This window comes from Tinamus guttatus, unplaced genomic scaffold (assembly GCF_059628265.1).
Source record: "Tinamus guttatus ecotype Peru unplaced genomic scaffold, ASM5962826v1 Tinamus_guttatus_pri_ptg000079l, whole genome shotgun sequence".
NCBI lineage: Eukaryota > Metazoa > Chordata > Aves > Tinamiformes > Tinamidae > Tinamus > Tinamus guttatus.
Window position 1 is genome coordinate 5,490,501 of NW_028288613.1, and position 72,089 is coordinate 5,562,589.

General features: G+C 37.2%; 1 protein-coding gene across 1 annotated transcript; it reads left to right on the forward strand.

Moving 5' to 3' along the window:
- The first annotated feature begins 24,992 nt into the window (after positions 1–24,992).
- RAB11FIP2 (RAB11 family interacting protein 2) lies at positions 24,993–52,580 on the forward strand. Its single transcript, XM_088520093.1, has 5 exons — positions 24,993–25,357; positions 36,572–37,014; positions 37,744–38,206; positions 47,830–47,875; positions 51,342–52,580. The coding sequence occupies exons 1-5, from the start codon at positions 25,005–25,007 to the stop codon at positions 51,567–51,569; spliced, it is 1,533 nt and encodes a 510-aa protein (XP_088376219.1). The 5' UTR covers positions 24,993–25,004; the 3' UTR covers positions 51,570–52,580.
- Positions 52,581–72,089: the final 19,509 nt, after the last annotated feature.

Sequence of the window (72,089 nt, forward strand, 5' to 3'; positions counted from 1 at the left end):
CCACAAGTTCCTGAGAGAGTATAATTTCAATTTGTTTCTTAATTAACGTGACTGCATAAATAAAAAGTATCCTGTTTTAGCCCTTATCAGACATGTTTTCCTGGGTGCCCATAAAGACAAAAATAGTGTAAGCCAATTCATATTGTTAATGGTTTGAGAACTAGCCAGGCTTGATAACTGGCTATAGGAGCCAATCAATAAAATGTGTGCTAGTAAACTTATATCAGGAAAGAATCAAAACTCTCTGTGAAAAGTAATTTCAGTATTTCTAGTCTTGCAAAGCAATGGCAATTTAAGTAAGTATGACAGGTCACTGTCCATTCCGGGCCTGGCTTGCTCAACATGACGGCCTAGGCAACAAAAAGGGACTCAGAGCAAGACCCGGTGTGCACTAAGGAAAGAATAAACAAACTTGTGTCATAAATCAGGTTTATTTTTGCGGAAAGAACCCTCAAAAAATGCTTTGCAAGCTCTTGAAGTAAAGTCAAGGCAGTCAAACTCATCTATAAGGACATCTCAAGTCCTGTACAATGTGTTTTCACCCACAGTGACGACTTGTTGGGATTTCTGGATATTCACAGCTCAATCACAGCTATTGCTTCAAGCATCATCCATGTACCAGAGATCCAGAAATCCCAGACAAATGACTGAAGTCTCTGTATCCTGGTAACACTTCCACAAAGAAAAAGTAGGCTATATTGTAGGAACCTCTGTGGGATTTTTTTTTCTTTTTTTTTCTTTTATTTGTTGTTTTTCAGTAATAGACATTCTTATTCTAAAATTCAAGGTCACATCATTACCAGGTATAATTTATGCCAACTGTCTGGATTAGTAAATCAAAATAATGAAATTGTGAAAGATCTTCTTACAATGAAAAACAGGAAATAAAAAAAAGAGAGACTCTTCGGGCTTTCCTTTTCCATTTGCAGTGATGAGCTTGCCAATAGATTCTTGCTGTGTAGTGAATAGAAAAGAACCAATTATGTGACTTAGAATTATTTTTCCTTTTAAATTTCAGAACAAAGAAAATATAATAATTGTTGCTCCTGAGAACTTAAATATGGAACATCCTATAATTCAGAGTTCATTATGACTTCCGGGACTGGTAATAATAAGGCATTATGCAGTCCCAAAGAACTTCATATGTAGAAGGTAAATACTTAAAAGCCGTGGTACGCCAACAAATCCAGCAGTAGGAACAGAGATTATTATGGTTTTAAGTGTGGGAACATTATTACTCTTTTTTAAATCAACTCTAAATCTGATTGCTGAACTTGATTTCAAAAGGGAGATTTGGTGTTCAGTAACAGGGGAAGGACTTGCATTTTAGATACTTTCTGCTACTTCTTGGTATTCCACAGTACAAACAATCTGAAATTCATTTAAGATCACACAAAATAAAGATAAAAGCTTTGGTTGTGTAGCAGAAATAGGAAACTGGTGCTTTTCCTTTATTGCTTTGCCCTCAGACCAAAACCACTGAAATTTTTAGTCATTGCTTTGTGCCATTTTTTTTTATTTTGTTTGTTTACACCGTGGACAGTGTTCTGATTATCTGAGTTCAGATCTTGAACACAGAAGGGCCCTCACTGAAAAGAGAAACCTCACAACTACTCTTGTTTTGGTTTTGAAAGGTTAAAGATACTGCATTAACCCCTGATCCTTAAAGCAATGAATAGTGTTTGAGGCTGGGGACAGCCTTGGCCGCAGTGATGATGGAGTTCAGAATCCTGCAAGGAGGAAGCAAGGGAATAAGTAAAATCATAACCCTGGACTTAAGGAGAGCAAACTTTGGTCCACAGACCTCGCCACAAACATAAGGAGAGGCAATTCCACCCAAATATGAGGAAAAACTTCTTTATTGTGAGGGTGCCAGAGCCCTGGAACAGACTGCCCGGGAAGGTTGTGGAGTCTCCTTCTCTGGAGATCTTCCAAACCCGCCTGGATGCCACCCTGTGCCCCGTGCTCTGGGTGTCCCTGCTGGAGCAGGGGGTTGGACTAGTTGTTCTCTAGAGGTTCCTTCCAACCTCAACCATTCTGGGATTCTATGAGGCAGCACATAGGAACAGCCAGCCAGAGCTTTCAAGGGAAAGCCCAAAGTTTGGGACATTACCCTTATTCAATCAAATTATATCTTTACCAAATATAATACTACTAGTGGTTGTAATGAAGCATTCTGTTTCCTGAAGGACTTAAGTTGCCTGAAGATAATGACCCTGTATTTTGATTTGAACCTGAACCTCACACAAGTGAGGCCTTGTGGAGGAAGAGGCTGGATTTCCTTATAGGCTCCTTACACATTGTCCTTGGAAGTGTCAATGGTTTAATGTTCCTGCTCCAAATAACATCCTCTTGTTAAGATTCTGGTTCTCTGCGAAACACAGGAGTCACGAAACGCATTAGTTAGCACAAATATTCTACTTTTATAATGTTTCTCTTTGGTTGTAAGTGGCTTTCTAGATTTATCATTGATGAGTGACAAAGAGTGACAAAGCTCAGACTGTCCTGTCTTACTACAGAAAACAAGCTTGCTTGTGCAGTGAGGGACTCTCAGGTAATGTTCTCTAAAAAACTAAGGGTGGAAAAGACAAGACCGTAAAAGCATGCCAAGAAATCGCTGAATTGAGGGAAAGGTAACAGCTGGATTAATGTTCAACTGCTGCATTTTGGGGTTTGCCATGAATAATTAAGTGCAATTAATAAATGGTGCCCTGAAGACAGGATCAAATAGTCTTTGGGTGTGGTGCTTAATCCTTCCTGAGTTGGGGAGCAAGGCCAGCAGCCTATAATGGATTTAACTAATTCTCTTAATTGCAGCTTCATTTGCCTGATCTTTCTAAATGATATTAATCTAATAATTTGCAGAATAAGCACTTGGAAAAGACTTACCGAGATCACATTAGAATCTCAAAGATATATTTTTGTTCTTAGACTTTTTTAGTAGTAGAAGAGGTTTCCTCAACAATGCACGTTCTATAAGTGTGATTAAGCATGCACAGGTTTTGTAAAAAGAATTTGAAGCGTTATTAACAAATTCAACCTTCAGAATTGATTTTGTAACAACAAGTTCAGTAGGGCTCCTTTATTTATTACTATATGTATTAGGACTCATTTACTTATTTATAGATTAAATGTGTTGTAGAGGACTCAGAATGTCAACATTTCACTCTTTTTCCTGCTCTGGGTAGTGATGCAATATGTAGATCTTTGTGTTTTGCAAAAGAAACATTTTCTACCTATTGGTGAAAAAACAAGAGCCTTAAATGAAGACGACTGCCAACAACTTCATTCTTGGGCACAACAGAAAAATGTCCTCTGACAGCAAAGCTTGTCCGAGATAAACTTAACAGTTTGTGTGGAAAGAAGTGAAGCTAAATTAATGCTATTAAGTTGCCACAGGGGACTATGTCTGACAATTCGGAGGTTTTTCAGCCACTTTGGTTTTGATCCTGTTTGGATTATTTGGATTTTTCAATGAATCAAATAGATGGAAAAAAGTCAGTATTCCTAGACTTAGACCCCAAAATTAACGTGTCAGTGCTCAGTACGTATCCTGAATGTGTCTTCAAGAGTTTTAATACTGTACCATAAGTGTAAACATATACACACCTGTGCTGGCTTAATGTATGTTCACACTGCTTTTCCTTTTCCTTCCTATGATTTGCTGTCTCCACTGTTATGTTTTGCCTTTATTAGGGTTATTACGAAAGGCTATTTTTTATCCAGTATTTATACAGTCTTAAGCACAGGGACTCTAAAGAAACCTCACACTAGCGTACTATATAATTAATAACACTAATACTGCAGTTAATAACTGAGAACAATTATTATTTTATTCCATCATCAAATCAAAGAAAGAACGCTGCTTTGAAGCAAATAACACATGCTGTCAGAAGTAGCAAAATACTTGCGATGCCCATAGCCCTTTTGCTGCTCTTAGATAGCCACTAACTCACTTAATTTTGTGTAGTTTAGCACATTACAAGATTGTTCAAGAGTGCCATAAATGATGTCAGGCACCATCAGAAACCACTTCAGAAAATCATTGCCTGTAGCCAGATCAAAAGGTGAACACCTGGAAACTTGCAGTGCTGGGAAAGCAGAATAAATCTTTTTTTTTTTTTTTCTTTCTCTTCCTCTTGGAGATTTGTTTCTTTTTGCCTTAAAGAATTTGAAAGGTTTATTTACAGCTTTTCAAATGACCCCTAATCTATTTAGAAAAACATAGCATAGCAAATTCATCTCGGGTGTAACTCCATTTGTTGACTTAAGCAGACTTGTACCAAAGGAAGCCTGGCCCAGGAGCTCCTCGGTGGAAAAAACCAAAGCATTTGAACATAACAGTTAATTGAATTGTTGAATGCCATCAGAGACTGTCCTGGAATATATTTATTAAAGGCAATTCTTTTATTTTGGTAAGATTTTATCAGCCACTGAAACTCACTTATGGCATAGCTTTAAAACTTCTGATCTACAGGCTTCTCTGCTTGAGGCTGATAATTTTCACAGCACCTGACAACATTTAGAGACATTGTATTATGTAGTTTAGTGAAAACCAAGATCATAAATAATGTGGAAAATTGCTTATTCTGTCAGATATCAGCCTGATAATTAATTAAATAATCCATCAGGGTCAACTTTTAGGAAGTAATATAAAAAGTTATTTATTGTGGTAATGCAGAATTTAGAGACATGCTGGGATTTTGTCACAAAGAGTACATAAATAATATTAAAATGATGTCTGGTATAGATAATTTAGTCAAAATACAATGTTTGTTTAAACTTACAAATTGCTGTCTTTTTTTTTTTTCTTAGTCAGGTATATATTGATTTATTATTTTTCTCAAAGATGGGTCCAAACCCTGAGTCCAGAAATATGAATATTTTTATGAGCTCACAAGCCCTCAGAAAAAGGACCTGGGGTTAAGACAACCCTCAGAACTGGTAGTTGTTACTTTTGATGTACTACTTAGACAGCATAGATCTGCCATATGGTGTATATGGGAGCAGGTACACAAGCTGGAAAGAAATTGCATGAAAAGACTGGCAAAAAAAAAATAAATAAAAAGGAGACACGGAAAAAGGAAGGGAGAAAATTAGCGAGGGAAAGAAGAAAGAGCTACTTTGGAAAGAGGAAGGCAGCAAGAATAACTGGGAGGAAGAAATGAGGGCAAAGCGTCCGTGGGCACCACTCCTTCTACACGCCTGCTGATGGATAAACAGTTTATGTTCTGCACCATGAACAAGCCCCAATTTACAAAAGGTGATGAAGTCAATAAAACACTGGTGAGTAACTTGTGTCAGAGCATGCATTTTCCATTTTGCTTTGAAGAATCAGTTGCCGTGGTTTAATTTAAACTCTAAAGAGCTAGTGACTGTTAGAGTGAAGGGCTCTCTGCTTTTCTAACTACACAAAATCCTTACAGTCATAACCATTTTAGTGTGAAAGGGAAACAATGACCTCACCTTAAAAAGCAGATTTTGACTATTTGTGTCTTAACAAGTTTTCCATCCCTTTCTTCTGACTCAGCCAAGGCGTGTGCCATACCACGATGAACGCGGTGCGCTCACTGTACTGCCCGGGCCTCTCGTCATGGCTAATGTATAATACTTATTAAAGAAGCTGGCTAGGTATATGCTTATGCCTTGCTGCTAACTATATTTGTTTTAGTGTGCATGAAATTTCAGCCTGATAGAAATATTATAGGGAAAAAAATAAAGCAGTGGTCTGTAGGAGGCTGATCTGATATATACATTAAACTTTTGAATTTACACATACACACAAAAAAGTTATTTTTCTCATATGAAGCAAGAGCTTGCAATTTAAAAGCAATGTTACTGCAAAACAAACAGTTGTTTTGATATAAGCTAATGCCCCTACTTCTGCATGAATCTGATCATACATCTTCCTGGGATTTCAAAACTGGGATTTTAAAACTGACTTCTTGAGAGCAACATCAGGCTCTGTAGCAATGACGGTATTACAGACTATATTTTACTCTGAAATTATAAAGTCTAAAAACTTTCATGGTTTCCCTCTGACAAACTCTCTTGTATGAGCCGCAGCTACAAGCCTTTCAGCAATATCAGGTTACAAATGACAAATCTAATCTAAACAAAACATTTATATATTTGAAGTTTACTGTAATAAAAGCTTTATTCAGTTAGACTACTTAAACTTTTTAATAGAGCAAATACTTGACACATATATCTTTTTATTTCTAAAAGTTGCATCTCTATAAAAGTTTGGAATGATAAATAATCTGAATAGAGAATAATACCTCTCAGTATTTGCCCTATAGTTTATATGTATTACTATTGCATAATAAATAGATGTTTCAAATATTTGTTCGCAGAGGTCTTTTCTTGAACTTAAGCATAAGTTATCCAAACAGTTGAAAAAGATTTATAGTTATGAAGAGGCCTGTATGTCAAGCAAAGTTTTATGATATGTTCCATAATAAATTAGCAATAAATGGATACAGGTGACTGTGGAATTTATGGCCTTTAATGTTTTAATGCTTCACTAAAGAAAAGCCTATTATTAAGGTCCTAAAGGGTAATACAAGAATGCCATCTACAAATTGTCAAATTAAATAGTTGTTGCTGGGTATTTGAGCAGGGGAACACTGCAGTTTGGCCATTAGCAGGGGCAGCGGGGAAATTACCGGAAAACGAGAGCGTAGCAGAGGCACACACGAAAATCTCATCCTCTGACCCCTCTTGGGGCCTGTTGCTTCTGCTCACGCTAGCATGAGGCTCACGGGCCTGATCCTGCAGCCACCCCTTATTTAAATAATCTGTAATTATCCACGTAATATTACTAAGTCTCCTCATAGGGCTCTAAATTACTCATACAAGCTAAAGGCTGCAGGATTCATCCCTGTTTAACTGAGCACTTTGCCCCACGCTGTTTGACTGTTCGTAAGTATTTCTGTCTATGGGAAAACTACTGCTTGAATACAAGAACTGAAAACGGTGTGGAAAACTGTCCTAATGCTAACTAACATTCAGCTAATGTTGGAAAATGCTTTAAAACATATTCATACCAAAACCCAAAGCAGACGACGTGTCCAGTACAGCTCTCTGGGAACCTTCGCTGTTAACCGATCCTGAATGGTTAAGCCCAGGCAAAAAATAAAAACACTGATAGAACTGGAAAGAGTCAGATCAAAAAGAAACAAACTTTTGGATCAAACCAACCATCGGATGTGGTGGGGTAAAGGTGAATTCCTCTTTGAAGCGAAAGCAGACCTGGCAATAAGGAGTTAAGACTCAAAACTCTGTGGCATTGCTGGCCACACCACAGCCTGCCCATTTATAGGAAACAACCCCAAAAGAGATGTAAGACAGACCCGAGTGAGCCCTCGCGAAAAGACTGGGTCAAAATTACCCTTTCAGCTCACGCGTATCCGAGCCATTAGCGCTGTGTCCGCACGTTAACACATCAGCACGAAGGCAGGGCAAGCGGCAGGCGAAGGAGTCATCCCGAGGAGCTCCGGGACTGCTCATCTCTAAAAGGAAACACATGTTATCCACCTCTCTGTCTAATAGAGCTGGACAGTAATTAAAAAATATCTTTTATTTGGAGAGCTGGGTCTTGAAACTAACAACTCGCCCCATTAATCTTTTTGATCTACTGCAGTGATCTGCTCCGTGGGTCAGGGAGCAGCTTTTTTGCCATTTGTACGGGGCCGGGCTCCCTGACAGTCCGCGTAACAGTAAAACAGATATAGTCATGCATGTAGTTATCAACTAGTAGTGCTTGGAAAAGGGATTGTGCTGAAATCGTTGTCTGGTCACGTAACAGCCTCCCCTGATCTCTCATCCCACTGGGCTCCCATTCTTCAGTCTCCTTTAAAACTGTTGCATTTCCTCAGAAATTAAATTTAGGTGATATTGGACTCTGTGAAAGTCCATCATCAGCCATAGTGGATGGCATTGTTATGATGAGGGACATTTATTTTGCTTTTTATAAATTTCAGAAACAGCAGACAAACCTATCTACCGTTATTTAGAAGCCATGAGATGTGCTCAACAGATATGTACATTCCCACATGGCAGCTAACACTTGAGGGGTTGTCTAACCTTTACACTGTACCATTTTGACCATACAAAGCGGTGATGGCAATGGGATTTTCCACAACTGGGGTATTTCCCTTCAGCTAAGGCACCTTGCTGTGTGCTACCTGTAGAACTGAATTGGCCGAGGTGCTATTGCTTGTATAAAAAGACAGGGTCTGTGGTGAGGACAAAATCTATTCATAACCAGAACAGTTGCCAAATAGTAATTTCATGGCAGAGCCTTGAAGGTCAGATTTTTTAGCTGGTCTAATAATATGTTGGAAGATATCAGGTAACCACGTTCAATTTCTCTCTATCATGGCTTCGGTTAAAAGACGTACTTTCCACTAGAGATAACCATAATAATGTTTTATTAACCCTTTAGACTTACTCACATTGCAGTTCCTTTCCTTTCTGTAGACCACTATCATAACAAGACTGGGGGTTTTTCCTTATTTTGACAGTGCTAGGAATGTCTTTTTATTTTATTTTTTATTTTTTTAAGCAATTTGATGAACACCTGTGATTTCATCTGGAAGCTGTTTTTAACTTTATGCTGTGAATAGCTGACTTCCAGAATGCCCTTCAGTCCATATGTCTATCAGATGTATTCCCATGTTTCGTTGGCTTGGGGCATGTGTTCTTTTCCTTCTTTCTTTTCTTTCTTCCTTTTTTGTTGTTGTTGTTTTGACTGTGGCATTGATTCCTGAGCCAATCACCCTGATGGAGGTGAGTTGTGAAGCCCTCTGAGATAAAACACTGCTGCTATATTTAAGTATGACCTCTGCTCCTAAGAGTCTTCTGCTACGCTCTATGCAGACAAGCACTGGCTATTGCTCTCCACAGCGACTTGATGATCTCTAGACGTCCCTTCCAACCTCAGCCATTCTGTGATCCTGTTTGTGACTGCTTGATCCTTATGAGCTATTGCAGAAGTAGAGTCAACTGAGTGTCACTGTCCCTGCAATCCTGGCTGAGAGTGCAGGCTGGGCTGTACTTAGGATCAGAGAGAAAAAAATGGCACTTACTATTGCCATTGCACCGCATCGTGGTGAGAATTATCTAATTAGCTGATGTCTGCTAAGTTCATCAGATCAACTGGACACAGCAGAGAATCCTGTCTTTTGTACAGACATGTGTGTTCATGAAAAAATCTGATTTTTCAAAGAGTCCAACATTAGGGAAACTCTAAAAAGATTTCATTGTTTCCTTGTGCCTTCTTCCTTTCTGGCTTTCTCCAACATTTGCTTAATTTATCTAGCATACTTGTGAAAAAGAGATAAAAACTGCAATGCAGTACATAGAAATATTCTTCTCTATAATTACAAAGCTATAAAATAGGGTTTTCAGGCTACTCTGCCTTTATCTATTTTCCACCATGATAAATGCTTTAAATGCATTATATTTCTATGTTTCTTGAGATTTCATATGTATAAATATTTTAATAGCATCTACAGTAGTGTTTAAGTGAGTATAAAATAAAATGTATGTGTTTCAGATGCTTCTGAGTTTAAAAGCAAAATATGGAAGTGAATAAATGATGAGGTATAATGAACTGCAATTGCTTTAGGATTTTCAAACATATTTAAATGATTGCAATGTCTTCATGCATTCAGCTGTATTTCAAAGAGCTTTCATAAGGATTCCTTCTTCGTATAGATACTGTGCATTGGGAATGGGTGTGAACCAAACCCCTAGGTCTGAACACTCTTGTTACAATCTGTGGCTCTAGAGCACAATTTGAGTTTTGCAGCTGAGGTTCCTCCCTGTTATGTACACGATTGCCAATTCTTGTAATACATTGTGCAAGGCACCATTTCTAGCATTAAAATTTTATCTTTGACTTCTAAGGGCAAGAACTAGGACAGAACAGATGCTAAACTTTAACATAACTAAGAGGGACTGATGCTTGGATACAGGACTGCGGGGATAGACTGTGTTTCAAAGTGCAGACTGCTGCATCCCTTGCTATGTCCTGCAAAGTATGTGATTGCTTTTCTGCTTGAGCAGCACGCACTGAGCTAGAAAACAGTATAGTTTATAGAAAAATAGAGCAACAGAAGATGTGTGGCTTTCAGACCCAGTCTGCAGGAGCCACTGTCACAGAGTAAGCAGGGAGAGGAGGGAAATGGGAGCAAAGTCTGTTCCTAGGCACTGAGTGGGGTGGAAGGAAGGGGGATGTCTTTTCCTTTCAAGAGGAGGAATGGAGGAGATGATGGAGGACAAGACAGAGCCACGTCCAAGAAAAGAAGAAGAAATTAGGATGGAGATTTTTTTTTTTCTGGGAACAAGAGAAGACCAAGCAAAATCAGAAAGAGCAAGAAGAGGTTAAGTCTAGTAGAAGGAAGGAATTGCTGGTTGCAACATGAGGAGAAAGATGATGAGATGGATGTTTGAAAGGGTTGCTGTAAGAGATGGTACATCCTGATGAACAAGAAACAAAAGGGAAAAAGCTGTGCCATTTCATATGTTTTTAGGCATTTTGGGATATACTATAGCAGAAAATGGGATGGAGACGGAGGGCAGAAAGCAGGGCAGAAAATGAGTGAGCCACCCTTGGGATTTGTGATGCTGGTGACACTTTCCAAATGCCCAGTAAGGGCTTTCTAAAAAGCAGAGTTTCTTCTAATACCTGAAGAGAAACTTATCTAAGAAAAGCATCAGTAGATATAACTATCTCCACAGAACTGAAAGGTACATGTACAGCTTTCCTATAATGAAGGTCTACTGTGCCCTAGTCTCTGACTTCCTGAGTTAAATTATTTACAGGGTTGGTTTTTTCGTATTAAATGTTGGTGATAATGCAGAATGATGCATTTATTTCAAGCTGAGTTTTACATCCAAATATATGTGTCTCATTTGATTAACAGCTACTTTTGCAAACACAATATTGCCTCATCTCAACAGCATTTCTACTATTATGTAGTAGATACAGCCACATTCAGGAAAATTTCTCTTTCGTTTTTTTCTTTTTCTGTACATATCTCATTGTCTTCCTATTCTTTCTGTAGTTTATTTCAAATCAGTAGGGACTCACGGAAAAAAAAAAGTGGAAGTTATGCTAATGAAATTCTGTGTTTCCCTTTTAAAGATACAAGCATAATCTTTTGCTAACATTCTTATTACAAATTCACGTGAGATCAAAATTCAAAATTATTTTCACTTTCAAAATAATGAAAGAATGTAAAAATCTCTTAGAACACAAATTTGGACAGAGTAGAGAGTACTGCATCTTGAAATCAATAGTTAAGTTCAAATATAAAGATATAATTCCACTATTAAGAGTGCTGTACGGTGAGTCTACCTAGAGATTGTCTGTAGATGCAGTTTATCAAACATCCCTGCTCTGGAATCAGAATAATGAAAAGACAGCACAGACACATTTTTTTTTCCCTGGGAAATAAATTAAACTGCATTAAGCATTGTTATTTAACTGGAGTTGGATGTGTCCTTCTGGTTTTATTTCTACACAGCTGAAGCTAAAATATGTATTCTTGCCCCCTGTCATTTGATTAAAGAATGTACTCAGACTCCTAACATTTGCACTGCTGTCTTGCTGCCATCATTAAGAGAACCTATTGCCTTGTAAAAATGTAGCTACATGTGTTTCATAAAAATCTATATATAAAAAAAAGCCAGCACTAGGGTACTTACATCTTCTGGAACAATTCAATTCCGAAACAAGCATCTCTGGTTCTTCTTCCTGCAAATGGATCAAATTATATTTCACTAGGTAATAAAGTGTGGTACAAGAGCCTGCCCAATCTGTTTTCATCTTGTCTTGTACAAAGGAGCAAATGCACCTACTCGTTATTCAATCTACTTGCCTGAGTTTGGCATATATTGAATATAGAGCTCTCCTTGGACACTGCAGAGGTTAACTGCTCCTAACAATCTCTTTCCTTCCCTTCTGGGAATGTTTTCACCATGATCAATGGAAACAACAAAAGAAAATGTCACAATATTCTGGAATGAACGTGCTGGTGCAAATCACAGTGACGAAGCCTAGTCCATACCTGGAGATATTTTGAAATGCAGCAGGGATGGATTTTCTCTGCTCCTGCAGAGATCTTTGCAGGACTGAAAGTACAAATTATTAAACATTATTATCCTTCATTCACTTTATTGGTAGTGTTTGTGTGATTATCAGTATGCATGTGAAAAACAGCCTTTCAGAAGCTAACTTGGAGGTGCGGGGCCATTCATTCAGCAATCATTCGAGAGGAGGAAATGTATTTCTAAACACAAACGGGCTGGAATCTAAAGCTAACTGTGAGCTAAATATGGGCATTGTCATCTGTAAGTGGTTCTGCTGCAGGCAGCAAGTAAAAACAAAAATATTTTTAAAAACAGAAGCTTGAGAAGTATTTGTATATAATCCATAGACTCTGCAAGAAGAAATTATACAAGTTGCTACTCATGTACAAAAAAAATGAATAAAATGTGGATAAGGCTGAAATGTTTCCTTTGCTCTCATTTTTCTCAGCAATATTTTTCTAGTCACTGCACTGAAAGTAGCTACATTGCATTTTGATGTAGTTAGGCTCTTTTCAAGGTGTGAAATTGGTAAGCACCAACACAAAAGGAAAAAAATCTTTTAATACTGTGTTGTGCCACTTGAAGCAGTATTACCCTTTGGCTAAGAGCCAGTAAACTCTAGTGAGAAATATTTTATAGCGCATGGCTATAATAAAAGATATTTAAACATGGCCTAACAATGGATTAAACTAGTAAGACATAGTTTGTGTTAGATCCCATGGATGAATATCAAAAATAGAGGCAATATTTTTGAAATAACAGCCAGCAGTGAAAAGTTTATTTCTAATATAAACCAGACAGTCCCCAAAATAATTTGTGGTTTATTTAATTCTTACCGTTCATCTTGTGTTCTTCTGAGTAAGCTAAAGTAAGACACCCGCGTAAAAACACCAGCTGTTTTAGATTTTGATTCTGGATCTCTACTGAGCTGAAAAACTGTAATGTGCATCTGCAAGGGTAGGGAGTCATTTCTGTAAACACAAAAAAATAAGGATTTTTGTGGAGGGGAAGGCAGATTTTGAGGAGGTGCATTTGGGAGAAGAGGAACAAAAAAACAACCTCACTAATAAATTATAATAAATTACTGTTTTGTCATTATCTGGTTATATTTGCACAAACATCAATTGTATGCAAGCCCTGAAAAAGAATGTCTCATTGCCTTTAATATGCACTGCAGTGTACACCCATACAAAGTCATTACTGTAACAAAACCAGCTGCGTGTAATAGAAAGCAAATGATTTACAATGTTACTATAAGAAACTACTTTATTTCATATTATCATAAAAAGAACAGCACTGAAAATTTGCATGACAAACGCAAGAATCCAGGAAGTTCCAAATCTAACTCATTTTCAGGTTTTAATAGGTATTAACTTACGAAGGTGAATTGTTAAGAATATTTTGTTTTGAAGAATATTTCCTAAGAGTTTAGCTGCAACGAAGCAACTTGCATTTAAATAAATACCTATTAGTCCAGTAGATGAAGAAAACAGTTTGAAATCCCTGCTGGACCTAAACGAAGCATGTTTACTTTTATCCCTGTGCTTTGGCTGAAAGTTCTGATCTATGGGGGATCCTTCTCAAGGCTGTGGCACTTTACTCCCTACGCAAGGCTTGCTGGATTAGATGGCATTATTCTTTAAATTGCAGTTCTATTATCACCTTGCAGAGTTACTGTTTTCAATTGGTGTGGAGCTACAACAAATGCGCTTAATGCATTTCAAATGCATGTCCTACCTGGGCATACAGAGTTACCTGAGTGATTTAGCAGATTATAGCACCCACCTGAGTGAAGACACTTCTGCCCGATGCAAATCACAGCCCCAGTTTCTTTTGCACGGTGGAAGGGGAGCTTGTTTTATGTAGCTGTTGAGGGAGATAACAGCTGCTAGGGAAAAGGTGGCAGTCACGTAAAACCAAAACTAAGTCTTGAACAAATGAAGCTTTATAAAACCCAGGCAGAACTCAAACAAATGTTCAATGAAAGTCACTTTTACGGCTTTACTTTGGTTTATCGCAAGGCAGTAATAAATGTGTCTCATTAAAAGCCAGTAAAAGAACACCACCTACACCACCGATTGCTGTAACTGTAGATATAGCAGATCTGGAATAGTTACCTAAAGACCCTCATTTCCTAGCATTTAATGCTTCCCTGTCCATATAAACTTGCTTTCTATGGATTTAAAGACTGTTGGATGCTAAAAGCAGCAGCTGTTGCTGAGAAAATGACACTTTCAAAGCTCCGTTTCTTTCTCAAGGTGAATTTAGAGAAAGGTTAAATGAACATATAGCTCTTGTTGGCTAAGGAGAACATGCCAGCAGAAAGACAAGAAATTCTCCTATTCTGTCTAAAGCGAAAGTGTTTTACCCCATCTTTATTGCTCAGAGGGTCAAATTCATTCCTGGTAAAAAGGCATTTCCCATGGTGAAGCCCCAAGAAAATCCTGAAAAACGCTGGCACCTGTCAAGAGACGGGGATGTGAAAGTGGGGGAAGACCTGGCACGTAGAAGCTGGGATTAAGGGTGGGAGCCACCACATAAAAGGTTATTCTTGTTCTAGTTGTTAGAACTTTTTTATTGCGTAGAATTTACATACATGCTTATTAAGTGGTTTAAAAAAGAAGCCTGACAGATATTAAACAGCATGCCACACTCTTTATGCTGCTGCCATGCAGATGTGTCCAAAGCATAACCAGACTCACATTCAGCACTTAGCTGCTCTATGGGAGAGTGTATCTCTAGCAACATTCTCCAAACTTTTGGGGACAATTAAATTAGCTTGAGTGTTGGAAACTTTTTTTTCTTTTTCTTGATTTGAGCCTTTGCTTGATCTCTCAGTATGTTCCAATTACACAGGGAAAATATACAGCAAGTGTTTTAATAGGCTAGATTGAATTTCCTAAACCTAAGCTAGTAGTAGAATTACTGGGCCAGGGATTCTGGCACAGCTGTGTGCGAGCTGGTGGGAAAACTACTGGAATATCATGACTAGTCTTGGTGTTCACACTTCAAAGAAGGCATGGAAAATTGAAAATAGATCAGAAAAGAATGATTTCAAGATCTGGAATAGCCGCCTTTTAGACATAGATACATGCAGCCTAGTTTGTTCAGTTTATCAAAAGGAAAGTTAAGAGACTTGATCACCAGTGCTAAGACCTACATGTGCAGAAGATTCGTGTGTAGGATGTAGAAGATGTAATGGACAAGTTCAGATTATGGATAAAGTAAACAAGAAAAGCAAAGTGGTTAATTAGTCATCGGGAAAATTTCTACAAAGGATTGCATGTTCCTTATCCCAGGAGCTGTTCAGTCAAGACTGGACATCTTTTTGACGTGACAAGATACATACTCTTTGACCTATAAGCTGAAGTAACATGCAGGATTCTAGCCAGGGCAAGTGTGTTAGCTGTAACGATCCTCTAAATTTTCCAAGTACGTGGTGCTAGGGGTACGTCAATCTTATTCGGCTGGATTAATTGTCAAAATTAAAGCCAGTGTAAGGACAACATGTTGTCCTCTTTAATGCTACGTGCTTCACAGCACCTATTGATGCTCTGGAAAGCCTTACCACCCGTGCTTGGGATGTAATTTCTCCTTTCCGTCCTGATGACCTCCAAGCTTGGCCTTGGATGTGCCTGCCCACCAAGGGAGGTGGCCTAAGTCCAGATCCTTAGTCCTTGGTCTCACTCTCTCTGGTGAAGGACTTCCAGGGAGCAGTGCATTACACCCACTTTAGTTTTTAGTGTTTAATCTATGAAGATCCTTCCTCAAAGTTTGATCTATGAGGTAGTGCCATATCATTATAATGAGAATAAGTAAACGATAATTGATCTGCTCCTCTTCTCCCCATACCTTATCCAAATCATGTTGTCTAAATATTTTTGCATCTCTGACCCATTATTTCAACACACATTTCTGTAGAATATACACAAATGGAGCAAGGTAATCTGTTTCATCCAGTCCCACCAATGTCATACACCACCTGTCTTCCTTTATCTCTCTATTAATCTCACACATGCACAAATCTCGGGTTTGGCACTGGGTAGAAAAGTGAATCTCTGCTTCTATATTTTAAGTCATTTCAGAAATGATCCTGAGAAGTGGTATCTTGGCTGGGATGATACTTGAATTAGCGCTTATAGTAAAGGTTATTTTCACAGGAAAGCCAGGCTTGTGCCTCTTCTTCGAGTCTGTGGTCTTTATGCATTTTCACGTCACTCAAACCCAGCAGTGGTGCAATCATGAATGCCTCATCTAAGAATTTCTGGAACCTCTTGGTATTGCTGCTAAGGGGTAAACGGCCCAGGTACTTGGATCTGTACGCTGGCCAAAAGCTTCTGGGATAAATTAATCAGCTAGAATATCAGCACACCAAATTTGTGTAGTCTTTTCTGCCACTGTAAAGGAAGGTGAACATGCTGTTGCAGTAAGGGATAAAGGGAAAATGAGACTGGGTAGTAGCAAGGAAACAAAAGAGAAGCTGAAAGAAAACAAAATATGGAGACGATTTAAAATCACTTAAGAGACCTGTTCCTGATAATGCATTTTTTTTCAAATGATTATGACTTACATGAAATACATTCAGACATCTTCTTCTCATTAGAAATACTAAGTTGAAAAAGATATAACCAGTATCCCAGTGTGTTCTTCTTACATGAGCTTTTGAACCACAGCTACGAAGTTGCATCCAGCATCGGTTTGCCTGAATCTCACATGTTGCTGGTTGATGAGACATCTGTGTTCTTACATGGACAATCATATTTACTCTGACACCAGGGAGGATGTTTCTAGAGAACGATTGCTAATGTGTTAGCATGGTTCCTAGTTCCTGTTCTTCTGTTCAGATTGGTATGCTTCATCTTTGTTTTCATATTTTTCTACCAATAGAGCTTCAAAAGATTTGCTATAGAGAGCTTTTCCTATTACTCACTTCATTTTCACCATTAGACAATATTGTTAAATATAAATGCGAAAAGAGGGAGCACCACTGGTTTCAGGCTTGAAGGTAGAAGGAGAAGTGTAAGATTCTTACCAAAATAAGAAAACACATCACTTTTGCTGCCATTCGAAGCCATGGTTAAAGAAGCTCAGTGTGGCCTGTACGTACCAGCTTTCTGAGAAATTCCACTTGTAGAAGGAAGACTAAGAAGGATGAATGGTAAACGTATAAATTCAATGAGAGACTGTAATATCAGGGAACTTTTTTCATTTTTATTTACAGATTTCAAAAAAAAAACCTAAATGAGAAAAAAAAACTAAAAACAAATATAATGAGAAAAACTAATGAGATTGCATAGATTTTCTTCCATAGGAAAGTCATTATAAGGCTGCAATAGTAAGAGGTAGAAAAAAAATGAGATTGGTTAGTAGTGAGGAAATAAGAGACTCAGTAGATTTCAAGTGTAGGGGAAAAGGGTTAGAAGCTACATACAATAATCAGAGGCTAAGTTCTGATCTCAGTTATGCTGGAGAAAATTCAAAATAATTATTCCTCTGACTTCAGTGGAGTGATCCTAGATTTATGGTACTGTAAATGACAGAAAAAATTGGACTCAATATAGAAATCATTTATCTAAGGCCCTAACTATAGTTGCACACTTCAATCTGTAAATAATGCCACTAATGCACATATGGCTAATTTACATCCAGACTATGAGAACACATCCAGCGCTGATTTCCAGGATGCTTGAGCCCTAGGCAGTGCCAAAATAAATTCCCATAGCCTTCATAATTCTTCCAACTCTTGGTGTGGGGAAGAAGATGCACTACAAATATTTTGGAAAAAAAAAAGTGTAATAGTGTAATTTTATCTGTTACATGACTAAGTATTGGATGATTCTTACCAAAAAAAAAAAAAAAAGAGAAAAAGGGAAAAAGAAATAAGGCATAGAAGGCAGCGCTCCATGTGTGCTTGCATCTGTAAGTTCCCTCCTCTCAATAAGTTGTTTTTATCTAATTTGTCTCGTACTGAGAGCAGAATTTTAGGAGCAGCTTGAGGTTTCTAAGAATAAACCATGCTTCAAAGGAAGGAGGGCTCTAAGTAACAGTGGAGAACAGTGCTTGGAGTACATACATTTAACACACACAAAAGTTAACTACAGCTATTTAATTTAGATTCCTTCTATAATCACATATTTATATTAAGATGTTGCTGAAGCCAAATTGAAATTTATATTGCTAGAAGGCAAAGATGATATAAAATCTGAATTATTCATCAACTCAGCAAGAGAAAAATAATTCTGCCAAAATGCCAAATATTGTTCTGGGCTTTATACCAGCTCTGTAGTGTGGGGTGAAGAGTTGGAAAATGCACATCGTGGTTTACCAGGCTGTGAATAAAAGGAAGAATATACGTCTAAGTTTAACAAATATAAAAACCCTCTTTCCTTGTATCAATATTTTATGTTATTTTACTTTGCTTTATCTTTTTTTTTATTATCAGGGAAGGATTCTCCTGTTACCAAACATGGGAGGTGATGAGACCCTCCAGTAAACTGCAGATTAATCACAGCTGACTCTGTGCTGCAGGTGGATCCCATTAGACCCTTTAACAACAGAAGAGATGGGGAAGTGCCCCCCTTGGAGGGAGTGGGACAGAAAACATTTCTGGGAAAAAGAAAAAAAAAATAATGATAATGGGGGCAGGGAGCAGCTAAGCCTAGAATGGAGCCTTGGGAATGGGCAGGAAGTTTAAGTGCATTTTTTAGTTAAGAAGATGAAGATTCAAGAAAGGTGATTTTTCACTCTTTTCAAGGAGCACTTTGCTTCTGCTTTAAGGTGGGTATACAGTTTGGCTACTGGTAATGCACTACACAGAAACTAAGAATGGAAACATAACAATTTAATGTGTTTGCAAAGAATTCCTTATCTGTACTCATGTGAGAGATGTTGGATGTTTAGATCTTGTAAAGCATTCTGTGGAGGGGAAAGAAATAGAGATGTTCACAGTACTGCTCTTAGGAACATTCACAGAATGTAGTTTCTTTTATTTCCTCAGATTCTCCTTAAGAGTTGATAACTGAAGTTCTGAGATAATAGTTTGAGATCCTTGGAGACCTATAAAGAGAGAATAAACATGTGACATGCTTAAAACCAATGAAAAATACCTCTAAAAAAACCCTGCATATTCAGACAATGACAAAAACCCTTTTTTTGCCCAATTTGTTAGGAAATCAGAAAAAAGGTCATAATTTTCAAGTTGTTTGGTTCTATTGCTAACCATAAATAACATTTCTTAGGTTCTGTGAAGTACAGAAAAGATTACTCTTTGCAGAGATGACTAACGTTATCCTTGATGCTTGTTGTGTTTCTTCATGTTACTTTCCAAAGCAGGAAAGTTGTTTGCCACTGAAAACAAGAAAAGAATGGGTGTGTTTTGAAAATAGATGCCATACAGTCTATTTTCATTTATAATAACTCTTGAGGCTGAGCCTCTGTTTATGGTGATTTTTGGGGGTGAGTGTTTCTCTAGGTATTGCTGATGAAAGATAAAATCCTAGCAGGTCTAAGGCAGGACCACGACCTGCCAGTGTGCCTCAGATCCCATGTGGTTATTTCAGGTCAGAAGTGCTCAGTGAACTTGCATGATGCTTTGATAGAAGAGCAAAATATTTTGCTTCTTTATGAGCTATAGAAAAGCTGCCCAGAGTTCAATGTCTCTGGGCTTTTAATAGATTGAACTGGAATTTAACACAGGCACCAGACTAACATCTTGAGACACAGACAGTTTGTGTCAAACCTGGGTGACTGGCAAGTTTAATTACAGCGTTTGATGACTGTTTTACAACATCTGAGACTCTTTGAACTTCGCAATGGACAACAGCGTTGAAAGGCTGTGAGACAAGCTCAGCTAAAAATGATCCAGAAGATACTGCTTCCAAAACTCATAGAGGTCCTGTTGTTTATTTGAGGTCTAGATATAACACACAATTCCAGTATGTCTATGACTCCAGATTTCTGATTGAAAAGTAACACACTGTTAATGAAAACGACGGACAGTTCCATGGGTACTTGTTTTGCTCCAAATCCCTCCACCCCTCTTCAGAAACACTTTTCCTTTGCTATCTCTTGTATGATCCTGCTTACTGCAATAGTGTAAGAAAACCCATGAGGGCGAAAAGCAGAAATTACCTTCTAGACAGATGGGAGAATAAACAGTTGGAGGAAAAAAAGCAATCTCAGAGGGGGGAAAAAATGGTACAGGAATAGTGATAGCTGAGGGCTCAGCACTGCTGAGAAAGTGTGTGCATGGATTCAGCCCTAAGGCTGAGCCCAAAGGCAAGTGGGTTATGAGACCACGATTTGAGAAGGGCTCTGTAAGCGTGAGATCTAAAGGTGCAAGAGAGCCTATGGAGTAGGAAAGTGCCAACTCATTCAGCCTGAGAAAACCGGGAACACTTTGGGATCCAAAATTTGGGTCTAAAACATAAATATGATGAATGTTCATCTGGCTTCTGCTAGTTACATCAAAACGCAGAATTCCTCTTAATGAATTCTTCTCAAAGAAAGAAGTAGACAAAAACAGCAGCTATTACTAGCTGGAGGAAATACTTCCCAGTGCAGATCATTCCAGGGGGTTTGAGCCCACTGTTTGATTTCTGAAATTCATTAATTCTAGTGAATTCCTTAAAACACATTAATTAAAAAAAATAGTGAAAGTTAAGATAAAGGGAACAACCAAGAATGTTCAGTGTCAAAATCTGCATAGTCTCTCCAGAGAATACGCAGCCTGGCCAGTTGCAACAGCTTCTGAAAGTTGCAGCCAGTTATGCAGAAAGCAGAAGCTCGTTACGTTTCTAGACAAAATGAGCCCGTGCCTCGCAATTACATCATGTTCAAAACAAACACATCATCAGAGATCTGTCAACAAAGACTTTTTTATTCAGCAAATAATTTCAAAGAAGAGACTGCATTCTCCAAAATAGCGGAATGCTTCCTTCTTCACAAACAGAAATCAGGGAGAAATTAAATCATCAAATTAGCTGCTACAATTTACCAGTGTAAGTACAACTACTCTGAGCCTCTTTAGCAGTGTGTTTCTGCATGCAACTTGGAATGAAAAGCGGACGATAGAATTGTCTCAGAGCAGGACAGGCTGGAAGATTTTCTTGCCTTTTCTTTTGCAAGGGCAGCCAGAATATCAAGCCTGATGTTTAATCAGATGTTCTGTTGGCTTGCAGAATGAGAGTTAAGAGGGAATTTCAAATTACTAAAATTGACAGAAATACACCATAATTCTTGGAATTTCCTCTTAAAAGTGGAAGAAAAAAAAAAAAAAAAGAGGATTTCTTAGGCCAGAAATGCCTGGAAGAACATGTAATAGAGATAGATGGCACACATGAGGATTAAGGTTCCATATTAAATAGACCACAAATATCCACTGTTATTTTATGATAAACAATCACTTTTTAAACTCACTCCCATTATTATATTTTGTTTTCTGTCCAAATCCAGTTGGTTTGGGGATATCCCACTATGATTTTATTTTTTTAAAGTCCTTTGTTTTGTTTGGTTCCTCCAGGAAGATTTTGAGTTCAAAATGAGTCTGGAACTTGCATTCAAAAGCAGTTTCCTTGAGAGGCGCTTTGTGATAGAGAGGATTTCTCTGTGAGGACACTTGGTAGCTCCTGTATCCTTCCCAGCCTTGTCTCTTCTCCCATCCTCACACCATCTGTGTGGCTTTGGAGAAGGACAGCTGAGAAAAGCAAGCCCTGAATTCTTGCTGCTAAAGATACCATCAAAACTGGAAGCTCTGGACTCAGAAAATATTTTACAGTTTTGATTTTCACTGTGTCCTGTGCTGTTGGTGGCTGCTCCAACCACCCAGTTGTAGATATTCTCCCTGTCTCTCTTCTCTCACCTTGTCAGTCTACTTAGCTGTTTCATTCTAAAGGAAATACTCAGAATAAACGTTTGGTGTTTTGAGCTAACTAGAAGGAATATGGTGACCTTCTAGCTCATAAAAAGCCATGAGCCCCTTTCATAGAGAAAGCACAAATTACAGATCTTGCCAAAATTCAACCTCAGAAAAATTCTTCCCCTTCCCCAAGTGCCCTTTGAGTTTTAATTAGCTCTTTCAGAGTTCCAGCACTCTTTCATTTGTACTTATGTCTGCATATTCTGGTCAGCGAAGAGACAGAGAGAACAGAATTTGTTCGTCATCTCCATCAGCCTCACGTTATCCCTCCCATTCCCCAAGTGAACTGTTGTTTAGTTGGTGCTCACTACAAATTTAGGCAGAAGAAATGGTTTCTCAAAATCAGTCATCCTCATTAGCATTCCCATTGCAGTGCTACGGCAAAGTATTTAATATTAATGACAGTGATATTCCTGCACTGTTTGTCCTGCATCTACAGTGCTTGGTCTCACCATAGGAAGATGAAGCAAAAGCGAAAGAACAGCACACTCTCATAACCAAAATGGTGCACAGAAAACAAAATGGGTTTTCGAGTGTGATATTTACTATATCACTGTGGAGAGCGACAAGCAAAACTCGCAGCACATGCAGCCATGGAGCGGTGTTGGCGATTTAACGGGAAGCTCGGTCGTTTCTGGATTAAGGCTCTAACATGGTGCCAGGGGATACTGTGTTGCTGGAGATATCATTATTTAACTGAGGTGTTTTGTCATTTATATTGCACATTACATGCAAGAAGAAGACAATGTCCCTATCCTAAAGAGGATGCAATCAAAAAGCCGATTGCAGCTTAACCCCAGAGGAGGGTAGGAGAGAATAAGATACATACCCATCAAATAGAGCGGAATATGAGGGTATATGTGTGCTCCACCACATGAGGAGAGTGAGTGAGACATGAGGAGGAAGGTCTCCACTACTCTCACAACACAGAATGCAGAAGCGGTAGAGGACTAATACCTTGCAACTTTGAATGACAGGTTGCCTCCTGTATTGATATACAGTATTGCTAGGTACAAAAGTTCTTTCACCTTCCCCTGCGCAGCAGGAGATGGAAAAAGTTAGTCCCAATTTAAAAGGTATCATAATGAGAAGATAGAATACCCATAAAAGGTAAGAAAAAAGCATAAGTCCTACCTGTTACCCATAATCCATAAAATTTCCCAAAACACAGCATGCAAGACATTTGACACCAGCTTAAATAAATACATTCTGCCTACCCAAAATTCATTTCTTGTTTTAATTTGATATGTTAATCGCACTTGGTTTAGATTTAGTGCAGTGGAGATATTCTATTAGAACAGAATTAGTATGCGGTAAAGTTCACTTAAGAAATAATGTGATTTACATAAGCCTTACTGGGTTCAACAAGAACCCAGTGAATTACCCCAATTGCCTAAATCTCCTCCTTCCTCATAATCCTTTCTAGCTCTTCCAACCTTTTCCCTCTAGATAATCCATTCACATATTTTTTTGCCTAAATACAATCCTTAGAAATGCACTGAAGTTACCACTTACAACTAGACCTTCTGTTTTCCTACATGAACAAAAATCAGATACAGTGTAGAAGAGGAAACACACGCCAACACCATATTAATTATCAGAGCGTGCAGACAAAAACCCAGTTCACAGTCAAAACAGAAGGGTCATCCAAGTAGTTTTATATTTTTTTTAATTGTATACAGAGATAATATGAATTTGGAGTCTGAGACTGTAAAGGGATACCAATGACTAGGTGTAGACCAGCGGTCCCCAACCTCTCGTGACCTTGGACTACAACTCGCTCAGCATTGCGTGCTGCGGGGAACATCATACTCTGCTCTCCCCGATGGCCTTCAGCTATAACTTTTTAATTTCCTGTAGCTCTGAGCAGCATCGGGAGGTCTCCCAGATTTCTGTTGCTCGCTAACCCGCGAGCCACGGGCTGGGGACGCCTGAGAGGTGGATGAGGTATCATCTGACTTGGCTGTGGACCTCCTTGCTCATTGGGGTTGATGTGGGTGAGATACAGAAACCCACATCTCTAATTCTCTGTGGAGTTTTCTACTTTTCTTTTTTTTTTTCTTTTTTGTAAGTCCAAAGCTAAGGCCCCTGACTTCACTTACAGGTACGCACACACCTGTGTATATACACACACATATGTATGTAGCCTGCAGGTGTAACATCCTCCAAATCACATATCCTCAAGGCATCCATCAGTTATTTTTTGCCTTTTTTCATTAAACAGGATTGCCTGGGTAAGCGGGAGGAATAAAAACAGAAGCTCCAGAATTTCCTGGAACAGTTTGCACCATCTTTTTCAGCACAAAAATACACAGGACTTCCTCTAAACGGCCCACGCGGGCAGCAGACGCGGGACCCTACAGCGGATCCAAAGGGCGATAACGGCTCCTCGCACCTTCCTCCGTGCCAAAATTAACGGGAGAGGGGGGAACGGGGGACACTTTTTCCCTTGCAGAAAGAGGGCCGTAAAAGCGGTTTATCAATCAGAGCGCAGCGCTGCAGGGCGGCGGGAAGGGGAGCGCGGCTCGGCTCGGTTCGGCTCGGCACGGCACGGCTCGGCTCGGCGCGGCCCGGCGCGGGGTGGAGCGCGCCGCGCTGAACCCTGCCCTGTGCCCCGTGACCGCCGCGCAGGCCGCCGCCGCCGCGCGGCATGGCGAAGGCGGAAGCGGCGGAGGCGGCCCGGCCGCGCCGCCGCACGCCGCGGCGAGCAGGGCGGCAGCGCCGAGGGGCCGCGGCGTAGGCGGCCCGGGCGGGCCGGGAGGCGGCGGCGGCGGCGGCGGGGCGCTGCGCCGGGCATGCGGCGGGGCGGCGGCGCGGGGCCCTCCGCGGCGGAGCGGCGGGCGGCGCTGAGGCCCGCGCGGCCGCACTGAGGCGAGGCGGCCCGCGCGGCGCCATGGGGCGGCGGGCGCGGGGCGCGGGGCGCTAGGGGCTGCCCGAGGCTCGCGGTGCTTGCGGGGCCGCCCGGTGCCCCCCGAGCCCCTCCGCGATGCTGCTGGCGGAGCAAGCGCAGAAGTGGTTCCCCACGCACGTGCAGGTGACGGTGCTGCAGGCCAGAGGGCTGAAGGCCAAGGGCAAGAGCGGCACCAACGACGCCTACACCATCATCCAGCTGGGCAAGGAGAAGTACTCCACCTCGGTGGCCGAGAAGACCCTGGACCCCGTCTGGAAGGAGGAGGCCTCCTTCGAGCTGCCCGGGATGCTCATGCAGGAGAATCCGGAGAAATACGTGCTCTACCTGGTGGTCATGCACCGGTCGCTGGTGGGGCTGGATAAGTTTTTGGGACAGGTGGCGATAAATCTGAACGATATCTTTGAGGACAAGCAAAGAAGGAAAACAGAGTAAGTGATAGCTTTTTTTTTTTCCATTGTAATTATTATGCCTTGTACACTTGTTTTTTTTTTAATGTTATGGGAACCTTATTATCAAAGTCCTCTGACGTGAAAATAGGGTGCTGTTCTGTGCTGTGCTCCAATCCCTGACATAAGCAGGTTTGGCTTGGGGGACTGACTCCTCTGAAGAGAAGCTTCCTGTAGTCACCACGGTCGGCCTACACAGAGAAGGACACCAATAATAAATACCGACATTTTTTCAAAAATGAGTGTTTGCAACATAGTCTCATTGCTGTGTGTTTTTTTTCCTAACGATTTTGTCATTTTGCCTGTCATTCTGTCTGTCAACCTGAACCCCAGTTTCAACTGTGTATCCCATGAAGCCTGGTGTCATTTTCTCCAAAATTGTTTTGCTTCAATTGCTGCAACCAAATGTCTTTAAACACTTCATATTTACAGCTTGGTGACTGAGTGAAGGCTTGCACTGCAGTATGGTGCTTTTCTGATCTCGCTTAGGCCAGGATCCTGCAAGCTGCTCTGAGCACAGGCCTCTGCAGAGAAGACTGAAGAAAAATATATGCTCTTGTAGGAGCCTCCATCACCACCTGTGCGGTCTTTTGTCAAATAAAATTGTGATTTGCCAGAAAGCTCTGACATGAGAATGCAAAAAGAAAATTAAAAGTGTAGTCATCACAGCAATTTATTAGGCTGTGTGTAGATGTATCTAACTTTTTTTGGGTGAGGTGAATCTAGTTTTCAACTAGAGTAGAGATATTGGTATAATCTCTTGTGTGGAGGTGGTTGCACAAAGATGTTCCATACAAGTACATAGGAATAAACTGCATAGGTGCGGTATAAAGCATCTCTATAGCTTGAAAGGTGTTCATATTACACCTGTGTCTCTATGCTATTTGTGTTTGTTTTATCCTTGTATTTTTTTCCTGAAGAAATAGTACAAGAACAGCATGGAGAGCTCAAAGCTACTTATCTCTAAGCAACGACATACAACTGCTGACAGATCTCATATTTCTGCTGAAACTGTAAGTGATGGTGGGTTTGTGTGAGGCTGCAGGACTTTGTACTGATGTGACGAAGATGCTGGTGCATTTTATCCTTTGCTGACTCTGCTGAGGAGCAGAGTGTCAGGGCAGACAGTTGGAGGCACTTATGGTTATGGCAACACTAGCCATATCTTGTTGATCAGAACCTAGACCACACTTGCTATTTCTGCAGACATCACCTCAAAAACTCAGTTCTGTTGATATACAGCGGTTAATTAGGGTTGCAGACCAAAAGGTTGCCCATCTTCTTAAGGACAAAGCAGTTGCAGTACAGTCTTTTTGCAATATGGTAATGCCTGTAGCCTTAGGGTCTTCATTTCTGTTCACATTGGATTCAAGAGGGTTCATTACTCTTTAGACATGCATCTTAATTACAATTAATGATTATAAATATTTATCTTGCGACTTGGTAGGCAACTGATTTAGTTTATGTACCCGTCTAGTCTGCAGAAAAGTGAATGAGTGGTATAAAATGATACTAAAACCAGAAACCAAGCAAAAAGAGACTCATAAACTGGAAGAAAAAATGTAAATTATTCAAGCATTATTGTGATTAAAAAAAGAAAAACAAACAAAAAAGACACTTTCTTATGGAACCATACCTTTCCGCGTCACTTTACCAAAAGCAGTGTTGGAATGTCACAAGATTATTGCAAAAATTAACTGGCATAATTAACATGGTCTTTGGGAGAGCTGATTATACCATCAAGTATTCCTTTATTTGAAGGAAGCAGCAGTTTGCTTGCCTTCGTGTCTTCCTTACTTTTTCGTTCCTTCTTCTGAAATTTGTTAGAGGACATCCCAGCAGTTGCATCCTGTGTAGGAGCGCAGCTCTGCTTCCCTAGGCTCCGCTTCCCCCCGCAATTCCTGCGGCTCCGTGCGGATGCTGCGCTGCCCGCGAGCGAGACGGCAGAAGGGAAGTCTGGGGGGAAAATTGTACAAACAGCCCCAGTCCTCTTTTCAGAAGTTACTCGAGTATTTAAGTCTGCAAATCTTGCTAAAAGTTGATGGGTTTTAGGCTTCCAGGGCCCAACAGCCATCCTTGTGGAAGTCCCACATGTGTGCGGAAGTGCAGGGAGGCAGTTTGTGGGGTTTTGTGCAGCTCCTATTCATTCAGTGCTCGTTTAAATTCCTCTCAGATAGAAATTATTGAAAATCCAGTTCTCATATCGGTGTCTTTTGATGCCTAGAAACCTAGAAAAGATACCCCTAAGTTGCTTTTGAAAAAATAATTTTGAGTCTTTAAGCATTTAGATGGTTTTGAAAAGTTAATGTGGTTGTCTGCTTTTATGTCCTCATGCAATGCACGTGTGGTGTTGTTGTTTTCTTTAAACATTAGTCGAAGATCTGTGGATGCAATATTTATATGTGCATGTGAGAGGAGGGCAAACCTTTAGGAATCTATACACAAATGTGATCTCAGGCACATGCTTTTGCTCGCTTTTTTTTTTCTTTAATTAAATCCCTTTGATACTTTTTTTGAGTCCTAAGTTGGCCATAGACTAAACGTAATGTTTTTGGACCTGAAGACCATTTAGCTGTGACTATAGTGTGGGAATTGAGATACCCTGTGCCTTTCAAGACCAAGCCCAATGTCTTTATTACCAAAGAATTCTGATGCTTGAAAGCTATATTCATTGTTTCAGAAACACTAATCTGTTTTATTAAGCAATGTTTTTACTTTCAAATATGTTCAACAGGCTTGTGGTGTTATTAAATCCAGAGTTATTTTCTTATGTTGATGTAACCTTAACATTTCTTGCTTTGTTTGGGGATAAATGAGATCCAGTTATTTGATGAAGTGTCTATTGGTAATATTTCTACTTTTTAATATATTTAATAGCTTCCTCTTTCCAACACAGCTGTACATATGGTGCTATAAGAGACAGACTCAAGAGTCACTAGGGTATTGCAAAAAAGATATTTAATATTCTATACAATGCTGAACCCTGTCAGCAATTCCCTAGTGCTTTTTTAGTAAAGAGGTATGAGAAGTGAAGGCTACCAGCTGATTTAACATTCTTAGGAAAACTGTGGGGTGTGTGACTTTTTTTTTTTTTTTTTTCCTTTTTTAATTTGAAAGAAATATATTTACAAATTCATTGCAGCTTCAAAAACATGCTAGAGAAAAATAAGTCTTTTTTTCCTGTTAGTTTTTCTTTTGTTCTTACTTGTGACATCTTTTTTTTTTTCTTAAATAAAAAGTGAGTTTAAAAACACGCTCCCTGAAATAAAGTTTTCAAGCAGAGGCCTGATAATAGGATTTGTATTCTACTAAACTTCCCCTGGCCCCAGATTTGGTGAAAGCAAGCAGTGTATTTAATGTAATCTCATAGTGAGAATTCTGTGCACGCTCATGCAGCGTCCTTTCTCTCTGAAACTGATGATTCTTCACTTTGTTACAAGTGAGAATTCCTGGAGCAGCTGTATCCAGATGTGGCTCTGATGGTCCCTTCCCAGGTCTCCTGCAGGGAGCGCAGCCAGAGCATCTGCAGGATGCTGCTTTGGGCCCGATGTGCCTTGGTGCAGAGGTGCCCATCACACACGTGGAGCTTTGCAGAGTCCTGTCTCTGCTGACCCTGCTGGAGTCAGGAGTGGAGAGGCTCTTTTTATTTCTGCTCAAGTTCTCATCTCCAGAGATGAAAACTGGAATATCGATCCGTTCTGCTGCTCAGGCTCCAGATGCTGAGACATGTTGCAGAGCGTTTTGGAGGTGATTGAAAAGCCGGAAAGCTCTGCATTACTGGACGTATACTTAGCATAAACTTTAAAAATGTTCAAGTCTGCTTAAATTTCCACTATGGTTTTATTTTTATAGTAAAATCCTGGGGTTGTTTGTTTGTTTGTGTTTGGCATCCTCATATATCCCGGGTTGGGTTTGCGTTTTTTTTTTTTTGATCTTCTGTTGCAAAATAAGAACAAGTCCAGCTCTTCTGCTTTTGCATTTTACATTTAAATGATGTTTAAATGGTGTTCAATCCGCATGATCAATATGTTGTTTATAAAGCATATATTTCATTTATTGTGATTTCTAGTCAGCTACAGTTTATCTTAGCCTTAATACTGCTGAAGATCAGGCAAAGAGTGACATAATTTGAAAATTTATTTTATATTTTATCATGGAATAAAAAATGTCCATTTACTGACATTTTAATTTACTACAGTATTTTTAGTAATGTTTCTTAATGTCTTTCTAGTAATTTTTCTTAACGTCCTTGTTTTTTTTTTTTTTGTGTGTGTGTGTGTGTGTGTGTGCTAAATGAACAAACACAGCAATGCAAGGATGGATTTCCTTTAGTTTTTACCATAATGTTACTTATTTCATTGGCATTCACTTGGTTCTTGTTATTCTCTAATTCCACACTATTTATTGTCCCTTCCTTTATTACCTTTCCTGGAGATCTGATTTAAGATGCAACACTGGAATGTTAAAACTTGAGGGTTTATTTCTTTGGTTCAGTTATTATTTCTTATTGAATTTTTTGAGGTGGTTTTTATTATTTGTGACTTAATTTCCCTTTTCCCTGGTTTCTTTATTATCTCACTCCCTCCAAATTGCAAGGACCACTGACAAAAACATTTATCTGAATATAATCCAGTGAAAGTAGCTCGACCTTATCTAAGGTGCGGTTCTTCTGCTTCCAGCAATCATATAAGATAGTCACAAATAACTTATGATAACAAAAAAAAAGAGAAAAGTTGAACTCGGTTGGTACCCCTTGATGGTAGGCACTGATTCTTTATTAGTTCTGAGCGTCCTGAAAGAGATGGGAATTCTGTGACTTCCTCCAAAGTAATGTGAGCTCCTTGGCAGCAGTGTAAGCAGGACACGGGCTCAACTGGGTGTCTTCAAATGTGCCTTGAATTCTGTGCAAGCAAAAACAACTACTACCAAATAGACAACGTGGTTGCCGTGGGGTCAGTGCTTGTTAGCAACCCGAGCCTTTTATAATTATACAAAGCATAATAAAATATAAACACTATTTACACATGGTGAGTCTTAAATTTAAGCCGGCAAAGTGCATTTTGGAATATAGTTGTTGAAATGTCTGACCATAAAAGAAATCATCAAAACGTTGCGGTGTAGAGTAAGAGGAAGCAAACTGCTTTCCTAAAAGCTGTGCTTCGAAGGGGAGTAATGATGGAATTTCTGCAAGGCTCAGAAATGTGCAGAAGCCTGGAGGATGTTGACAGCTTTGTTTACCTTCAGTCATGGCTCGTTCATGTAAATGTAAAATAGGAAGGAAAGTTAGTGCTGGGGACAAAAAGGAAAGGTGGTTATAGGCGTTTATGCTTTAGGGGAAAAAAAAGCGTTGCGCTCAGTAGTAGCTGAGTGGGATTACAGCAGTATTCCAAAGGGATCTAATAATATTCCCAGCATTTACGTTTCAGCAACGAAAGCAAGCAGATACTTTGAGCAAGGCTTGGGTCCGAGTGAGAATCAGAGCGCCGGCCGTGCTGAGCTTCCATGCTCTGCTGTGCTCACGTGTGCGTGTACACACCATGCACACCCACACATGTGCACACCCACACACGTGCACACACCATGTGTGCACACCCACACGTGTGCACACACCATGCACACACACACACGTGCACACACCATGTGTGCACACCCACACGCGTGCACACCCACACGCGTGCACACCCACACACGTGCACACACCATGTGTGCACACCCACACGCGTGCACACCCACACGCGTGCACACCCACACACGTGCACACACCATGTGTGCACACCCACACGCGTGCACACACCATGCACACCCACACACACACACACGTGCACCCACACACACTCCAGAAACAGCTGAACGGGCCTGACTTCTCATTGAGCTATTTCAATTCTAAAATAAAAATTTTCACACATAATCTTTACCCCAAATAATCAATAATATAAACGAAGGCCACTTTAGTTACTTTGATTCCAGTTGCTCTTCGCTAACCTCTTAGGCTCGTGTGATATGTGTCAGTGCCCATATGTTTTGGGGTGTTACAGTGTTGCTATGCAATATTTACTTTTGCACTCTGTTTCATGTGTCTCCGTTCACTTAACTTCCAGAAATTAATAGTGTTCATCTTTCTGAACGTCATCACTTATTTTAATATTTAATTCATTCCCTTCTTCATTTCCCTTCATACACTATGTGGTCTGTCCTCTGCCCCTTTCCTGAATTTTACTACTTAACAATTTTAGGGGCAGTCTCTTGCTATGGTATGTGAACGATTTATCACAAAACAGACTTCTGCATTTTTTTGAAGTGCAGTTACTGCTAAGGAAGGTGTTAGATGGGCAGTTCTGGGATTTAGGTTTGATTTTTTCCCCAAATTAGTGAGATTTTGATGTAGTAAATATTTTCAGCATACCTAACTGGAACATAAGCAATCCAATCTGAAGACATAGTTCTGGAGAGTTGAGAAGTAAGAGAATATGTGAGAAAAATTGCTTTAGTAATTACTGTGCTGGGTAGTGGAAGGAAAACCAAGTCAGAAATTCATTTTTCCTCTACAGGTTCATTGTTCCAGCTAGAAGGTTCTAATTCCTGTTGAAATTGTTAAATGAGCATCCCTGTATTTCTGGAGTTGTTAGAGTTGTGGGTATATAAGTAAGATACATAATGACTTTTCTTACCCGTAGCATTAGTCATATGGTGAGGAATATTTTGAGTGAAACTTCTGCAGCAGGAGAGAGAGCTTGGAGCTGTCAGGTCCCATGGCAGCTTTGAGATTAGGGCATCATGACAACAGTGTGCTGCTATGAGAAGAAAAACAAGACAGTGGTTTCAAAATATTTGCTGAATGCAGGATGGAGTGCATAATGTGATGAGTATAGATAAGCAAAAGCGGGTAGCAAAGGAAACCAGAAAAAGGGGAAGGAAAAGAACAGCTGAAGAAATTGTGTTGAAAACATGAGGCAGATAGATGGAGCAGGCAGCCAGAGAGTTGGATAACTTGCTCACTGGTAGTACCTTAGATCAGTTTTTTTTTTTCGACTCTTCACATCTACCTTTGATAAGGTGAAGGGTTTGGCGCTGCTAAAATTGTGTGTTTTATTTCAGTAATATGCAGAAGATTGCTACTTTCTTTCCCAGAAAAAGAGGAAGTCCCCTCCCCTCCCCAATCATAGGGCAAGATTAAGTCATTTCTTCATGGTTACAAAATAGCCTTGTTATGGAGGGTGGTTTTTATGGGTTGACTCCCAGCAGGACTTTTCCTATTCAGCTTCAGCCTCGAGTCTTGATCTTTGCGAGCTTATTCAAAAAAACAAAAACAAAAGGCAAAAAAAATCAGACGATAGAATGGCAATGTAATACTTCCAGAATAAAAGTAATCAGAACCCCGTGCAAGACAGAGGAGGCCCATTAACACACTCCTCAAAAGCATATGAGAAAAAGAAGCAGGAACTGTTCTGATGGAAACCATAGGGGAAACACAGAAATTAGAGGGTGTGTGGAGGCCGTTGTCCTACAGAACAGTTGAAGGTGAGAGCAAGGAGTATGAATGTGATTCAGAAGGCAACAGGGCTTTCTTTGAAGTTGGGAAAATTTGCCAGACTTTGTACAAGGTCTGTTTAAATAAAGACTGTCTGCAAGACTGGATGTAATATTTGGTTATTAAATAAAAGGGCATCTGCTCTCATAAAAGCCACCCTGTTTTGTTCGTCTATGTTATTGGCTATTTTCCTATTTTGTACAGGCTTTTTCTATAGAATAAGCTCATGGCAGCCTGACAAATGGAGCATTTATTGTGGCTAAAAGTTCTGTAAACAAAACCAAAATAGCAAGTTTTATTGACTTTTATAATGCATTACAATTTTGAAAATTGGCAGTGGTGGAGTGGAATTTAGTATTCTAGGGCCAAAATGTTGTTATCTGAAAACATTGGACTTTATTTTCCAATTCTTTTTTATATTGTATACAATGCTGTTTCTCTATTTGCTCACGCCCATATGTTGTAGAAGCAGATTCTAATGAGAAACATTTACAGACTCAGTTGCTCATTCGTGCACAGCTCCACACAAGACTTTTTTCTGTTTGCATTTATTCTCATCTGCTTAAAAAAATAATTATTTGCCTTTGAATTAGAAGAAAATCATGAACTGAGTCTGCTTCTCATATTCTGCTGTTGTGAGCTGAAGCATGTGGAACCTTCATTACAACTAAAACGAGATAAACTCTCCAAGGTAACAAAAAACCTCCGTGAAATTCCTATAAAATTAAATATATGTGTTTTATACAAAGATCTGATCCAGCAATCACTATTCAAACAGAAATTCCTCTGGAGTCCAGAGGAATTTTGCTGGAATAAAAAGTTTGTGATTAAATTCCTTTGGAATCAGTAGTGGCATTGATCCTAGTCCCAACAGGTATGAGATCCGGCCCCTGGTGGGATTCTCTTATCTTATTCAAGTGGGAATATCTTTGTTTGCTTTTCCAGCTAAATTTATTTTTGGTATAAAGTTCTTCAAAGTCTATTCTGAAGACAAAATGCAAAGACAAGGCACTAGTTGTGTGCTGAAATTCTCTCTTTAAGGGTTAGGGAATGTTAAAATAGAGATGCCGTTAGCAGGTGAATGCTGATAGCGACACAGAGTACTTGTTAATTCATTATAAGAATGTCAACAATTACATTGTTTTCAAAGGAAAAGTGTCCCTCCAATGTCAATAATTCTGTTGTTTTGAATGGAAAGGTTTCCTTTCATACAGCATAAGCTTAAGAATACACGTCTTGATACTGTTCTAGACTAGGTTAGCAATATCAGACAGCAGTTTAAAGTTTCAGTGATAGCTACCTGCAAACATACTAAAATTCATGAATCTTATCAGATACAGTATTAATGTTGAGACACGTGCAAGGAAGGAGAGTTAGAAGGAGAAAAGACTTCCCTAAACTGTGGGCTGAGCCATTAAGTGTGAATCTCAGAGTGAGGTCCTCTAAAGGACGTTGCTTTAGTCTCCCTGTCCTTTAAACCTCTTCAGACACCAGGTTTGCTGCCTGGTCCTTAAGCGTGGGCTCCTCTCCCTGTGAGTACAAGCAGCATCTCTGGTTAATGTTAGTGACTATCTAACCAACCATGGCAAAGACCTTCTCAGTTTCGGGATGTTTTTTCTTTAACAAGCAAAATCTGTTTTAATTGAAAATATATGGCCCAAGTCTCATGTAGGTTTATTGGCAAAGCTTCGCTTGTTGTGGTTGTGTGTTGTTTTTCTTTCTTTTCTTTTTCTGTTCTCTTATCCCCTCTTACAGTTGTGTAACAAATAGACTGGCTTCTGTTGTTTTTGTTTTCATTAAATATTCTGTAGATGAATTCAAGAGTTTCTGGAATCAGTAGCCTAGAAGGGAAATCTTATTAACCAAAAAGGAAAACGATGTCCATTATGCAGCTGAATACTTCATTATTTGCGTGAACATTTAACATATATAAGTATGAAATTATCTCACAAATTGAAGAAAAACTTCCTTCCTAAAGATTAAATTGTCCTACATTTTTTACTCCTCTGGATCCACATTGTCCTGTATTAGGACATAGGATTTCTTATATTTCTTTATTATTCTGTTTTAATGTGGTGTATAGAATCTTTTGGACATCACAAAGCAACCATAAAGTCATAACACTCTTTCCTCTTTATTATTTCTTTGGCAGGTCACCTTTAGGAGTGTTCTGTCAACTCAAAAATTGGTGTATCTGCCTGAAAACCTGATTTCAACTGTCACCTTTAAAAATATTTATGAAATCTAAAAGGAAATTGAGGGCTATTTTTCTCCTTTTTTGACCTTTTTTTGTGTGTTTGACAGTGTTGAATAATGTATGTATCGCTGCATAATCGATTTCACAGCTGTGTTGGTAGGCAAGTTCACTTTTTAGTCTCCAGTTCAGGAGTTATTCCATCCTGCAAGGTACTGCCCTGCGTTAGCACATGTGCACACATTGCTCCTGGCCATGCACTGTGATGGAGGACAGTAACACAGTACCTGAGGGGTTGCTAACCCCAAAATTTAACTCTCTGTTCATCTAGCTTATGTAAGTGTGGAGTTATAAATATATATTTTACATATACACACCTAAATGTATGTATATGGGTATATTTATCTATAAAGTGAATTAATAATTTATTTTTTAACATTTGAGAAGGATTTGTACACTCTTCTAGGACTCATGGCTATAGCGTCATCGCTAGACAGGTAAACCTTCTCTTCCGTGAAGGTTTTTAATGAGCCTGGGAACCAGTGTATTTCTTTTATGATATCAGACCATGAATTAAGTCCTATGGTACTTGTCATATGGTGGAAGAAGCATTAGAAAACTCAACTCCTCCAAAAATATAAGAAATGAGAGAAGATGTGAATGTAGTCAGATGGGTTGAGGACACTTCTTTGGGGCATCTGTGTTTGAAATATACCCAGGTGCCCTTTACCATTAGTGATATGTACATGCAGAGCACTATAGGGAAGGGGTAAGATGTGGGTGATGATGAGGATGATGATGATGAAGCCTTTACTGGCCCTGTCCAAGAAGCACACTTGGTTTTTTGAAACAAATGATGACACCTTTGCTCTCCGTCCATGGAGTGAAGGGCTGCAGAACCGTTTCAAAGCCTGGGCAGATAGTGCTGAAGTTAATGCAGTTAATGGTGGCCTGCAAAAAAAAAAAAAAAAAAAAAAGGCAAAAATTATTTGCTGGTGGATAAACCTAAGTAAAATCAAAGGAGAGAAGGAAGCTGGGTAAAGTACTTGTCATTCAATATACGTCCAAGTAATATACATCACTGCTAAGTAAAGGCCACTTGAAAAATGTCAGTACTTTTAAATGGCAAAATAAAATTTATTTGTATCTATAATTAATGTTAGATAGAAATTCTGCTTTGTAAGCAGATGTGAGCTCTTTAAATTTGATGAAGTTTAGAATGCTTCCACCAAATTGACTTTGGTCCTTGAAACAAGAGAACAGAGCAAAAAGCTTTTGCTTGTTCATTTATTTATTGTTTCAAATCCAAAAGAAGACAGAAAGGTTTTTCTGTAGGAATGTTTTATTTTTAGTAAGGGATTTGGTTTTCCTGTTTTTGAGTTTTAATAGTGAGATAGATACATTGATAAATAATGTAATAGTTTAATGTGTAGCTTCTAGAAAACACAACATGACTCTCTCTTTCTCCTTTAAGGTGGTTTAACCTAGAGCCCAAGCAAGGAAAGAGAACTAAAGACAGAGGAGAAATAAAGGTCAATATTCAGTTTATGAGGAATAACATGACAGCAAGTATGTTTGATTTGTCAATGAAGGACAAAACCAAATCCCCTTTTGCTAAACTAAAAGACAAAATGAAGGGTCGAAAAAATGACGGGACCTTTTCGGACACATCCTCTGCGATCATCCCAAGCACCCACGTGCCAGATGCAAACACAGAGGTCTACAGTAGTGAAGTGCAAATGAAATCAAAACCAAAAAAGCCTTTCCTGCTGGGACCTCAGCGGCTGTCGTCAGCTCACTCCATGTCAGATTTGTCAGGACCACACGTCTCCTCAGAAAAGATGAAGGCCGGCGCCGCTGGCTACCCGCACGTCTTCAAGCGTCAACTGGAGCCTTTTGGTTCGGTTGATGAAGGTGGTAAGTGAAGCACTTGGAGCTTAATTTTAGCCATTATAATTACAGTTCATTAGTATAAGCATGAAAAGGTTCAAGCATCTTTAGTTTATGAAATAACTATGAAAGACCAAGAAGTTAAGGGTTATTACCGGCCTAGTATTTGCACCTCCGTTATTTGGCAGTAAATCATAAATGCAGTTTCAGAGCGTAATGGCTGATCATACTCTGTGATAAATTATTTGTTTTCTTACGTTCTCATTTGAGGGTGTGTTATAACGAGCCATTGCATGGATGGAATTCTAGGTGAAAGTAGCTTGGCTTGTGGAAAAAAGAAGTCTGCTTTAGAAAATTGAAAATTATCATCAAAGTGTTAGATCCAATATATAGGAAGAACTGAAAATACTTTCCTTGGCTCAAAGTGATCATTCAGCAATAGTCTTTTTCTTAAATGCCACTTCAGCCACAGATGTCTTCTCAGTAATACCTAGGTTTGACACAGAAGGGAAGTTTATAGTTGTGTGTGTTGCTTTGTTAAGCTTTTCTTAGCCACAGTCATGGCCACAGTGGCTCATTTTTTTATAAAATCAGTTAGTTTTTCAGCTGTGTTTTGAATGGAGATTATTCTGCAAACTTTCTAGACCTAAGCTAAAATGGTGCTTTTTTTAAATGAAGCAAGATGAAGTTCTCTGCATGTCATAAACTATGATACAATCTCTCATTGATTATATACTAATGACAAATTGTTTGCAGGGAGCCTAAAATCTCCTCATAGAAGGACATTAAGTGTTGATACTTCTAAAATGAACCAGCTTGACAGCACAGTTGATGAAACTGCAGTTGAAGCACAAAATGACCCATTTACCAACGTGAGTGCTTCGTTACCCCAGAAATTTGCCACACTGCCACGACAGAAGAATCCGTTTGAAGAAAGCCCAGCAGCATGGGATCAAAACATAAGTTTTTTTTCCAAGCCTGTTGAAATCAAAAAAGAAATTAGAAAAGAGAAAAAAGAGAAAGTTAGCCTTTTTGAAAGAGTGACTGGAAAAAAAGATAGCAAGAGGTCAGATAAACTGAGCAATGGGGGATCAGACAGTTCTACTGATTTGAAATCACCTAGTGCATTTGGTGAAGCTCATCAGGAGAGTTTTGATTATGAGTCAACTAATCCGTTCATGACAAACTTCAAGCCTACAAGCATGTTGCCATCTTCAAGGTAGGTTCTTACTGTATTTTGATCTGATATCTTGTACATGTTATATAAATGAAAATGTGAAGTGTTGAGGAACACAATCTGTGCTTTATATATGTTTATATCATTTCTTATCAGTTTCTAAGTAAAAGTTATGGACTTATATGGTTTGATCTTCATTTTGGAGTTACATTTATCTTGCTAATATGTACTGGGAGCATTCTCGAATGCTTAGGCTTTTGGAAGACCTTGCTCGTGCTTCATGAGAGATTCCTAAAGTCTTTTAACTGAACACTTCTTGCTAGTTATTACACTCCTCTTGCTAATTATCACACTGCCCAATTCCAGGGCAAAATTTTAGAAGGGAACTTGAGGAAGCCGAAACAGAATAAATAAAAGGATGAAGAAAATGTAATGAAAACACATTAAACACTGTGGATGTCGCCACTTGGGAAGATTTGGGTTTAGATTCTGTGTATTAAACCAAAGCAGCCGAACACCGTTTATTTCCAAATGAGAGCACCCATGTGGGCACTTACATTTCAATTCATTTGGCTCCTGTAGCTTTTCTGAATTCCTATGTAGTCAAGCCCTTGCATAAGACAGAGAGCTAAATGATGTGAACAGAGTTACAGGGGCTGATAAACTTTGATCTAAGTAATCCAGTTTAGTCTTGGTTTGCCTATCAACAGTTTACTTGTTTTCCTTTAAAAATAAAGTGCATCCCTCAGTTTTCAGGTTTTTTTTTCTGTTTTTGTTTTTTAGATAGGAGAATGTCTCATACATCTGTGCATGAATAAATGTACATGCCACTTATACTGTGTACCCTGTAGGAAAATGTTTCAGCAGTTACATAGTTTAACTTTTATTCTTTTGAACTCTTAATTTTTTTGTATATTAATGCCAGAAATTGTTTAACAGCCTGTTGTTTTTTTAAAAGGTAATGATTCATTTTAATTTCATGAGTTATATTAATTTAGAAATTGGATTTAAAATTAAAATATTTAAAACAACTTTTTAAGTTTGTGTAATAAATCTATTTTTAAGTGGAATGCATGATTCTAACAAATTTATCTTTTCTCCGTGTATTAGTTTCTTAATTATTTACACAATACTGTAATATAGTGATACAGTAGTAAAAAGTAATTGTTTTTTGTGTCCTTTTTTTAAAAGATTTTAGAACAGATTAATCTTGTTTTTCTCAGCTTTATTCATAGGTTGGAATGCACCTTCTCAACAACACTAACCTTAAATTAGTTACATACAGTGAAGTGGAGCAAACTTTCCTTGCTAACTATAGAGAAGATACATTTAGTAAATTCTTCTATAGACTTGAATGATTTTTTTTTAGTGTCTTCTGTAAGTCAGGTCAATTCCAATTCATAAATAATATGTGTGTTTACAGCCAAAGCCTTAGAATACTATTTACTTAATAAAGGATTTTTCTACAGTAGAGTAAGGTTAGGGTGTAGTTTGGTTTCTAAGAAGTTAAACTTTCATTTAAATAAGCTCATTTAAGCAGAAGCAATTTAAATAACATAAAATTTCATAGCATTTATTGTTTAAAGTGGAGAATGTATTCAGGCAGATGTAGAAGTAGTGAAGTCTTTTGAAGTTCTTGAATGCAACATATCTTGATAAATATATATCTTTAGCAGTAATCATTATAGACTTTTTTTTTATCTTTATTTTGTAATTAAAAAGCTCGTCACAGTGCCTGCTTAGGAGGACTCTGGTTGTTCATTCCTTCTCTTTGTATGAGTCTCTTTTACACATTCTTGACTTTTATGTAGACATAAACATTTGATAAGACAATATTATATTATTTTCTAAAAGCCCAAAATAGAAGAGGTCATGCTGTTTATTATAAGATAGCTATTATGGAACAATATCTATTGTTCAATATTTAAAGCTGGGTGCTCTCTATTTTTGTATGTGCCATTATTATGGTCTATGAAAACTTTTAAAAATAAGTTCACTTTTCTTCATATGTATCTTACACAATGATTTTCTTTTGAAGTAGAGACTAATACAAAATGTGCATATTTAATAAGTTTACAGTTTAAGTTTACCTTTTATCTGTGGAGGACATGTTGAATAGAATCCATTTTTTAATTCTGAGAATTAGTAATACTGTGAAGAAAGAATTGTATAAATCTGTGGCACAAAATAAATGAGGTTGAGTAACAAATTTAGTATGCGGAGAGCATACACAGAGAGTTTAGATTTGGAGTTGCATTTTATTTATTGAACATCCTAAGCTTTTATTTTTGCTGGACAGCATCTTCACCAGTCAGACAGGTGGTACCTTCTTAATTACACATTTAATAATAAAGCTTGTCAAAAATAGGGCTCCAGTGTGAATGAGGAGTTTGCCTTGGAGGGGACGTGCACTCCTTCCTGCTACGTGGCATGGGGTGAGTTTTAACAGAGGGACAAACCAAAAACGTGGGCAGAAGTTTCCACCGGAGTTAGGTTATACTAGTGGCCAAAGCCCCTAACTTGGTTGTGGAAAATTCTTCCAAAGTTTAGGAACAGTATAAAGGAAAGGATCCCACAGGATTGGAAATAAGTAAGAGGATGAAGTCATATTTTCATGCACAGGTAAGAAGGTCTATTTCTCCCCACAAGGGAAAAATATTTATAGATTGTTTCCTCTGCTAGCTGTATAATTATGCCTTTTTTTGCTGTTTTTTTATTCTATTATCTGTATACAGTGAATACATCATGAAATAACTTTAAATAGGAAATTGCTTTCCTAAATTCAGACCAACAAGCCCATTCATTACAGTATCCTGTCTGGTCAGAACCAGATGTTTCAGAAACTGCAGGATGCCCCATATGGGACAATCCTGGGATAATTTGTTCGGGAAGGAGTTTTCCCTAGCCCACGTCAGCTTGTTTGGTTTACAGGAGTTTGATTTCCTTTTCTTTTTGTTCAAATTCCGTATATGGTTGTGGTTGCCAAGATTGATATCTTTGCCTGTGTATTATTCCCAAATTACCTGGCTCAGCTGTGGTATTCACACTTTACTTTTTGTATGGTTTACAGAACTTGTAGTTAATTTATCAGGTTTCTCGGCCAATGATTTTAATTGATTAAAAAATAAAGGTTTCAGTTTATGATGCTGTACTCTACTGTTTTCCTCCAGGTTTTTGGAATACCTTCAAGTCTTTATTCATGTAAAAGGCAGCGTGAGATGTTTTTAGTTTCACGCAGAGGTGAGAAGCTCAGGGGGAGGGGACATTTCCCCCATTGTTTCAGATTTGAAAGAAAGAGTAAATTCTCCATGGGCCTGCTCCAAAGTCTTTAAAGTTAGTGGGAATCTTTTCCAGTGGTTTGGTGAGCTTTGGGTCACGCTTACAGTCCATGCTAATTAATTTTGTTTGATATTCTTGATGGAGCAGTAATGATTTGCAGAGCAGTGGTTGATAATAGTATCCCTGGCACTTGGCTGGCTGAATTGCTGAAGGCTTTGCCCTTAACCCAGTCAATTTTTAAGAAGAGCCAACTGGCTCTATTCATACAGCCAAGAAGTACAGGTTTTTTCCCTAAAAACAACAAGTATGCAGGAGTTATTTGAAAATCATGGTTTATGGATATTTTATTTTGGAAGAATTAGTAAGAATTCTGGGGAAAAAAAAAAAAAAAAAAAAACAGACTGACAGACACTTGTTTTGTGGCCTTGGGTAAATCACAAATCTTCCTGCCCCAGTTTCATGGTCTATATAATAGGGGTGATACTCAGTTAACTCTTCTAAGCACTATGTGTATCAGTAAGTTTTTATTAAGGGCTATATAACTAACGTAATATGTGAGTTAAGATTTTGTTTTATTATCTGGCATAAATTTACGTGACAGAATTATCTTCTTGACTTTGAAAAAATTCTATAGTCTCATAGTGAAAGGAAAAATTGTGGTTTTTTGCATGTTACAAAACACATTATTTCCAAAGGATCTATATCATATAGCCAATAAAGAATTGTTAAGCACACAGTATGATTTGGGATGTTAAGTCATCCGTTAGCAATAATGAGGTTTGTCTTCATAATTACTAATACACTGCTTTGAAACTTTTAACCAATATTTTCTTAAATGCAATCATTCTTATAATTACTTTTCCTAATTGTCATGGCTCTCAGGAGGGTAATTTGCAGTCAGTAGCCACATGGATTTTGTATCGAGCACAATTAAACAAATTGACAGTACTTCTGGTAAATAAGAATTCTTTGTGAAATGACCAAACCTTTATACATCATTTCTCTGAAATTGTTTGTGTTTAGAAAAATACACTACAGTAGGCTAATAAAGTGATGTGAAAATTTCTCAATTTACACCGTTTGACAGGTGCTAAAAGAAAAGCATCTTTAATTTTAATGTGTTATTAGGACCTTTTTAGAGAGATAGTACAAGTTATTAACAAGGTCCTCTGAGACAGGAGACGGGTAATTAACAAGACCTACAGAAAGAGAGTTTAGGTAATTAACAAGATCTTAGACACTGGACACAGGGAAACAAATAGTCCAATATTTAAAGCTGACAGGTTGTTACTAGTCTGGTCAAATTCTTTATCTGGAAAATTGAAAATTGAATTGACAGGTGCCTATGAATTTTCTAAGAAACATTTATTTTACATATGTGTGTGTGGCTGTATGTATTCATATATATATTCCTCCACACAATATATATGCATGTAGATAAATATATATGCATGTGAATATATACATGCACGCATATAAAGAAAAATTTTAAATTGTACTGCCATACTATGAGCCTCGAGAGGTATCTCATCAAGTTAGAAAGTCTAGCAATGTGTCATTAGAGGCAGTTTATAGATATAATATTCTTATATTCTCAGTCACCAACCTACAGGGGAAGCAAATCTTTTCTCTTTTCAAAATGAAGTAGTTGATATATGTGCATAAGTTAGGGATCCGTCTTAGCGTTTACACCTACCTTTCAGTTTCTTTGCACATGCATGAATGACTCCAGGAGGTTCAGGAAACTGGCAGATCCTGCCCTCTGTCTTTTATTTTTTCAAGCATTTAGAACGACTACAGCAAGACGTTCTTTCAAAATATGTATTTTGTGGTTGCCATTTCTCAGGCAAAGCAATGTCATTTCCAAGTGCACAAGGGAAAAGGTTGCTTTCTGAAAGTGCGTTTTTTTCAGGACTGTTATCCAGCACTGCATTCTGAGGCAGTAATTTCATCTTCATGGAAAAGTCTGTTGTCTTTAAAAGGGCTGCATGGAGTACTGGTGATTAATCATGACAGGTCGTTTTAGAAAGAGTCCATGCAAAGAATATATAGTTTGAGAACCAATGATATCAGCAAGAATGTGTCTTATGTTCAAAGTTTGGAGCTTGGGGCCAAATTGTTAACTCTTGGCTGAGAGTTGATAGTAATTTTAAGAAAACCCAGTGATACCAACAAAAAATGATACTCTTTTTGTGTCCTGGAGTTAGGCAAACTCCAGAAGGCCTTGGAATATGGCTTGGCAGCAGGGCAAATTATATAGTGAAGTGTCTTAAGAGATGTTACCCAGAATCTTGATTGGGAAATAGCTGCTAATAATGCTAATATACTTGCACCATACTTGCATTGCTGCCAGACATGACAGTCATTCCTTCTCGGAGTGTAAAGTGATGTCTGCACTGCCAGGCACAGCAAGCTAATAATATCCTATGGAAAGCTAAGTTTCTGAATTTCATCAACTGGATCTGGTTTTATTCATTTCTTTTGTTTTTGTAGAACATTGGTAATAACTAAAACTGCATCTTAATATTTCCAGGCTTTGATACGTGTTGATAAAATCCAAAGAAAAATATGTAACCAATGAAATAATAATTGGTTCAAAGGCCAAAGAGTAGGAATAGAAGTTTTTTCTTTTTTCTTTAAGGTTAGAAAAATGAACATGGTAGAAGAAATAATCCTTAAACTCTAAGGTTAGAAAAATGAACATGGAGAGCTTTGCTAATTACCTGCACACAGACAGTCCATATTAAAGTAAAAAAACTGAAAGCTGTCCCTGAACAGCTTGATGTAATGGTTATGTGTAGATTTCAATATTTTGGATAGTAAAGATTAATGTGAATATCCTAGTTTTAATTTCCAGTAGTATACATTACAATGATTATCTAAATAATATGAGTAACAAAAGATAAGTAACAGCTTTTTCTCCTTAAGAAAATATGGTTTCTATACAGCACAATTTAAAAGTTTGATTCCCATTCATTATGTTGTCAGAGCAAATGGTTCAGGCAGTAAAATGTTTAAATCACTTATAGGCAAGATTTTTTAAACAATGTTTTAATCTCTAGGCATTTAGAAACTAAATATTTAAGCAGCCACTAGGCCTAATGTTTGAAATTTTAACTACCGTTAAACTTCAAAGGACAAAATTACATGACCCTGTCATAAACTTGAGCTTGTGATAAAACCTAAACTTAAGATAATTTTAGAAATGTATGTTAGCAACACTCATAGTAGCTTTAGAAGCTCCTGTTTCTGGAGCTTCTCCAGAAAGCATTGATGCAAGTGCTTAAAAAAATCATAAAAAATCAGTGTTACAGAAGAAGAGCTTCATGTAGTTCATGAATCTGTCTAATTAATGAAAATAACAAGTTTTTTTCCAGTGAAAGGTATATGCAGTAAGAAGGCAGTAGAAATTTAGTCACAGGACATTTAACTGCTTCTGCTGTGGATTCCAAGACGGTTCTGTGCCTGGAGCATGAAGAGGAGGTGCTGGATTTGCTGGTGATGCAGCACAGCAGATACCAGAGAATCAGGTGCAACCTAAGTTACGCCCAAGGTGACAACGTTAAAGATGATGCATTTTTACTTTGGTTCCCAGGGTGAGTTAGCAGAGAGTCCATTTGATGGAAAATAAACCTTTTTTTTAACTCGTAAACTGAGCAAATTTAGTTTGGAGTAACTGAGGAAAGAAAACAAGCTGCAAACTTTCTCCCAAGCTGTAAATATATTTTTGTCATGCTGCCACAGGCAAACCTCACTGCCAGTTTATCGAACCCTGAGAAAAAGTAGGGGCAGGACCATAGCTGTTACAAATAGGCTATGTGTTGTGATTGTAACAGAGTAAAAAAGTCATTCTTTTTTATAATTTCTTTAGAATGATGCTAGGAAGTTAAGAAAATGGATGCTTGAAGGAGGTTTATGATCACTGCACAATACGTGTTCTGTAATCGGAGAGATGTGTTTTCTGTGTTACGTTATTCCGAGCAACCAAGATGTTCCCTTCACGGGTGTGTTATTGTGCTGAAATTTAAAATCAAAAATAACATCTCCGATTAACCTCAGTGCTAAACTCCCAACTGCAGGCATTCCTAGCTCAGCAGTGTGTTCCTTCAGGGCGTTGCGGGGCTCTCAGGCCGTGAGTTATAGGTACAGCTGGGGGAGTCTGCAACTCCTCACGCTCACCTCGGCCTAGAGCTGCCAGGACCCCCGCGCAGCTGGAGGAGGCTGTGGAGCTCCCAGCTAGTCAGCAGACAACCCCATTTTAAAAAGTTATATACAGCCTCTGAGCACCTGCTTCTTCCCGCTTAACTGAGAAGCAGGATGTTCTCCACATACCTTAAAATACAAGTGACAGTGTTCATGGGTTTGGGTTCCACTGGAGATTTTTTTAGGTAGCTTTTTTCTTTCCTTTTTTTTTTGGTTTGCATGTTCATTCAAGTTGCTGCATGTGGAATACGCAGATAGGCTGTTTTGTAACTGCGGTTGTAACGTCCACACTATTACAGAAATGGATGCTTCTTTTTTTAGTTGAAAACAAAAATAGTCCATATTCTCATCGATGTGTATTTCTAATGAGACTTTTAGTTGTTGAACTGCTGCTTTTCTTTTAAGCTGCCTTTATGAAAAAGAGACCCAAGCCTTATTTCACAGAAACTATCAAGTCATTGAGTGCAATAAAAGATCTTGCTTTCTTAACCTTTCAGAAACTCACTCAGTTGAGCAGTCAGGCTGTATTATTCTATATCTTGTCTAACATGAGGAAACAGTCCCTAAAGAAAGATATCCCAAATTAACGCCACACTTTGTTAAATAGAGACATTCTTGGTTTTCACCAAGCTAATTCGATCCAGTTCAGTTAACTCATTTTTTTTGTACTCCCATCACAAAAGGCAGCCATGAATGAAGCAAGTTCATCATGTGTTTGACACATCAGTGTGAAACTAAAAGGCAGACTGTGAGGGCAGGTTCCTGCCTTTGGCTTTTCAGACAATACCCGATGAAAGAGGCCCCTCATTCAAAACTTTTCTCTAGCAAACGAGGCAAAATGCTTGAGATCACTGTTACAAACAGGTATAATGGGAATTAGCCAGAACTCGATTCATCAGACACCTTTTTATTTCTAGTTGTGACTGTTCATGTAATCCAATCTCTATTTAATAACCTCGGTCTTGCAGTTGGATTGCTGGATTTTTTTTTGTAAGCAAAAGACTCCCTACTTTTTAACCTAAAAAAAGAAAGTATTTATTTGTAAAATATGCTCCTTCCACTTTACAGTGTGAAATATACGATTTATAAATTCAGATGGCAAAGACCAATGCACATTTTCAAAATGCAATAATGTAATAATACATTTTCCCTACTTTAAGCAACTTTCACAATAAAAAAAAAAATATTTTAAATTGTTCTCTCATCCATAGCCTAAGATTGTTTCACTATTTGTTTCATTGATCTATTTTTTTTCTTCATGTAGCAGCTTGTTTACTGTAGCATTAGTAGCACTAGGCTCTTGAGATTCTCTAATATAAAAAATGAGTAAGAAAGGAAAGAAATTCTTCCTTCTGAAGGCTGTGAGTATTTCATGGTTCACAGTAGCTTGTGGCAGTTCAGTGCAGCCAGACACAGAGTCTCTTTTGCAGAACCCCCATTAACAAACCCCAGTCTTGGTCAGTTCATATAACCTAACTACACAGCAGATTTTGTAATGTGAAATAACGATTCCTTCCAGGATGCTCCCAAGTATTCATGAGTCATGTTCAATTTCTGAACACATTTTTTTAAGATTTAGCAAGTATGTCAGAACAGAGTAGCAGGGATTTTGACAATATTTGCAAATTAAACCAATCTGAGAGAACAGTGAACCTTCCTAGACCTCACATTTTGACTATGGCTGCTTTTATCACTATAAGCTGCACTTTTGCAGCTGAGGAAAAAAGATGCCAACACAACAAAGTCATGAAATATCTTTGCTTTCCACATATTTTGGATAATCATTAGGTTTATAAAATAAAAGTTTTATTTACTCAAATATAAAACTAATATTACTAATATGAGCCAGCTTTTCAGCCCTGATTTAATTTGATGGTTTCACTAGAATTTGTAGCAATTCCCATGAAAACTATCAACGCATGTTAAGTGTTTTAGATTTTGTCTAAAGACAAATTACAAGAACAATATGAAAAATAATAAAAACTTTGAACAAAGAATATGTGAAAATTTCTTTTAACTTTGAATATTGTCCTACATTTTGTAAGTTCAACAAGTCAAGAAAATGTATGAATTCATATATCTAACTATATACCTAAAACAGCATTATTTTCCATAAGGTGTTTTGATCAGATAAGTGTATGTGGGTAATATTTGCTTGTTTGTTTGTTTTATTTCTCCCACAGTTTTAATACGAATCCTTCCGGCATTGAGGATCTCAGGAAAACTATGGTGAGTTGGGGAGTGTTGCGTTCAGTAAATGCCACCTAATAGGTATTGACATGAAGTGTTTAAGCTATTATTTTTCTTTGTCCTCTTATAAAGAAATGTTTCTTTGTGTCCCATTTAATTTATACTTCTGGAAATTCTAATAAAAAATGTTGTTTGGAGGCTTAAGACTGGAACAAGATAGACTTTTACACTTGGTGTGTAGAATATTTTGATAAATGCTGGTATTATTTTTCACCCCTCTACTTTACTTCAGAGATCTGTATGGAATTTAAAAGGAAACACATTTGCTTTGAGGCATTGCAGATGAATTGGAGAAGTGAGTCAGGTGGATATTTCTGCACTAACCAGTGACACATTAGTTGAACTAGCAGGTGTTTCTCATCACTGTGGTTGGAGACTTGAGGATTTTTCTTAGGTAGTCAGTCAAAATGGAAGTAATGAACTTACGTACAACAGGATTCACAATGCAAATAATAAAGGAACAGCCTGTCAGAAAATGCTGAAAATGAAAAGAAAATAATTTATTCTTTAAAATATCCTTTTGACTCTAAAAGCACCTAGAATAAATTGTGTACTAAGAAAGAAAATAGGGGAAAAAAGTCCACAATTTCTTTACTTGGAATAAAACATGGCCTTACTAGAATTTGTTCTCCAAATAGATCAAATCTTTAAAAAATAGATCAATCTTGAAACATATAGAAAATAAGTTGCACAAGCAAATAAGACTTTTTCCTTTTGTTTTTTTGCTGTTTTATGTAAATGACTTGTAATAACATTTGATGTTATTATAAACTCCCAAGTCTTTATAATGCAAGAAACTGGTGGAAGATGTCACAGTATGTGAAGGCTGCCTTTGATCAGATAGTAAACTGAATTCTACTAGGCGGTTACTTAATCTCTGACAAAAACCAACATCAAAAAACTGATTTAACTTAGCAGCTATTGTCTGTAAAGTAACCATAATTAGAGTTTCTATGCGCTTGCAAATGTACTACTGCAAATCATGTAATTTATTGCTGGTAAAAGCATCACTATAATTCTTTTAAGGAATAAGATGTGAATTGTTTTATTGAAAGGATTTAAAGGTGATAAAAGAAATCCTTGATGATTTTTCTTTTGGAATATCAGCTATCCTAAATGTCAGTTGCAGGATTACGAGGTGGTGCTCATTTAATACGAAACACAATTAGAAGCAGAAGAAACTGTATCTTTCACCCATAGTTTTGAATGAATCTATTTGATTTTTTCTTTTTAACATTCAAGATTACTTTCTAAGGTGTTTGAAGTAATTTGTATTAGATTCTGCAATAATAGCCCTCACCAAGTGATTATATTTCTTCCTTGTGCATCACATTTAGTAATTATGTTTTTATGTCTTCTACTCTGGTGCCAACACCTGTCTCTGCAAGCAGTGTTTAAATGGGAGCAGTAGCCAGTTGAAAGGGCAGCACGAGCTCTTTAAGGCCTAATTAAGAACTGAAAGGAAGATGAAGCAGTAGGACAAAAGATGTGAAGGAAACTTAGATGATATTCCCATGGCAAAATTCCTCATTAGAACAATAAAGAGATGATCACAGATTGCCAGGCCGTCATTTTATCTTCGTTTCCTCCATTTCCTCTGGATGTCAGTTCGGACCCCAGTAATATTATGCAGCTGAGAGACAACCCTTCTTTACATAGCTTGTTACTTAGGATCTTTTTTCTTAACAATTCATTATAAGATTAATGTTTTATAGTAAAATTTTAGTAGTAGCTTTTCTAATACATTTTATATAATAATTAAAAAAAAAGGTTCATCAAATTCAAAAACTTTATTTTTAGGTATGCAAGCTTTAATAACGTCTTTTCCGATGTGTAAAAAGTTTAGTACTTTAGTAAGGAGAAATTTTTACTTCCTTCTGTAGAAGAAGATTCACTATATGTACAGTGGCCACAAAGTAAAGCTATTTTATCTTTTACATTCATTGAAATTTACTTACTAACCAGTTTTTAAATTTCATCAAGTTAGGCATTTTTACAAAGTGGGAGTTATTGATCACTTAAAATAGTCCAACTTGTGCATGTGAGTTTGTTAATCATCTGCATGCATTTACTCATTAGTATGATGTATCTTGAATGTAGTGAGAAATTCTTAAAAACACATATTTTCAAGACCTACCGTCAGAATATAACTGCTGGAAAAAGGCTGGGAGATCTGTGGTGCTTCAGCCTATTTGCAGTGCACCATCACTGTTTATTACCTTTACTTGAAAGCTTTGCCCACTTGCATATTTTAATGATTAGGTTTCGGCCAATGTGTAAATATTGATGTGTACTGAAAGAAATGAATGAAGCCAAACACTTGCATATTAATTTATCCTGTGCTGTGCTTCTAGGCTGGGCATCCTTTATCAATTTTAATGATTCGTTTCAACTGCAAACAAAAGCTATACCGAGTTCATAGTCTGTCATGTTAGAGGTTTGGGGTTTGAGAGATTATATTATTTTGCTTAGATAGAGGTTCTATATTTCAAAAATGTTTCAGTTTCTGAAACAGGTAAAACTACTTTGCCTGTCTAACAGTGCTAATACTTTTATAAACCAATTCTCACATTCTTTTGGTCAATTACACATTTCCAAATATTTAATAGTCTGGTTACTTAAGGTCACCACTATTTCTTCTTGATAAAAAAATACAACTTACAAGTTTATAATGTTTTGGATTGTAAGTTGCCTTTTATTATATGGACTAAAATTTTCATTTCTGATAAATCCTTTATTTAGTGAGTCATCTGAATTCATTATAGAAAAGATTTATTTCTCCTACCGCTTAATTTGGCTCTACCTGCTTTACAGCTAGCAAGAAAGAAAGATCTTCACCTGAAATGTAAAACAGAAAATTATAATAAATGATTCTGAAGACAAGACTTGGAAGTTTGCTTGCACTGCTGACTAAAAGTGGCATGTAAAAAACAGATGAGGACTGATGTCATTTAAAGCTTGATAAATGATTTGCTTAGTATTCACAAAAGGTGAGAGAGACCACAGGAAAATTATGGCAGGACTTGAATTCTCAGGGCTCTTTCTCTTTTTCTGCTGCAATTAAGGTTACAACATAGGTAATCTTAATGTTTTCAAGATGAATTTGCTATCTGTTCTGGGGCTTAATTCTCACACATACATGAAATGCACATGTCTCTTTCTGAGAAAATTTTCTTTTTTTCTGAGATGATCGGTTTGGATACTTATTTCAAATTGGGCAACCCTATCTCTATTTTATTATTGAATCTTCCATTTTAGCGCTGTTGGAGGGAAGAACTCTACCAGAAATACAGATATATAGCCTAAGAAAATTTGATTAACTCAAGCAGCGTACATGAGGACTATATGAAAGGCAATAATCTGTCAACGTGCTCAGAATAGTGAACAGAAAATAGTGAATAGAAAATTTGGTAGTGCTCTTATTTTTTTTTTAACTTATTTGTAGGAAGGAAATCCTTTTGATGCCTCTGCAGGATACCGTAATCTTACTTACGAAGAGATTTTGCAGGAGCTGGTGAAACATAAAGAGCAACTTAAGAAGAAGGACACCCATATTCGTGAACTTGAGGATTACATTGATAATCTTCTCGTACGAGTAATGGAAGAAACGCCTAGCATTCTCCGAGTGCCATATGAACCTTCTCGAAAAGCTGGCAAATTTTCCAAAAGCTAAGATGGTATTTGATGGTAGTTTCTGCTGAATGTGTTAATGGAAGGAAAACATAACATTTTGACTGCTTTTCATTTCTTTTCTCCTAAGAGATTCCACGAATCAGGGGAGGAGGGGGGTACAGTTTCAATTTTTCATCTTTTTTTTTTTTACTGCAAATACTAGCACGACTGCCAAAAGCAATATTCTGTTACGTTAGCTAAATAACTTCTTAAATTAACAATGATACAATGTTCTACGTTAGGTGGACCTCTCTTTTAGCTACAGAATATTACTTGCAGTAGAGTAGATCATACACATTAAATATGTCCATGCAGTTTTATAAGGTAGTCTAGTTTTCACCATCTGGCAGTTTCAACTGGGAAGGCCTGTGCTATTTTGAATGTTTTCTTGACTGATTATTAGTATTATGTAAATTTACTCATTTTAGTATTACATACAGCATGCCATCAAAACCACTGTTTTCAAGCCAGATTAATATGCTTTGCTCAATCTAAGTGTGGCTTGTTGCAGTGGAAAGTAGTTTGTTTTATACATATTAGAGGAAAACAGTGATGCACAATCTTTACAAAGAGTAAATACTGTATCCTATACAATGTGCTTTTTGTATAATAATAATGTAAAACATATCAAGCCATTTCAGTAAGGGCACATGCTGGAATCAGTTATTTTACAATTCCAAATTTTCTGTATAATGATTGAACTTTGGTAGTAAGCTCATAGGCTTGTTTTGAGGATCCTTTTGTACAATGTTATCGCATGCCTTTTTATATGTTTAAGTACTTCAAACAGTCTTAATAGTCAGAATTAGGAATGGAGAAAAGTATGGAATAAAGATATGAACACTTTATTCAGTCAATGTCTAATACAGTAAAAATATAGAAGAAATGAATAGACTGAGTTAAATAGACATGATAATTCTGAAAGTATAAAAGTGAGTCAATTTAAGCTTGAATTTTACACACTATGTGTCTGTTTTAGCTTTTCTAAATCAACAGTATATGCCTTCAGAAATAGGCTGTTGCTTAAACACATCCAAAGTACTTGGGAAGGCTTGTCACTTAGAAGAAAAGATCTGTATTCTTTGTAAGTGCTTTTAAAAGTCAATTTTCACCAAGTAAATGAAGGGTGAATATAGTAAGAATAATCTTGATTATTTAATAATTGCTTGTGAGATGACATATGAAAAAGATATCTGCTATTCACTAAATTTACAAAATATATTGATGAACATACAATAGGAAAATACTGTAGTAGAACAATCTTTACAGTATTTGCCTACGTAGATTTTATTTTTCATTTCTCCATTGGCTTCTAAGTTGGGTTGTCTGTTGCTCTGGAACAGTAAAAAGAATATAAAACAGAAGAATATTCTAGATATTGATATAGATGATTGTATCTTCCTTTTCCTCCTCTTTTCCCATGCATGAACTGGTTTTTTACTTACAACATCATATAATGGCTATTGCTGAGAAAGAAAATTCTAGTTACTTTTTGTTTTTCTAAAAAATCTGAATATATTTAGTTCTCAACTTACAATGATTCGTAAAATCACCTTGAATAATTATGACCTGGAAAAATATATGACAAAATCTGCTATTCAATGCTTTTTTTACCACGTTAGTATTCTAAAACAGGACAGAATTAATTTCCCTAGGCAAAAAATGATTTGTACGATTGTTCTCAAATTTCAGGTTGTTCTTTTAATTCACGCGGAACATGATGCGGGAGAGGATACTTGTACTAGAATTACCCATCACCTCCCCAGCACCAAGTCCCTAAAATTTGTGAAGTTTGAGCATTTACAACGCTACCTTTGGATCCAGTGGCTTAAGTGGAGCCTCCTTGATTCCACCCGTGCTCTCTGCCTAAGGGGAGTTCGTTGCGTTTAGACATCTGTGACAGAGAGATGGGCCCAGTTCTTAAAGTAGCCTAAGGATTTACCAAGTTCTGCACCTCATCAACCACACGAATGTTCCTTTGACCTGCTTAAGATCTAAATGACTGTAAATTTGAAGTAACACGTTCAAAGTGCCAAAGGTTACGTAATAAGTTGCGGTACATTTAGTGATGGGAGTTAACGTTTGCACTCAAGTAAATTTTAGTTTTCCAGCTACACCAAGGTCCATTCCAGCTATTCAGTATTCACATAGAAGCTCTCGGTCATTTTAGAATACCTGGCTGAGGCTGGTGGTTTTCTCATGTTGTTAATGGGGAAGTGTGCAATTGTTTTGAATTCTGCGGTAATTTTAAAGCTTGCTGGTACAATATGAGACCATCTGTGTCATCTGTGATGGTTAAATCACACACAGCAATGGGAATTTACAAGTAAACTCACCACAGAATGCACTCTGATGACTTTCAGTTGCAGGCCAACTCGTAATTATTAAAATGAAACTCTACTATATTAAGCACCTCTGAAATCACTTCTTTTAGAATGTAAATGTAGACTATCTGAATGCATAAATGGCTAAAAGCGGATCATTTGACATATTTGCATACCAAGAATGATAAGCAGATTAAAGGTAGCAAAAAGATCAGTTTTTGTGCATTAGTGAAGAAGCTTATTTGAAGCTTTGAATGTGCTATCTAGTCTATCCTGTTTATCAGGAAAGAGGGGAGAATGACAAACGCAATTTAGGAAAAGGCAAAGTTGCTAAAAGATGCAGAATGGGGCCTTTGTATTTTTCTGAAATTCACATAGCTAAAGGTACAAGACACTTCTGGAGCAATTCCTGAAAAAAAAAAAACTAAATGTACATCATTTTCTGTTTAAAAAGAAATTTTGAAAAGCATCATCACACTATGTGTACATTTATAAAACATGTAGCTTTCAAATGGAAACATTTCATACAGTGCAATTTCTAAGTTGAAAACAAAGAAACTTCTGCATAAGTGTAAAATTGTGGACTTTATTTCAGATCAAAAATTGTAATCGCTTGCCACTTACTTATGATCAATCTGTCCTATGCTTGTAAAATGTAGGGAGGTGAATCCTGGACATGTCTACATCATTTTTATCTTTTCTCTCAAAATTAACATGAAAGTTCACCATATAAACTTTGAAATAGCTTTTCTCATAGCGATATACTTTACTGACTTGAAAGAACAAATATCAAGGCCATATTTTAGAGCTGTAAATAATGAATTAAAACTTTCTAGCTTTCAAAAAGAATTTTATATATATATATATATATGTTTGTGTGTATGCATATACATACATATATATATATATATATAAAACTCTTATTGTGCTTTATGTTTAGCTTGGTTTTCCACCTATTAATGAATGTAGCATTCTCCATAGATTATATATAACTACATTCATTGCTGTTGGCTCTGTCTCAAGAACCGTTTGCAGCTTTCCAGCTGTGAAAATGTTGCCTTGCATTTAGAAAGGTTTCACGATTTGGGGACCTAACGAAACTCAAGCTCATTAGTTACTAGTTTGCATTTCATTCCGTACAGGGTGCCCTTTCTTAGATGCATCTTCAAACAGAACTGCTGTCTTAATATGTTTACTGCTGCACTGGAGGTTTATTTACACTTCCAGCTTTAAGAAAAATTATTGCCCTACGTCAAGTTTGTAAAGTAGGCTCATGCTTTCTTGCTGTTTACGTATCTATTACTGTTGTAGATATGATAGAGGTGGTAGCTGTGTGGTTTTTCAATGGTGATGTTTAAAGCATGTTGACTAACTTCCACTCTTCAAAGTAAATGGTGAAGGACTGTGGTGCTGCAGTGCTCGTGATGAGAGATTTAAGGGTCTGTCGGCACTTTCATTTTGAGCTCCTTTTTTCAGGGATTTATAACTTCTAAATCTAGACACAGTCGCTGGAAGTATTTAATATGCAATAGGTAGCACTTTAATCTGTTTATGAAGGATTTAGAGATTCATTTCTGTTGAAGGAAAAAAAAAACAAAAGCATGTTCTCCTAAAGGATATTTGGCATTTGCTTTATCTTTTATAAGTTGTACACTGAGGAATCCACTGTATGGTACAAATGGTAGAGCCAAGACTTAAAAGCTCCAAAGCTCTTAAAAGCTTCCAAATGTTGTGTATTACAATGTACTATAAAAAGCTGAAGATCCTGGTTATATAGGAAGCCTATAAAAGATGTGAACTTAGAGCTTAAGGGTTGATTTTTTTTTCTTGTGCAATCAATGGTAGTTTGTATACATTTATTAATGGTAAAGAATCACAGCTATATACACATGTGACAACTATAGACTTATAATGCATGAAAAGCCTTATTTTAGTTTCATTAATGCAACTTCAGCTCCTTTAAGTTGATTAAAATGTTATGCTAATATTTTAATTTCTGTCCATTAAATAAGTATTGCATGTTTAACACTAATAAAGCACCACAATGCACTACCACAATATTTCTTGAACTGTGATGTTAGTCTGTATAACCTCTGAGCCCTACTTAAGGATGTATTGATAATACAAGAACCATGGTTTTAAAAATCACAGATCATACAGAGGTGTATTTCCTTATAAATGGCGTGAGTGAATATCGCACCCGTTTGCAAGCTAACTGTGAAGGGAGGTCTCCTCAGTAGTCCTTAAAACTTGTAATTGTTGAAAAAAGTGGCGTGTTGTTAATGTGCTAAAATATATCCTTTTTTTTTTTTTTTTTTTTTTTTTGTAAAGGCCCTTGTAAAGGTTCCATTCCTCTCATTTTATGGCTGTGCAAATATTATGATGCTTTAGTGCTACAATAAGTAAGCGTTTAGGAGGACGACAGCTACGTGCAAAGCTTTGGAAAATCATTTTACTTTCCCGTTTGAGAGACTAGATCCTAGCCGGAATGACAGAGCACCATGGTCTTCCCCCTCCTGCCTGCCTTCCAGGCATGTTTCCAGTGCTCTCGCAAGTGTTTGAACACATTTTTCTCAGGAAAAAAATGATTTTACCTCTCCTCTTTTGTTTTTCTGTGAGGCAGCAAAGCCTGCCACCTCTCAAAAGCAGTTTCCTTGGATGCTAAGCGCATATGAAGAAAAATCCTGGCGCAGAAGAAGAAATTTGTTTGTTTGTTCTCTTGAGAAGCCTCGAATTTCATTGGGATGAATGCAGTTAACCTCCTACTTGACTGTGCCTTGTATGAGGTGGACTTGAAATGAGCCTTGAAAGGTTCTTTCCTTTGAGGTATCCGTGAAATGTTGTGGTTGTTGGAAATTGTAGCCCGTTTATGAGAAGTACATTTACTTATGCATGTTCTGTTATTCAGGTTTCCTTCCACTGCTTCACCTGATGTCTCATGGACACTTTCCTGACTGGTGAGGAAATTAGGAATGGGAACAGGCGAACATTTAAGTTTTAGTGTTGTAAGGTGTTATGAGATCCCCCCCTTTTTTTTTTTCTAAAATACACATTGCTAAAATATCTGGACACTCTTTTCTGTATTGCAGAATTTAAAAACAAAGCTGGAAAACAAATCTAAAGCAAAAATCATACTAACCTTTATGTTGAGTTGTAGAGCAGGTAGACAGGGGCATATAGCCTCAAGCACTCTTTGTCAAGCAGGCTTGCATCAAATTTGCTGTCCTCTCTTTATATTATGGAAGGAAAAAGAACAGGAATCAGATTACAAAAAAATAGTAGCTATTGTTGCGTGAATCAAGAAAAAGATACTGGCACTTTGTGAGAGATGGTGTTTACCTAATTCCTAATTAAGTTATGTGATCAGAATTAAGATTAATTTGGTGAATTTTGAAGGGGATTTTCTTTAATAAATATTTTTAATTATAACTGTTCGATGTAATTGCTTTAGAGAAAAAAACCTTATCCTTAGTGTTTGATGGTGTAAACTTTATAGGTGTTTATAAACCAAATGTTAAGGAAGGACTTACATTTAACCTTTGTTTTATTTCAGTGAGTCCAAAGATTTGACTGAGCGTTTTGTTGCTAGATTTGAGCCAGGATAGAATCATCTCTACCAGTGGGGTGTTAGTTATTCTTCTAAATTCTGAACATTTCACCATTTCCATTTAGAGCATTTTTAAAAACTTGTTCCAGTTCTCTTCATTCTTGTGCATGCTCATGTGCTAAATTCCTCCAGAACCAAGTTGAGCTGTTACCATATTTGGAGGCTGCTCCTCTTCTTTGCTCTTTGCCTGTTTTGGATGGGGACTTACATCTAAAGTAACAAATGGAATTTGTGACAAGAGCCCAGTGCCAAAACCGAGATCAAAGATTCCAAAGGGCTCCCTTGAAAACTGCCTTTAATGTTGGAAGGACAACTCAAAGACAAAGGGAAACACAGTTAAATAAAGGTCAAGGTGTGAGCGGCCTTCTCAAGTATTGATGTGGGTTTTAGGCTGTACGAGCGTTCAGTCCTAGCAGAAAGGAAGCAAATAAGCAGATAAATTTCTAAGTACGTATCAGCCAGGATCAGTCATCTTCCTGCCCCAGTCTTTACATTTATTATTTGAAGTTTGTACCCACAAATACTTCTAAGTGTTTTGGCCAAAGAGCATTGCAAATAATAGGTAGCATCTGTTAATAACGCCTTTTACATTAACTTGTCTGAAAAGCTACCGATTTTGAAGAGAGAGTCTGTTGAATTCATTCAATGTCTCTCCATCTAACTGAAAAATGTGACAACATTTAGCTTCAGTTCATTAATTTTAGCCTGTTCACTTGAATAACAGAAAACCAAGTTCTTACATGAAAAATGTAGCCCAACACCCCTCTCACAAACTCTGTGTAGTTTGAAGATGTTAAGCAAGAAGTAGAAGAAAACTATAAGAAATGTTGACTGTTAGCAGCTGAGAACTGTGCGTTTAGATAAAGAATGAAATATTAGTTTTATAACAAAAGTTTTATAAGGCAATTGTTTTATTTCCATAAGACAGTTTTTCAATGGTCACTGTGTTAAAGACCTTTGATCTCCATACTCATATATGCTATATGAGGCAGCTATAGAATGGAAAAGTATTTTATATTGGACGTGAAAGGCAAGGAAGTAGTTTGTTGAATTTTCTTGTGGTTCTGTGAGAAGCAGTGGCTGATTCTGTACGGGAGGCAATAATTGAGTAGCTACAGTAAGCAAGATGCTGTGAACACAAATAGCAGGTTTCTCTGGTGTCTGGGGAAAAAAGTATTCAAAATTTCCCTACAAATAAATTACTTGAATTACAAGCCCCCGTTTCTTTATTTTTATCCAGAAGAAAATCAGCACATGCATAAAATATTGAATGTTTCACTGCTTTATTTGATACCTCCTTTGACTCTGCTTCAAAAGAAAAATTTTGGATTCTAATCTGACAAGAGGCTAATGGAGCCTAATGCTTTGTTCGAAGAATGACACATAAAAAAGGAGTGATTGTGATAGAGGAGAGATATGGGGATAGCAGAGCTCTTTTTACAATGGAAATCTCTGAGTGAAACGGTGATCTTCAGGCACATGTTGCGATATGTGATCTTGATGTCCTGACAAATGTGCTCCCCTCAATTAATGCTCACACAAAATAGCTGTCATTCTAGCTTGGGCAGAGCTATTACTGTATTACTGGGAAGCTGAAATAACTATTCCCTGCAATCCCAAATGCCAAATCCTCCTTTTTTTCTTAAATATTTCAGAAGGCCATGCTCTCTCCTTAGAGCACTTTAAAAGACAACGAGGGATGAGATTATTAAAAAATCTCCAGAGCTTGATATTTTTTCTGGTTGCTAAACCAAGATGGGCCTTGGAGAGCTGAGTGGGTCTGAAATCTGTGGATGAAGCTGGTTGCACTCGGGCAGTTTGCGTGATAACGCGTCTCACCAGGATGCTCTGATTGCTGTGACCCTTTTTCTATGGTCCCCAATGAAGCCACGGTGTGTTATATCAGCTAGTATCTCTCAACTGCTGGATATCAATTATTTAGACCGTTGGGAAACTGAAAACTCTCACTTCCCTTTGGTATAAAATGTGTTTATTTGAGCTGTAGGCCTGGAGTTTTCACTGGCTCCTTGCTGCCTGTGGAAGCAGATGGCAGCAGATCTACCTACTTCCAGGAAGGTCATCTTCTCAGACCATTCCTCATTAGGAGCAAAATTCAGGAATCTCGTTCCAGTTTAAAACTTTAATACTTTTTTTTTGCCCCTATACTCTTACTAAATACAAAGTTGTGAAATTCTCCATGATTTTTTCAAACTGTGGCATTTGTGCAGTTCTTACACCAGATCAAAATGCTCTTAGGAGGCCACAAAATTTCAATACTAGCAGATAGTCCCACTTTGCACTGTTTTTAATGACCCTCAAGACAACAGACCCTCACCACGGCTTTTTACAAAATAGCAATTCGTTTATTGACACAGCAAATAATTCAGGGCTGAGTTTAAATCCCAGTCCTTGTGAATAAATTTTTTTGCCTTGTCTTATGTAAGGTTACACAAAAAATACTATCTGTTTGTAGTGTAGGATTCTTGATGACAGTAGCATCTGTCAGATTTTCCTTGAGGCCTGTTCTACCCATACACAGGTAAGCAATTCAAGACATTGTTCTTCTTCAGCTAACTTTATTTAGTAAATTATTGAAAACCTAGAGAAAAATCATAATAAGGAGGAATAATAATAAAGAGATCAGATTTAAGCTATCTATTTTAAAGTACCTTTCCATTTGCTTGATGAGAGGACATAATAACAGTTTCTGTTTTTTTCAGTTACTTTTATTACAACAGTCTTTCTCTATTAATATTGTGCTAAAATGAATGAGTTTGAAATTTGGATTAATTTATATAAATGAATTTACATTACAATTTATATAAATTTATATAAAAGTAAAATCCTGCCTTCAAAAAACTATGGAATTTGATGGGAGAGGGAGGACTTTTCTCATCCTGAAGCATAACTCAAGAAAATCTTAATAAGATTTATATTGATTCAGTTGTGGATATAAACTCTTTCTTCAGTAATTCAAATACTTTATCACATGCTGCTTTTGGTGCACCTGTAGTTTCAGTTTGACCAAGCTGCAAAAATCAGCTGAAGAACAATAATAAGTAAAATGGCATTCTGCCCAAAGATATTGTATTTTCCTTACTGGTGTAATTTCATATTTAATATATTTTCCAGATATACTGGTATATTTTTAAACCTGTGCATACTTAAAAATGCATTTAGCTGCACTTTTAAATTTAGTATAGTTAAGTAGCTACTTTGTATGCCACGCTTACATAAAATTTGATTTAAAACATTTATCTTCTCCATTATCATCTCCTATGTCAAAGCACATTTATATCATGCTCTGTTCCTAGTATCACGTATGTTTAAAATAATATCAGAGTACAAAAAAACCTTGATGAGCACTGTCATTTGCACACTTCCAAGTTACTTGAAACTGTCACTTGTTTTGAATATATCACTGAAGGTAAGAAGGAGAAGCTTTATCAAAGTAAACTTTTAAAAATTAAAACCAAGGTCAGAATTCACTGTTAGTGATACTGGAACACTGCAATTTAAGATGGATCCAATTTATGCACAATCATGTGTTGAGTTACAGCCTCCAGTCTATGTTGGGTTCTGTGAAGTTGCCTAGATATGTCAGAGGAATTTTACTTTTGTTCCTGCCTGAATCTTGAAAGAAGGAAATACAATTCTGTCCAAAGTACTGCTTGTTTTTATACTGGTAAATCAAAAGTAAAATTCTGTTATTCCAGGAATGTTAGTGAGTGCATCACTCCAGTGAAGGCAGGAGACGCAGCACCAGCCTTTCACAATATCTGGTTCCTTCACATTCAGGCAACACCTCTGACTCTAGAAATGAATTAAGGGACAGAAAACAACCACCCAGAGCAAATATTACTGATTGTGATTTTTCACCCTTGGAACAAATATTAAATTATTGGAAACTCATTGTCATAATGCAAGAAAGACACACGTTAGTTTTGCAAAACAGTTCTCTTTCAAGCGTACCAGAAATTAAAGTTCCAAACTGAGAAATTTGCTGCAGTAATTGTTTAAATGCTTTTTTAAGAAAATGATACTTCCTACTAGACAGTAGTAAGGTGCCTGGTTTGAAAGTCTTGTCTCATCTCTGTGAAATTAGCCAAATCCTTGGCAATGTGCTGTCCAGTTAATTGCATTACAGTTCATTACAGAGCCAACAACCTCTCTGCAAGACTGAATATATGAAAAGTAGCACTAAAGGCAAGTTCAAGGTTGCATTAAGTTTAAAGAGGATCAGTATAAGTAAGTTAATTGATCTGTTCAGTAAGTATTGAGGTTTAAAATACATGGAATTCTGCTATGAACTAATGAACACATCCAAGGTAAGGTGAACTTTTTGCAAACAATTACATTAATTGTAGTTACAATGATGAAAGCTCATCCAAGATCAGCCAGTGCTTGTTTTAAAAAGGAAAATTCTATGAAATTCATCTTTCTTACCTAAAGGTCCACCAATACATACTGTAAGATACAGATACCTGTCAAGCCTCAGGAGAAAAATGTTTTTGTGAGCCAAGCTGAGTTGATTTAAATTAAAATAATATGATTTAAATAATATCATCATCAGAACATCATCATCATCAGAAAGCCTTATATATAAACAGTGATTATTTCCTTGAAGGAAAGATGATTTTCACTGGCTGATATAACTTCATCTTAAATGTGCTCGTATGTATAGCGCACTGTATCTAATATATATTATTTATGCAGCTTTGTGAATTTATTTTGGTATTTGCATTTGTTATGTATTAGGTGATGATTATATCCTCATTTCTGTAGAATTAAAAATTTCAATGAACAAAAAATCTAGGAACTAATCTTCTTGATGCTACAGAAATGAACTACCCTAAACAGCCTAGTTAAATAACAAAACTATATATATATATATGCATCTAAACTGATTTATTAAACAAAAGAAATCCTGTTTTTAATTGGAAAATTGAATCGAGTTTCTTATGCTTGTCCTTATCATTCAAAATTTTAAGTGATGATAGATCTCCTGCTACTATGAACAGATTGTAAGAGGAGAATAATGTCTCTTTTCTCAATTTGTGTTTGTTTTTATTTTGTTTTGTTTATTTTATTTTAACTTTGGAGGAACTAATCACTGATGAGAATTAGCAGAATAAAATGAAGCAAAGAAAATATACAGTAGAAAAGGAAGTTCTATCAAAAGCTGGCTTAAGACTGTAGCAGACCTGTATAGATGTTTTTACCCAAGAGTTATTAGCTACTGGCTCTATTGACTAGCTCATTAGCTTGACTTTCTTCAAAATTTAAAGGAAATTTTCTGTCTTGAATATTTTCAAATTATAAATAATTTAACGGATTATAGTATGATTAAAATTTTTAAAGATTATTATAGTTATTGAAATACACTTCTTAAAGTTTATAATCGGCTTTTTTTGTCTAGCTTATTTTTAATTCTTTACTTTTAGTTACATAAATTTACAGTGAATAACTGAAAAAAAAAACAGAATATGAAGCTTAAAAACACCCAACTAACTGTTCCACACTTCCCTAATAGTCAAAACTAACCTAAAATGAAATCAGAAGATCCAGCACAACAAAGCAAGAGGGGGAGAGACAAACCAAGCATGAGAAGGACGTGAACTGCATTCTGGCTTCCTTATAATCAAAGAAGTCAGGGATTTCATAATATTGAATGAAAATAAAATAAGAAATACTTTATATTGTTTTAAAACAGAGTGGAATTTGGCCACAGTAATGACAAAACCCTAAAGCCTAAATTATTTTAAATCCTGACATTTTATCATGAATTTAGCATTGTTGAAGCACTCCAAACTCTCATAAAGTAAGTTGATATAGGCTTAGGCTATAAGTTATAACTTATATTTGAAATCCCAAATCACTGTACTGAAGCAAAACTCATGGTTCAAAAAGACATAATTCTTTGACACTAAGAAAGTGAAACAAAAAGTAAGAAACAAGTCTCCTTTTGCAATAGATTTGATGTTTTGCTGGACTTAGAGAGGGAAACGCAGGTACTTAATACACAAAAATAATAAAAAAAGCAAAATTTATTATGATACTTTAAAAATATCATAAAGGCTTATGCAAACCAGAGTTTAAATTACAATTGATTTAGTTCTTTGGAGCTGTTTAAACTTGAAAGAACCAAATAAGTTTTATAGCGTAGCTTTTTATGAAGTGTATTATCCCAAAAGGGTCAATCTGAAAATCACCATAGTAAGAGTTTGTTTTCTTTGGCCAAGATCTACATAGAAACTGCAATTGTTAGGAGTTGATCCAAAATTCACTGAAGTCATGGATTTTCATCAAACCAGTATAGACTAGATCTGTCACACTTAAGCTAGCAATGACCTTTCTTTACACATATATATATTCCCTCTCCAAATTCAATTACCAAGATATATATATTTCTTAAGCCCTATAAGGTGTTTTTCTTGGGGAAAAACCAGAGCCTTGCCTGTCAGTTTTTCAAGTAGAGATTATAAGTAGTCATGATAAATCCTGCAAACTACAAGGAGATTAATTCTGGAAGAGAAAGACCTATGCAAGTAACATGACCACAGACATCCAGTTTTTCTAAGGAAAGAATATTTAAGTATTTAAAGTATATATGAATTTTGAAAAAGATAAAAAGATATACTGATTTTTTTTTTTTGAGGGGGACACCTTCTTTATACTTCCCTTGTGGAGAATTCAGAGTATTAGGCAAATTTCCACCAGAATTTATCTTCCCATATAAAATTGCTGCAGTTAAGAAAATTGCTGTTTGCTGTGTGCAAGAGGAGAATTGTTCTTTTGTAAGGAACGTATTTTAGAGATTGACAGTTTTTATATTAGTTTATGTGAAGATTCTGCAATATTCTCCTGTACTGGATCGGTACTATGTGCAGAGAAACCTCAGAACGGGTCTTATAATCAATGGTCCCATGTGTGAACTCTAGTTTTGGAAACTTTGTTACAGCAAATGGAGTAAAAGTTTTGATCAAAATATACTATCACTGTAGCATGGAAACAACTTCTGTTTCTCTAGATTCACTTTAAAAACATTTGATTGGCATGATATACTGTATAGAGTTGTAGGATTTTCTTACGTGCAGTGGCATGGACTGAAAAATTTAGATAGTGTTGAGTATTCATGCCTGGGAATCCAAGAGTATGGAGGTATTCAGACTGAAATTTTGACAGACTTATACAAACAAGTGTATACATTGGTCTGACCCTCTTCAGTATTAAGGTACCTATGTACTTTCTTTTGGGAATGGAAATGATTTTGTTCTCTTTTTCCCTCCTCCTTTAATGAAGGGAGGAAGTTAGAGAAGGGACTAGAATGAAAAGAATATTAATGGTTAAAGGGCTTGGCCAGGTTGCAGGAAATCCAGATTCTCCTTGCTCTTCTGCATGAATCTCTTAGGGTTTAGACAACCTGCTTTCAAGGAAGATTCTTTTGCCATTGACTGTCATATGCCGAGTCTCAAGCACACTCCAGTTCAACAGGTGAAGCTTTGCCCACATTGCAGAAAATGACAAGAAAATAAACAACTAGGAAGAGAAGAAAGAGCATTTTCAGTTCTCTAATTCGGTAAAGCTGCAAGAACTGTTGTTGGACAAACATTTAATGTTAGAGTCAATGCAAGTGAGGTTTAGGCACCCAATGAAACCCTGAACCCTCAAGACATTACAGTGATCCTGGGCTATAAATGTTTAAGAATTTGGGAAGTTTTACTGTCAAAAATGTGTTTATGTGGCTTCAAGAGTTGTGCTTTTGCATGAGTTTGTAGACGAGTGCCTGCATTTCATTCTGATCCTCTCTTGTGCATGCATCCTTCTGTGGCTGGTGGCTTTGGCAATTTGCCACAAATCATAAAAAAAACTGCGATGAAGAGAAAAAACTGAAGTCACATCATTTTCAGGTTAGTTGTATTATCAGCAAATCATCCTTCTGTCTTGCTGTTCCATTCTTGATGGTCTGTACAGATGCACGTGCTCAGGTTTTTCTGAAAGCAAAGTTGTCCCTGAAGCAGATTCTAGGGACGACAAAGGCAAATTGTAAAAGGCTCAATTAGGATCTGCCAGTGTGACTAGGCAGCTGGTCACACAGAGTCACAAGCCCAACAGAATGGAGAAGCCTTCAGGGACACTGGAAATTGTCCTGGAGTGATTAAATATACACAGACTGGCAGAAGTTGGAAAAAGACACAATGGAGAGAGGAGGGGAGAGGAAGCTGTGAAGGAGAGATAAAAACAGGCTAGAGAGGTGGGTAAGATGTCAGAAGGGAAGAGGATTTATGTGCTTTGGATGAGAGATAAGTTAAAGGTCCTGAGATACCATTGGTTTGTGCTCCCCATTTCTAGATAGCGTAATTCAAGATCTTTGGGACTTAAGTACCCATTATTTATGATATACGCGACTTAATAGGAGTTTTGTGCTTTAAACACAGGCAGTATGTGTCAGGCCCAAGAATCTGAAAAATTTCAAATGAGACACCCAAATTAGTATGTACTTTTTATATTAACATCTCTGTGCTTCTATATTAACTGATAATAAATTAAGGTCAGTTCATCTCACAGGGATGTTATAAAAATGATTAACTGTCCTGTATGAAACATACCACATTAATAGTGTTGAGGGCCTACAAAAGCCTAAGAAATTTGTCTTTGTTTGATCTTTCTAGTAAATTGAAAGGCAATGGAGAGGAATTAAGAAGAGTAAGCTCAGCTCTTAATGTATGTACATCATGCAGAAAAAAAATGATGCGAAAAATAAGGCAATCTTAATTCTGTAATCACTAAACTTTGGAACATTTGTCTTTATAGACTTTTTTTGTACTATTTTTTAATCTGTTATGTGGTGCAATTTTAACATACATCTATTTTCTACTAACTTCAGGAGCAGTTACTAACAAACTTGCTTTATATTCAGGTGAATAAGCTTAAGTCTCTGGAAAGAGACATCTGAGAGTGAGTGACCTTATTAATGAATTTAGGAGTAATGATGCTGTTGATTGGTGTTCCAGCAGACATGAAGGTGTCAATGAAGTTGAGGATCTCATGATATATGCTCTGGAATAGCCTGTTCATACGGTTTTAACAGGCACGAACTGGCATGTATCTATTTGCCTGCAGGGCTTTCTGCTGGAGTTGTGCTTTTTGGCAGGTTCTTTGAATCTTCCCTCCTGCACCTCCCTATTTGAGCTTGCTATCTTCAAAGCTTGATATATGGGAACCATCTTCCATATATGGGGAGAAGGTGCAGCATCCATCTGGGCTCCACAGCATTCCAGGAGCGTTGCCAAACCCAAAATAGAAACTCCCAACAACTACAGGTGAGAACCTTGTTTTGTAAATCAGAGTGTTAGTTATGAAGCTAAGGGAAGCCGCTGAAAAACACCTATCCTGGAGCATGTGAAAATGCACGTATAAAAATACACAAGTTCATAAACAACATGTTTTATAAATGCATCTAGGAATAAATGTTTCAGATCAAATCTTGTTCTTAACATCAAGAAATTGCATGCAAATCCAAGCAATATTGGATTTTGGAAATTGGAATATTGGATTGGAAAAGCAATATTGCTCTGTATTTCCTCGGATTGAAAGGGTCATAATTTGCCCTCCTTTAGCTAGACATGGATCTAAACTAATCCTTGGAGCTGACACTCCCCAGACTTGCAGCCAGTTCAGATGAGCTCTAGATTTGAATACAGGACAGAGCTGCCATCTCACACCTTAGCTGCAGTAAAGGCATCTCCTGAGTTTACGTGCGCATTTGCAGTTGGAGAACTTCAGAAGATAAAAAGTTAATATGATATAAATTTGGGGGCGACATGCTTGCACTGTGAAGGCAGGTTAATCAGCCTCTTAACATCCTGTATTTCCCCTGGCAAGTAATGACATTATGCTTCAATCACATCAACCTTTTTTTAACACTGCCCTCAAGAAAGATTCGGAAAAGATAAATGTTTCCCGTAACATTTTTTTCCCCCTGTCTTGCATCAGCTATATATGATTTATCTTTAATGTGTTAAGGCCAGCTCAAAACTCCCTGCTCAAGATAATCTCTCATTGACTCCACTGGAAGATTTTTCTCAAGGGAAGAACATTAACTGAATACTTTTTTTTGTGCTTCAGACATTTTTTTTGATTTTTTTATGTCTTTTTAAATTTTTATTTCTGTCTCGATGCAGTGGGCCTAATTTACTGTGATATAGTTTATACACTGTTGTTTCAGTCCTATTTTAGTCCTCGCCATGAATGATAGATAGCTGGGCTAGTGATGTAATATTGGAGGTGTAAGTGTATTAAATCCCATTGGTCTTTCTAAAATACTTTCAGTCACAAATTCAGTAATGGTATTCAGGGTTAATATAAAGCAAATATTATTATTTTGACCATGTTTTTGGTTAACTTCAGTCATTTGCCCCTTTTGCTGCGGAGTCACATTGATAGTGTATGGTTTGGTTTTCTTAGGAAACTGAAAGCTCATATAAGTTTTACCTTAGTGTTGTGGCCTTTAGAAAGTAAATATTATTTCACTATTTTCTTTTTGTACTGCTGAGACACTTCTAACTTTAAATTCTGGTATTGAAAATGCTTTTATCCAAGATTACCGTTATTAACAAGCACGTAAAATTGGTGATGCTGCTTTTGCTATTAAACATATTTGGAAGTTGACATGCTCAGTTAGGATGCTATAGAGAAATTGGTAATATTTTCAATTGGAAATTGGTAATATTCTGTTATTTTGCTCATTATGGTAGTTGTCATAATTAAATACTTTAATTCAAAAACAATTTTTATTCACTACTGGAGAATAATTTTGGACTGTCCTTTCCTATGAGTTTTGTATGAGTTTCATTATAAAATGACATGTTCTTTAAAACAGTTCCCCTAATGAATTTCCAAGGCTTTTGAAGGTTGGGATTTTCTTCATTACTTGTGGTTACTAACTTGCAACCAAAGCAAGATAAAAAGATTTTGTTATTGTATGTGCAGTGAGTTTGTCGTCTTGGATTTTTCACTGAGATCCTTAGAATTTGTGTCTCCCAATATATGGGACTTTTGGTAAATATGACTGTTAAATAGTCATCCAGTGCTATGGAATATTTGGATATGTAAGAACTATTATTACCTTTCAGGTAAGACTGGAGGAGGTTTGACCACAGTTTTGCAATCACTGTACTACATTGCTGCTTGGCAAATGATATGAGGAAAGCAAAGCCACCTGACAGCACCGTTAGTATCAGAACTGGAGAACAAACATATCAGGGAGAACTTTCACTTCTGTTTTTCGTTAAAAAAAAAAGATGTCTGAAACAAATAAACAAACAAAAAATACAGTGTCAAAGCTGACAATCTCTGGGTAGACTAGAAAAGTTTTGATGCCTCAGGTTGCGCTGTGGTTCTGAGTAGCTCCGAGGCATGTCCCGTGCATCTCTGTGCACAGTTTGGACTCTCATTTCAGAGCTATCATCTGCTGCATTTGTGTTTTAGCTGTATTTGACTAGATCCCACTTTCATAGTAGCTAAAATGATTGCCTTACTTTGGAAAATATGGAGGCCAGATGGAACTTCTGAAAAATAGCAGGCAAAGGCAAAGTAGATCTGTCCTTGGGATCTCTGCACATCTTCTGTTTATGCAGGAACTACTGCCTGCCACAAATCTTAATTGTCATAAAAAATAAAGTAACACTACAAGTAGAGATCCGTATCTTTACTAGCTTCAAGTTAAAAAAATCCTGTTCCTGGGGTAATGGGTTTATAGACATCCTCAGACACGGGTGTGTTTTTTGTGTTCTCTATGTGTGAGACATGACTACAAAGCAGACGTATTTCTGGACTGCTTAGTAACAGCTCCTCTCCTTTGTGTCCAATCTAGGTATTCTCAAGCATTAAGTGAACAGAGCCAATGCAGTCTGGCAGGAGGTATTAAAATCATACTTAAAATTGTTTCTATTGTGTTTAGTTCATTCACGGTCATGCCTATGAGGGAGGTAGTTTCTAGAAATATTTATTGCCCGGGCTTCCGCTCATTGCAATGCAGCCTGAATGCCTCTGCATAAACAATTAATCTGACTTCTTAGCATCAGGCACCCTTGATAAATACTTCTGTTGCAACTTGTTTGCACAGGGTGAAGACCTATCACTTAAAAACATTTACTTGATATATTTACATATAATTCAGCATTCTCTCAAGCCTTGCTGGCAGCACTGAGTTATTCCACAATGTCAGCTGTTACAAGGTTGAGAGTTTCTTGCTTTTTCAGTGTTGCATAGAAACAAAGCACTTGCCGTCACTTGGCCATTTGGCTGTAATGTTGCTTTCCATTTAACAAAAGAAAAAAAAAAGCATTTCTTGGATGTTATTTGAGTATCAGTATCAGATTTCTGAGCAATTAGAGTGGTGGTACAGATGGATCTAAAACTGTTGCTACTGCTAGTGTGTACTGAACCTTTAGTAGGGTCTTTGATGTTCTACCTGAGTGCTTGCAAACTGTTGCCACCTTAGTCTGGCAGCATTTTTGATGTTCCAAAATGTGAAAACGATAACCACATATCATTAGCAACCTGTTGCTGTTCAAAGATAAAAGCCAGTGATGGAAGAAGCAATGTTAATAGCCACACTGTTATCTTGGAGACATGTTAGCTGAGCTGTGTGCCTTGCACTAGCATTTGTCCTGCCATCCATTAAAATAATCAAATGTCATGTTAATAATTAAATGGCATGTTAATGAGGACTGGAGAGATGCCTAGATGGATCCATAAAAGTGATTCTCTAGGTCTGAGCCCAGATCCTGTTCTCACATACAAAAGTGAAAATCCAAGGAAATTCTATTGGCTTCAGTGGAAATTTCTTCTCTACAACAGTCTGTGAATAAAAGCAGAGGCAGATCCATGAAACTAAGGCAAAGTGCAGTACGAACAAACGATTTTTAGAATGATTGCTAGGTTCATCTGGGAAGTATAAAATGTGGAAACTGTGAATTATTGCAAAAGATAGTGTTTTTAGTAAGAAAGCAATATAGTGACTTGGAAGGACTGCAGCTGCAAGTAAATCAACAGTCGCTAAAATGTGTGCAGGCCTGGACACTAGTTTGAAAGATCTCCCCCCTAAATGTGGATGGGAAAGTGCTTGGAAGCAAAGTGCTTAGTAACAATCAGAAGAGATGACAGATTGTATTATTGCACAACAATAAGTCTTCAAGATATTAGAGGTATCAATTTACAGCACTTTCTATATCGTCATTACCTGCCACAGTCTGACTCCAATCATGGAGGGTGGCTGCATGAGTGTTTGTGACTTTCCACTGAATATTTATGAAGGTTATAAAAGAAATCAGGATCTTGCTCTCTGTTTTTAGCCCATCTGTATAACCATGAAGGCCAAATGAAGCTTTTAGTCATTATACTTAATTGGATGAATGGCCTACAAAGCTGTCAATAAGTGGTGTGTTCACAGTAAGGTAATTAATAACGCTATTTCCTTTTAGAAGACATATCATTAGCCATTATTTTTTTGAGATACAACACTGATGTCGTTATTCAAAGAGGTAATTGCAGGTTAGCCACCAATTCCCTTCCAGTGACATCATCTTTGCAAACTAAGTCTCACAATCTGTCACTTCTGAATTCATAATTAGCATACTTTTCTAATGACAAGTGAATGCTATTGAAATAAATACCTACTTTGCCTTTACAGGAATAAGCACAATCTTACTGAAGCGTGAGTGGCTTGAACACAAATAAGGTTTGTGAGTTTTGTATGCTTTTTTGACTGAACATCTGGGACCTTCAGAATGACTATATTGAAAGATCTAGAAAAAGTCACAAGGACAAATCAGCAGCTGTATCACAGCCATTTTTTAATAGTTTGTCACTGTTTTGTTTACATACTTGAACAGATGCCAAGAACATTCTCTGCTGCAGAATTGATTTGCTAATTCAGATGTATTCTGTAATAACAAAGAAAGAGGTTCTGTTTGAGAGCTCCAGTTTAATCTAGAAGAATATATACTATCAAATGTGAATGTCATTTTTTGCTCCTCTTAATTGGCTAATGTGCTATGCAGAATAGCTGATTTCTGACCCTATCCTTGGGGGTCAGAAACATGGATAGTGATGGGATTCTTGTGTGCTTATTACTTGTTCAACCTATTTCAAGATGTGTGTGTTCAGTTAACAAACTTTTTCATGTGAATAGGATTTGCTGGTGTTTTAAAGTTACACAGATAAAATATACCCCTGATTTTCGACAGTGTGCAATCCTTACACACAAACATAGCCTTCAGGTGCCTCAGAGAGGTGCTCCTCTTCCTCTTCTGTTGGCCACTAGGCTTTTTTCAGTATAACAGGAATTTAATATAGGCATAAGCAACAATGTGCTTTATGCAATGACTTCGATCTAGACCTATACCTAAACAAATACTCTCCAAATATTTGCCACAGTCCAACAAGTCTAGCAATAGCTGTAGCCTGTTCTATATCCGAATCTAGATATCTTGATTTTGTTTTGTGGCTACACTTTGGCCACAGCAGGAGCATGTTTAATGGTTTCTTCTCTCTTGATCCTAGATGTTTATTTGCTTTTACAGCG

Bases quoted from the DNA above. Each gene is read 5' to 3' on its own strand.
- RAB11FIP2 (XM_088520093.1), top strand. From the start codon at position 25,005: ATGCTGCTGGCGGAGCAAGCGCAGAAGTGGTTCCCCACGCACGTGCAG. The intron at 38,207-47,829 runs GTAGGTTCTTAC...TTTCTCCCACAG, and splicing joins AGCATGTTGCCATCTTCAAG to TTTTAATACGAATCCTTCCG. The intron at 47,876-51,341 runs GTGAGTTGGGGA...ACTTATTTGTAG, and splicing joins AGGATCTCAGGAAAACTATG to GAAGGAAATCCTTTTGATGC.